General features: G+C 49.9%; 1 protein-coding gene across 3 annotated transcripts; it reads left to right on the top strand.

Annotated features, from left to right (window-relative positions):
- Positions 1–442: 442 nt before the first annotated feature.
- Positions 443–41,575, top strand: SLC39A14 (solute carrier family 39 member 14). Of its 3 annotated transcripts, none has more exons than XM_037028932.1 (9): positions 443–603; positions 27,563–27,840; positions 29,386–29,572; positions 30,304–30,473; positions 34,493–34,615; positions 35,300–35,488; positions 35,577–35,784; positions 36,922–37,106; positions 38,600–41,575. In XM_037028932.1, exons 2-9 carry the CDS (start codon positions 27,577–27,579, stop codon positions 38,744–38,746), a joined length of 1,473 nt encoding a protein of 490 aa, XP_036884827.1. In that variant the 5' UTR covers positions 443–603; positions 27,563–27,576; the 3' UTR covers positions 38,747–41,575. The 3 variants fall into 3 exon arrangements, with proteins under 3 accessions (XP_036884827.1, XP_036884826.1, XP_036884824.1); XM_037028931.1 differs by lacking the exons at positions 443–603; positions 30,304–30,473 and adding exons at positions 16,659–16,746; positions 32,383–32,552; XM_037028929.1 differs by lacking the exon at positions 443–603 and adding an exon at positions 16,659–16,746.
- The last annotated feature ends 10,669 nt before the right edge of the window (positions 41,576–52,244 follow it).

The following is a 52,244-nucleotide window of genomic DNA, read 5'->3' as shown; positions in this document are numbered from 1 at the left end:
CACGCGTGTCAGGTGAGCAGCAGTCTTACTCCTAGTGGGTGAGAGACAGGTTGTGAGGACTTCCCACATAACGGGCGTGGGGGTGGTGGGGAAGTCCTAACGGGAGGTTTCTTTCCCCAGGAAGAAAAAAACGGTGCGGCCTCCGTGAGTGAAGAAGGCAGTTCGCCTCCCACTTAGTTGATGACCCCGATGGAGCTCAGACGGAGTTGGGATTTCGGCGAGCGAGGGTCTCAGCCCAGGGCCTCGAGGCGCGGCAGGGCGCTGCTCGCCCTGACAGGCCCGGCGCAGGCCGGAGCCCGGCCCGCTGCGGGCAGGCGGGTGGCTCCCGCACGTAGCCCTCCCGCGGGCCAGGTCCCCACGTGGCAGGCCCTGGGGAGCGCAGGGTGGGGCGGCAGCCGGCGGGGGCGGGGCGAGGCTGACGCGCAGGGTATATAGCCGGGCATGCGCGGCGTGGCGGGGACGGACGCAGGCCGGGGAGCCAGGGCGAGCAGGCTGCTTGCGCGGACGCCAGGACGGAGCCGTTGTCGTCGCCGCCGCTACAGAGCGCCCCAGCTCCTGGCTAGTGTGTTTGCGCGGGCCCGGTGGCGTCCGCCCCAGCTTCAGGTGAGGAGCGGAGGGCGGGCGGGCCCGGCCGCGCCGAGAGGCAGGGATGCGGCAGCGCGCCTCTGGGCTCGGGTCACCCGGTATGGGTGGGGGTGGGGGCCCGGCCGCAGTCCCCGAAACCTCGGACCAGACCGGGGAGCCGCTCCCGAGGACCGGCACACGGGCCCGGACGCTGCCTGGGGGCGACACCTGGCCGACGTGCCAGGACGAGGTTATAAGAGAGGGAAGGGGAGGTCGCAGCTGCGGTCCAGTGAACTGGAGAGTGCTGGAGGTGGGAGCCAGAGAAGGTCCCAGAACGTGGAAAGCCGCTCTGCAGCCTCGGGGCTCGCCGATTCGAGGACCGAAAAAGTGGGGAGGAGATGGGCAGCTGTTGGGGCGGCTGGGATGGGGCACTCGTGTCCGGACTTTGCCTTCCAGCAGCTGTAGTCCCCACCTCACCCCACCCCACCTCGGCCAGACCACATCCTAATTGAAGAAAAATCACGCAAATCTTCCTGCTGGCCGGTATGGAGATGGAGAACGGCGAAGGAGGGACTAAGCTGCCTCCGACCTAGCTTGCCTCGCGGGCAGGGATTTTTAGCTATTTTTGGTCGGTACCGACCAACTTAGGTGGTCCGTCCGGGTTAGGCTGCCCTCTCTCGGATGGTTATGGCAATAGGGCCAAACAGGCATCCAAGCAGTTCGCCATGTGATCCTGAGGTCCAAGTAAGCCAACAAGATTTCTTCAGCTCTGAATCGTGGCTACAGTTTTGAGGATCTAGTGTCTGCCAGCGCTGGGTGTTCGAGAGAACTGTGCGCATGGTTTGTGAGGGGCATGAGGAGGTGGGGGCAGGGGCAGCTCTGACTAGACTCTTCCCCGGGGAGCCACCCTGGGCCTGGGTTTGCCTTTGGTCACTCCTCGCCAGGAAACCCAGGCTGCTTGCAGAGGCTGCTGGGTGGCAGTGGTGATTGTTCACAGAGGGGACTGGCCTGGCCACACTGTCCCACCTCAGCTCCTCACTCTGTCTACTTTCATGGGAAGGGGTCAGTGCTGAGGTCAGCCTAGATCCCTGATCTCTTATCCATTGATCCTTATCTCTTAAAACAAGGGCCGTAAAAACAGAGAGGAGCTTGGTGAAGCAAGAGAAAGAATGTCTAGAGTCATAACTTGTAGCAGGTAGAATTAAAAACCACATACTCTATTTCCTCTTAGAGACCCAGGTGAGTGTTTCATAAATTGCGTGGAAACCAGGAGATAGACTAGTGCTTCTTCCTGCCATCCACCTGCAGGTTGACTAGAGAGCAACAGACACCGGGTGGCTGGCGCTGTCATTTGGGCAAGAAGAACTTTCATGATTCAGTATGGTCGTTCATCCCTCAGTACATGCCACAGGCCCCAGTCTGTGATTGGTTCTGCACTGGCCGGGGCAGAACGCGGAGAGGGCTTGCGCCCGGCTCCTGCACACCTGTGGTTGGGCAGAGGGGACATCCACATGTGAAGAATGAGGTAGCAGCACAGCAGTAGTCTCAGTGTTGTGTTCAGCTAAATTCGGAGAGCACAGCACTCTGCCAAAGGTGATGGCGGGAGAATGTCGGGCTTTCGAGCCCGGTGAATCTGTGTTCAAATCCTGGCCCCATCACAGTTGGACCTGTTCCCGCTGCCCTGCAGCCTGTTGCGATTGTGCCTGGAGTGGAGTAGTGGTCTCCCCACCCCTTCCTCTTCCGCATCATCCCAGTAACCTCTGCTGGGTGGAGTAGCTGACTTAGGAGTCCCAGAAGGAGACAGAGGGTTGGGTTGTAGGAGTGGGATGCGGGGCGGTCCATCTCCCTGACTAGCTGGGTTGGCCTCTGTTCTGTGGCCTGCCGGGATTGTTCCACAAGTTCACTGGGCAAAGGAAAAAGGTTTTTGTGTCCCCCCCCCCCACCATTAAGTTTGGGGAGCTACTCTCATTTTTTCGGGTAATGGAAACACTTCTCTTTGGGGCTGATAAAAAGGCTGGAAGGACTGACTGTGAGCAAGTGCAATATATATCAGTCACTGGACCGCTTCTGTTTTCACACCCTTCCCTCCTCCGTCTTTCCTTCCTTGCTTCAACCTACTCTATTCCAAGAGGAATCTCAATCCTTATCCAGTGTTTATAGGATCTTGGGAACTAAGTGCTAGTAGTGCTGTGAATATGTCTGGGAATTGGGGCCTTCTCCCCACTCTTCTGGGATAATTCAGCCTGTTTGCTCTTGATGCCTGAATACAGCTATGCTTGGGCATTTTGCAGAACCACAGACTATTGGATGTTGAGCTGGAGGGACTTTGGGAAGCATTTTACAACCATTTACAAGCGTTTGGGAAGAAATGGGATCTGAAGAGTTTAATGGGTATCCTAAGCTACCTTGCTTGCCAGTGGCCAAGAGGCTTGATGGCAAAGACCAAAAAAGGGTCCATTTTGATTCCTAAAAGTGATGATGGAATTGCTGATGATCCTAGTCTTTTCTTTGACCATGTGAAGAGGAAGGAGCCAGTTGTCTCTGTGCTCATTTAAGGTGTGTGTGGGGGGGCGTTGCCTAGTGTGGGCAGAAGCTTCTCTGGGAGAAGTCCTCTACTTCTTCCTCTTTCCAGACTCCCTGGGGACCTGGGAGGGTAGAGAGTGTGGATGAGGAAGGGTCATGCCACAGGACCCCAGCCAGGACTCACTAGATGTCTAGAGAGGACTTCTCTGACCTCGAGACTGGTGGGCTGGCAGAGTGCCGGCAGATAAGGAGTCCAGAGTCTGCTGCCAGCCTGGGGCCTCGTGCTCTCCCAGGAGGTAAGCAGGGCAGCCTCGCCACAAGGTCTCCACGCCCCAGCTGCTTCATGCCCAACCTTACTGTAACGATCAGAGGGGGCCCTTTATTGGGCACCGCTGAGATCCAGAGGCACAGCCCCTTGAGGACTCTTGGGACTCCCATCCAGCTGGGAGGAAGGGCAGCTACAGAGTCAGCCTGAGAGGGAGCTTGGCTGGCATGACCAGCCATGGGAAACCAATTCCCTGCCTTGGAAACTGGAGACCTGACTGCGTTCCCAGGCCTCCTGCCTTTCTCCGTCACCAGGCCCAGGCGAGGCGGGGGTTTGGTGACTGTCCTGAATTTATTACTAGGGGGTTCCTAGGGGCTCTTGGTCAGTGTACTTAGTATTAGTAGTTAATAAAAAACATTAGCCAAAGTTGGGGATAAAAAGAAAAATCCGTGTTTTAAATAATTTATTTTACCTTTAAAGCATGTGCATATATTTTTATTTGCCAAAACTTTGATTCAGGGCCAAGGCCTTTTCTTTGGGTCTCCACATCTCCTAATGAGACTTGAAAATTGTATATAAAAATCACACCACGTGTGTCACCTGCAATTTCTCATTTTTTTAAAATTTTTATTATTTTATAGAGAAGGGAGGGAGAAAGAGAGGGAGAAAACATCAATGTGTATTTGCCTCTCATGCATCTCCTACTGGGAGCATGGCCTGCAACCCAGGTATGTGTCCTGACTGGGAATCGAACCTGCGACCCTTTGCTTTGGAGGTCCATGCTCAATCCACTGAGCCACACCAGCCAGGGCTAATTTCTCATTTTTTAATTACATGTTTTTCACTAGGCCACATATTCACATAGCTCAAAGATGAAAAGGCTAACAAACAGTTTAAAAAGTCACATACATGCCTTGGCTGGGTGGCTTATTTGATTGGAGCACCATCCCATACAGCCATAGGTTGCAGGTTCAGTCCCCCTTTGGGGTGCACACAGGAGACAATTGATCAATTTTTCCTTCTCTCTCTCAAATCAGTAAATATATCCTGTGTGAGGATTAAAAAAATGCACACATAGTATTCAGTGAAGCGTCTTAGTAATGCTACAAGTGTGCATTTCCGACACATTGTTTAGCGTATCTTATTTTTACCTACCAATTATATTACATCTTTCCATATTTGTACACAGGGTACTTTTATCATCCTTTCATTATAACTGCATATGATTCCAGAATGTGGAAGTACAGTCAGCTTCTAATCAACTTTGTCGCCTCCTTCTCTCCCTCATCCGGGCTGTTTCCTGGATCTTGTCATTATAGTGCAGTGAAAACTGCACGTATGGTGTTTCTTACATGTGTAAATGTAACTGAAGAAGAAATTGCAGAAGTGGAATTGCTGGGGAAAGGATTTATGTGTCTGTTAATGTTTATTAAATAAATAAAGCGAGAATTCCACAGACAGCTGCAAACCAGCCCACATGCAGAACCCTACTTTTGTAAGACACAAACCTAACTTAGTCCTGTTTTTCCTCTGTGACACGTCCTTCTAGGTGAGCAATTCTTAAGCTTTTTGATCCTAGGATTCCTTAATATTGTCTTTGCTTCTGTGACTATACCTATTGATATTTATCATGTTAAAAATTATTTTAAAATTTTTGAATTGATTTTAGAGAAAGAATAAAAGAGAGAGAAACATCAGTTTGTTGTTCCACTTATTTATGCATTTATTGGATGATTCTTTTATGTGCCCTGACCCAAGATCGAACCTCCAACCTTGGTATATCGAGGACAATGCTCTAACCCACTGAGGTACTCAGCCAGGGCTATCATACTAAAAATTAAAACAAATTTAAAAATAGTTATTAATGCCCTGACCAGTGTGGCTTAATTAGGTGTCATCCCACAAAGCGTAAGGTCTCTAGTTCAAATCTTGGTCAGGGCACGTGCCTGGGCTGTGGGTTTGGTCCCCCGACAAGGCATGTACAGGAGGCAATCACAAATCGATGTTTCTCTCATATCGATGTTTCACTCCCCCTCTCCCTCTCACTTCTCCTCTCTCTAAAAATAATCTTTTAAAATATATATTCATTCATTTAAAATAACAAAAATAAGGTCATTGCATATTAGCATAAAAAAGCGCATTTTTATGAAAAATAACTTCCAAAATAAAGTTTTTACACTCTTGCAGATCTTCAAGATTTTGAAAATAATTATTGGTAGATAATGAAAAGAATTTTAACAGGTATGATGGAAAGTTGATGATAAACACTTAGTTGAAATCCTGAGAACAAAATGAGTTAATCTCTGCACGAAAATATATTTATACCCTAAACTTCTCTCTTAGAAATTTCTAGAAAACTCAAAAGACTATGTGGCACATATTCATCACACTTCTGGTAACTTCTGAAAAGTGAGAATGAGAAAGCTTTTACCACCTTAATATAATAATAGAAACCACTTTTGCCTTGCAGGCCCCTGACCAGGCCTTGGTGACCCAGGTGTCATCATGCGTCTCAGGCCACAGTTTCAGCACTGCAGGCATACGGCACTTCCTTTAATTTTGTGGGAATCAAAACTTCTTTCTCTTTCTGTTACTATTGAACCTACGTGTAATCATAAAACCAGCAGAAGTGGCATCAAAGTCTGGGGAACAGGCACCATGGACCCCCAGTCAGCGAACCCTTAGCTCTCGGCCACAGAGGGGCTGTGCGTGGTGGGGAGGTGCAGGAGGGTTGGGGGCACCGTCCCGTCCTGTGGTGCTCGGCTGAGACGGCTTCTACTCTGCGAAGGCCGCAAAACACTGTCTCTCTTCTGAAGCTGCTTGTAAAACACATGTGGAGGTGAGCTGAGTACACACGGGAAGTTACATGCTATCTAGGGGCATTCGTTCCATTGAGTGAGACAGACAAGACACATTTAAGGAGGTTGGAGCAAGGTAAGGCCATTGGGGACAGGAGTGGTGTGGGAAGGCTTCCTGGAGGTGGAATTAAGCCAAGCTTTGAAAGCTAGGAGGAAAAGAAAGAAGGAAGACAGGAGTCCTGACGAGAGTTATGTGACTAATGAATGACATAAAGATGTATATTCCTGGGACAAGGGGACAAGGGTGGTCTTAATTCCTGGCCAGAGTGGCTGGTAGAGGGACAAGTGATGTGGTTAGAAATTTAGGTTGGGCCCTGGCTGGTGTGGCTCAGTGGGTTAAACACCAGCCTGTGAACCGAAGGTCACGGGTTTGATCCCCAGTCAGAGCACATGCCTGGGTTGTGGGTCGGTGTCTGGTTGGGGTGTGTGAGAGGCAGTTGGTTGATGTTTCTCTCACATGGGGATGTTTCTCTTGCTCTTTTTCTCCCTCCCTTCCTCTCCCTGTAAAGATAAATACAAATTTTAAAAAAATTTAAAGAAGAAATTTAGGTTGGGTCCAGCAACTCTGAAGGGCTCTGAATGTCTGTTTCCATATCAAAGACCTGTTGCTCTAGTTCAGCAGCCCTGTGTCTCGGGGTCCAAACTGTTCCCACCCAGAGCAGCTCCATGGCCCCAGACCAATACCCGTTCACCAGCAGCCCGCCTGTTCCTTCCTCTTGTCTCTGGTAATCCAGTGAATACACACTGACTGTAAAGATGCATATAGAGAAGCATGGGAGAAAAAATCTATGGTCCTTCAACCCTGAAGCAACCTCTTAATTTACTCAACCATTTCCTTTTATTTTAAACTTTTTATTTTGTACTAATTTTAGGCTTAAAGAAACATTATAAAAAATGTAGCAGAGTGCCTTTTTATCCTCACCCATAGGATAGTTACCAAGAACAGGAAATCAGCATGGGCACATTAGCTAAGCCACAGGCCATATTTAAATTTCACCAATATTTTGCCCTGGCTGGGTTGCTCAGTTTGTTGGAGCGTCTTCTCGTACACCAAAAGGTTGCAGGTTCAGTCCCTAGTCAGGGTATCTATGGAAGGCAAATGATCAATGTTTCTGTCTCACATCAATGTTTCTCTCTAAAATCAATAAAAATATCTTCAGGTGAGGATTAAGAAATAAATAAATTTCACCAATATTTGTATGAATATCCTGTTTCTCTTCCAAGATCTGATCCACAGTCCCACATGGCATTCGGTTATTGTTTATCTTTAGTCTCCTCTGACCTGTAACAGTCCCTCTCGCTTTCTTTCGTAGAATGAGGTCATGCATTTTTGGCAAGACTGTCACAAAAACGGTGTTGCATCCTCTTCGGAGCATTGGATTGGGGCATCGCTGACCATCGATTCGTGGATCGCTTGGTCAGATTGGTGTCTGCTGGGCTTTCATACTGGAAAACCTGCTGCTCTCTCCCCAGTTGAATCCTTCTCATGCTTTAGATCCCTTTTGCCAAGAGGAGCCTGTGCCTCTAAGGGTTCACCTGATGAGCCCTTAGAGGGTTCATCCAGGATAATTTCTAGCCCATCCAGGATAATTTCCCTATCTGAAGGTCAGCTAAATTGGTGGGCTTACACTAGCAGAATGCTTTTTTGCTAGATAATGTAACACAGGAGCGTAATGACAGAAGCCATATGTCATACGTACGGGTCCTGCCTACTTCTGAGGGAGAGGTTCACTGGTGGTGATCTTAGGATTCTGCCAACTGTAGCGTGAGATCCAAGGTCTTCATCTTGGCACAAAGTGTTAGTTTCCTAGGGCTGCCTGAAGAAACTGGCACAAACCTGGTGGCTTAAAACAGTAGAAATTTATTCTTTTGTAGTTCTGGAGGACAGAAGTTCGAAATCAAGGTGCCAGCAGGGCCATGCCCCCCGCTTTCCCCCCCGGCAAAAGCTCTAGGGGAGAATCTTCCCTTCTTCCAGCTTCTGGTGGGTGGCTACAGGTGTTCCTTGGCTAGTACCAGCAACACCCCTGCCCCTGCATCTCCACCTTTGTCTTCACAGGGTCTTCTCCTCTGTGTGTCAGTGTCCAAATCTCCTTTCTCATGTGAAGATATCAGTCATTGGTATCATAACTAATTACGTATATCTGTAAAGACCCTGTTTACAAAAATATCACCTTCTGCAGTCTTGGACAGACGTGGATTCAGGGGACGTTATCCAACCCAGCACACTCAGGGTGTTAGGGGGCGGCCTTTGTAAACTCTGGTTCTCGTAGCTGCACTGGAACGGCAGATTACTTTTCACACCTAAGACAGAAAGCAGGCCTGGCTGCTGTTGAGCCCAGGGCCCATCCTCAGGCTGCCTGCTCCCCTCCCATTGAAACAGATCTGAGAAGCAAGTAGGTAAAAATACAAAGCTGGCTTCAGAGGCCCTGCCTTAGGGTCCAGACGCTGCAACAGCAGCAGCTTGCCTCTGCGATGAGTGTCCTTTTCCCTGCAGGCTGGGCCGATTCACCGGAGAGGGGGAGCTGGCTTCAAAGAGTTCAGATAGGTCACAGGATGTTGTAGGTGGCCTGTGTCTAGTCCAGCAGCGCTGAAATGTCAGACCAGTGCCCTGGAGGAGTGTGAGGTTAATCTCAGTACAGATACTGGATCTCACCCAGGAAGGTCTGATTCAAAAGAACCAAGGCGGTGCCCTCTCCCTAGGACAGCCAGGTCAGTGCTGGACTCCACTCCAGATCCAAGTGCAGGTCTTTAAGGGAAGAGCCAGGCCTTCCCTTTTTTCTAACCGGGCTCAAAGATGAACTTTGTTCTGAAAGCATTACGTGCTCATTGTAGAAAATACAGATTAATAAAAAGATAAGGAATCACTAAACTTACTAGTGGGTTTAACAGTGTGTCATACAGTTTTTAGCCTTTTTCTGTAAATGCACACATTTTAGAGAAAGGTGCACTGCTATACAGAGTTTCGTAAGCACTTGTTTTTTCAGTAAACACACGGACGACTTTCCTTGTCATTCTTCCAGATGACTAGCATTTGCTGAGCAATTACTATACATCAGGCACTATTGTTTATACTCAGCATCTCATTTAATTTCCTTAATTGCTGTGAGGGAGAGACTGTTAGTAGCTTTTTTTCTTCTAAAATAGGAACATACATCCTTTTGAGGTTGGGTCTTGACCCAAGCCTTGAAGCTGGTCAGTGCAGATTCAGGATTCACACTGGGGCCTGTCTAACTCAGAGCCTGAACTGCTGTCTCTTCTCAAAGAGGTGTGGCTGGGGGGCCACCTGGCGTTGGTGACCCCTCCCACTGCATGTTCCACTGTGGGGAGCGGAGGGATGGCGCGCTCTGTGGGGTAGGGACTGTTGTCTGTGGTGCTCGTTGCATTTTCCCCTGGCGCACAATAGGTGCTTGTTATTGTGCATTCACGTCCCTACATTTTTAAAGCCAAATTCCCCCATTCAGATAATTTCCACGGGATGAATTCCCAAAGTGAAGTATTGGGACTTAAGGAGATGATTTAAAATTTGAGGTCCCCCCCCGAAAGAATAAATGCACGAGGATAGCCAAAAACAATTTTTAAAAGAGAGTAGTGAAGTTGGGATTTGTTTAAATAACAGAAAAAAAGTAATAAAGAAAAAATAGCCCTGGTTAGTATGGCTTGGTTGGGCGCCATCACACAAACGGAAAGGTCACCAGTTCAGTTCCTGGTCAGGGCACGTGTCCGGGGCCGTGGGTTTGGTCCCTGGGCAGGTGCATGTGGGGGGTGACCCATCAATATTTCTCCCTCGAATCTCTGTTTCTCTCTCCCTCTCTTCCTTCCCCTCTCTAAAATCAAATAAAAATAAAAATTAAAAAAATAAGCGTGATGTTGGCTCTGGGTAGACAAGTGGAACACAGCAGGGACATCCAAAAACAGGTCTCAGTATGTGTAGGGCCACCGACAGTGGTGTTATTTCTTACTAATTGTGGGATTTTGAGCAAATCTACTTAGACTCGGTGTCCTCATCTCTAAACTACTTGCTGAATTTTAAGATGCCTTTTGTTTTAGTGTTTCTGAAACAGGGAGGTGGCTCCTTGATAGACACCGAGGCTTTCCCCACTTGTGAAAGCTGTCGCTGGTGCTTATCGTTAGGGCAGTGTTGTAGAACGTGCCTTACACAGTCGTTGAGAAGCCTAACTGAGATACCGAGGCACACTGCTCAGCACAGGGCCTGGCAGGCAGTAGTAATCCTGGCAGTTCTCGTACATTAAGGACGAAAAGAGAATGGATGAGTTCCAGAGGTGTATGGATGTAAACAAGAGCATCCGGGCGATGCTGGCGGGGAGGCAGCATGCAAAGCATCGTGGGAGGCCTGCGCCCCGTGAGCCTCTAGGATCCGGGTTCTCGCCAGTGGATCTGTCTGCTGTGCCTTCCTTCACACAGTGGACTTTGTTCTCGTGGTTGTTGCTCTGCAGCCTGTACCTCTGAGCAGGAAGGAGGAAGGGACAGAGGTGGCACCTGCAATGTGTACTTATGAGCAATGGCTGGATCAGCTACCTGTGGCCTCTCAGAGCAAAGGACATAGTTGACTTTACCTATCTTTCTTTTTTCCTTTTAAAAATTTTTACATATTGATTTCAAAGAGAGGGAGAGACATCGATTTTGTTGTTCCACTTATTTACGCATTCATTGGTTCACTGGTTGTTTTTCGCCTGTGCGTTGACTCAGGCAATCAAACCCACAACCTTGGTGCATCGGGAGCGACTCTGACCAACTGAGCTCCCCTGCTGGGGTCCTGTACCCCTATTTTTGACCTTGTATAGACTCCACAGTTGAAGTTTACAAGGAAAATTGACATTTCATTAAACAATATTGAGATAATCGGCTGTTTTTGAAAAGTTAGATTCTCTTTCTCGCACTGTGCCAAAATTAAATTCTTAAACATGAATTAGAAGTTTAAATTTTTTCAAGGTAAGAAAATATGTGCGTGTAATTCTGCGATTCAGGGTGGGAAAGGTTTTTCCAGTCATGCTGCTAAAAACAGAAACCTTAAAAGCATAATGTATTTACCTCTTTTTGCTTCAAGATTTTATTTATTTATTCTTAGAAGGAAATGGAGAGAGAAAGAGAGGGAGAGAAACATTGCTATGTGAGAGATACACCAGTTGCCTCTTGCACACCCCCCACTGGGAACCAGCCTGCAACCCAGGCATGTGCCTTGATGGGAATCGACCTGACGACCCTTTGGTCCGTAGGCTGTCACTCAGGCCATGGCCCCACCAGCCAGGGCTGATTTCTTTAAAAACTTTGTCAGTAAAACCAGTCAACAAATTAAAAGGCAAGTGACTAGGAAGATACATGTAATATGTGACAGAAGCTTACTGTTTCGTTAGTCCATGCAGCGAACTCGTACACACTGGTAAGAAAAGTGAATGCATGGTAGCAAAAGATGGGCAAAGGACAGTGGCAGGCAACTTGTGGTAGGGCTGACTGGACATGTCAGCAAACCTGGAGATGTGACAAGTCACGCTGGGGGTCAGCGAAGTGTAGATTAAGGGAATCACGAGTCATGTTTAACCAATGTGGCCAAGTGTGGAACACTTTCAGTACTCGGCGTGGACAAGGAACTTACAGAACGGCCTTCTTATACACAGGTAGTGGGATTATTAAAGTAGTCAGACCTTCAGGGGATAGTTTAGCAAATTGTGTAGTAAGTTCTTTAGAAACATTTGCTGTCCCGGGGGCAGGGACTATTCCCCAGCCATCTTGCTCCCGGATCTCTCTGAGTCTCTTCTGGGAAGATCCCCTTCACCCACTCACCCCTTAGGGCCTTTCCCTGCACCCTGATGACTGGGAGGTGTGGGGGTGGCAGCCAGCTCCCCTGAAGGGCTCCCACTGCCCCCAGGATGGCTGACTGCCCTCCCAGACTACTGTTTCTTCTGTGTCTTTTACTGGAAGCCTGAAAGGTTGGCTTGTGTGAGAGAAACACGGTGGCATGTGTACGTCCTTTTAGTCAGGAGTTCTTTAAATCACACGGAGCAGGCCAAACTGTTGCGCTGTCCTTTCCTGGAAGCCGGAAGCCTCCGGGCCAGCCCCAAGGGACTGTCATTTTCTCCTTTGGGGCAGCTGGCCCTGCTTTTCCTCCCAGGAGGTGAGCCACAGGTGATTGGCCCTGGGCTGCCTTACCGCCTCTGTCCTCCTTTCCCTGGCTCACTGGTGGTGTGTGCTGAGCTCTCCAGCCGGGGCCCCGGTAACACTGATGGGCAGATACGCATGTCTGTGCTGACCGTTTCCCCAGTGTTGGAGATTTTCCATCTGGGAGGCCCTGCAAGGTCTCAGGAGACCAGGTCCCTGGGGCAGCAAGCCCTGGCCGTTCTCATCTGCTTTCCCAGAAAGGTGCAACACGCACAAAGTCACCCATCCCCCAGACGCCGGCCACCAGCCAGAGCGTCCTGTAGAGCAGCCAGACCAGCGGTAGGAACAGGGATTCTGTCCCGGTCCTCACTCCCCCTCATCCCCTGCCCCCGCATGGGCCACCCCGACATCCAGCAGACACAGCAGAGGTACCTCCCACGGCAGAGGCCTTGACCCTGGGTAAACCCTGGTGTGTGCACAATGCTGCCGGCCAGATTGAGCCTGTGACCTTGGCTCTCCTCACACCACTCCCCCTTCTGGGCAGCGGCATGGGAGCCCCGCCCCGCGGCCGCTCAGGATGTGTTGTCATTGGTGAGGGAGGCTGTGAGCAGTTCGACCAGGACTCAGAGTTTCCATGAGCAGCTGAGAAATTCTAGAAACAGCCTGTTCTTTGGGAGTTTCCTTTCCTTTCCTCTCCTGCCCCTGCCACCAGGGAAGAGTTAATGTGTTATTTTCGGCAGGACTGTCAGGGGCTGCCTGTCCCCTGCACTGTGGTTTCAGGGTGAAGGGCAGGGGAGGCCACCTGCCTGGGCCTGCCCCTCTGCCGCCACCTCCCTCCTGGAACCCCTATGCCACCTTTAAGTTTTTTTAAAAAATTTTCTACCTATGTCTTGTACCCCAATTCCAGACCAACTTCTCTGGGGTCATCGATTCTATTGAAGCTTCAGGAGAAGGGGTCCTGCCCCTGAGAGTGCTTGTAGTTCAGCTGGGGGCAGGGGCAAAGCATGGTAATGTTGAAACCGAGGGGTGGGCAGGGAATTAACTGGCTAGCTCAGCAGATTCCCCTCCTCCAGGCCCTGCAGGAGGGGAGGGAGGCCAAATCTCCAGCGCTGTGGAGCTTACAGTCTAGTGGGGGGGACAGATACCAACTATGTCAACAAAAGAAAGATACTATTTTAGAAAGTGCTAATAGGCTAAGAAGAAAATATACCAAGGTGGTTGGGATTCTGAATGACTGGGAATGGGGCTCTTTTTCCTTGTTGTTGTTGTTTTTTGTTGTTGTTTAACCAGGTGGCCATCCACGTGGAGGAGGTGGCATTGGCACTGAGAGACCTTGTATGAGGCCTAGGGGAAGAGCATTGTAGGCAGAGGGAACATCACGCGCAGAGGTCCTGAGGTCAGAACGCCCTTGTGTGGTTAGGGCCAGCAGCTGGCTCTGGGGAGGGGGCGCTCAACTAGAAGGTCAGTGGGGGGTCAGCAAGGACCAGGTGTCACCGTGATTTAGAGGACAGAAACAGGAGTTCAGGTTTTATTCCATTTACACTGGGAAGCCATTGGAGGGTTTAAAGCAAAGAAAGTGCTGTGATCAGATTTGTGCTTTAAAAGGATGACTCTGCCACTGAGGCTCCACTGAAGATTCGGGCACTTCACATATGTATCTGTTACACGTAACAGAGAAGGAGCCCTGACAGTGTTGGGATAGGTGCCCGTGGAAGCTGGAAGGCTGGTTAAGCGATTTTATTTCAACTAGATTTTCAACATGGCCTCTATCCTCAGGCCCCATGTGGTCTGTCGGCTGTGTGGAGCGGGCTCTCATCCTCAGGGCATGCAGACTGTCGCTCCTCCCAGATCTTCACGGAGAGGACCTGAGGAATGAGTTGCGCCCAGTGTCAGCGTCGCCGTAGGCGGCTCACTTTGTTGTATGTGATTCCGACGTCAGGACGGGTTCGCTTATTCACCCGCTGTCCTGCCAATGGGCTCTCGGGTTGCCTGAAAGGCTTTTGTCTTGGGGAAGGTGCTGCCATAAGAAGTCGTATGTGCATCTCTAGTTCTCTGTCTATTTGGGGAGAAAGTCACCCCCACCAGAGCATTCTGAGTTGCAGGTGAGAATCAGAAACCCTTTCCAGGTAGTACTCGATTGCCCCTGGGGATCAGTGTTAACCAGGGAGGCAAACCCTTAAGTCCGGGGAGAATGTTGATCCGGTTTTAATAGGCAGCAGTTCGTAGGAGACAGGGGAGTGGCAGGGCAGTGGAAATGCGGCACCAGTTGTGTTGTTAGTGGAGTTGCTGCTTCTGCACCGCTGTGCCCATAGCCCTGACCGGGTGTTTTGGGCTGAGGAAGGGCAGCTCTGCCCATGTGGGTCTTTTTCTGGCCCTGCTCCATGTCCAAGTGTGACAGGAGCCAGAGACCTAGATGCCTTTGCTCTGGGATCCACCTGTGAACACTCTCGACAGCCTCTCTCCAGAGCTGTAGCCGTGGCCGTGCCGTGGCAGAAATGGGAGGGCCAGCAGGGCACGGGTTCAGGTCCTTGTGCTCACCCTGCACCTTGGACAGGAGGAGCTTTCGGAAGGCACCGTGGCCCCAAATACTGCACCGGCAGTGAGGTCTGTCCCAGCCGTTCTGCAGCCTCTAGAGGAAGTGTAGTGTATCTGTTCTACATGCGTTTATATTTACAGATTCATGTGGCAAGTACTTATTTAGACCTTACCAGCCTCCTAGGCTTGTTACGAAACAACCAAGAAAGTCAGCTGGAAATGTTGGGACTGTCGCTCTAACACAGTCCACCCTTGAGACAGAGGGGTAGGATTCAGAGGAGGGCGGGACGCCAGCCGGGGAGGGAGGGTTTGGGGTAAGTCAGAGGTGGTACTTCTTCCTGCAGGTCATCCTTTTTAATTTTTGAACATCCAGGCCCTTCACATGTGTGGGGAGGGTGCCTGGAACACACGCAGAAATGCCCAGCTTTCTGACAGATGCTTCTAACAGACGTTAATCAATCGGACAGACGTTAATCCTGGGGGTGGGGGTGGAGACAGGAAGGGCAGGAGTGGGGCATTGTGGATTCGGCCCAGGGTCCAGGGCAGGGGAGTGCCAGCAGGTCAGAGGGGAGGGTGGCAGGAGCCTAGCTGAGGGCCGCTTGACCACCAGGTGGAAGAGCTGGTCTTCACTGTTGGGGGGAGGAGTGATGCATTTCTTTGGAGTGTTTCTGAGGCCCATGGCACCGAGGGCTGCGGGTGTGTGTGTCAGCGGGAAAGTGATTCCATTGGGCAGCATGGGGCGGAACAGAGTGGGGTAGCACTGGGTGTGAATGGCACCGGGCAGTGGCTGTGGTGGTTTTCCCGGAATCGCAGGGGGAGGGGTGCTGTGGTCGCTTAGGGAGGCCCACAGTGAGGGCAGGGTGGTCCCTGCCAGGGATCTCGGGCCAGAGATTGAGCCATTTGGGAAGTCCGAACAGGGGCAGGGAAGTGGAGGAGTTATGATTCAGGCATGCAGTTACTTAGTGCGCTTTCCTGCCCTCTCTCTCACTCCAGTTTGGAAATCTGATGTTTTTCTCTCTTTTTCCCAGTAACCTTTATGGGAATTGGGCCCATTTATTGCTCTGCTGGTAAATATTTATGGTCACTGAGAAATTGAAAGTGCAGCCGGTTCCTTTCTCTTGATGGCCACATGCAGGCGCCCCCCTCCGCCCTCCCCCCCCCCGCCCCCCGCTGCTGTCTTTGGTGAAGAAATCCGGAGCTCTTCTGAAAGCACTAGGTCTTCCCAGAGAGCGGTGGTCCTCAGGCTTCCGTGGGGACCATGGTCACCCGGAGCACTTCCTGAAACCCAGATGGCTGCCACCCCCACGTTTCTGATGCAGCTGGTTTGGGTGAGAGTGAGAATTTGCTCTTCCAAGGTCCAGGTGGCGGCATGCCACCGGTCCAGGGAGCTCACTTCGAGAACCACTTTCCTGGAGAAAGTACAGCTGCAGAGACAGGTGTGGTCAGAGTCTTTGAGGAGTGAGGGCTTGAGCTGGCTTAGGGATTGGAAAGCTACGGGGGAGGTAGTGGTGCAGAAGGGCTCTGAGGCAGGGCAGCGGGTACGGGGGTGACCATGGGTAGGCTGGCCATGGGGCAGGTGGGGGCTTTGCTGCAGGTCCAGCTGTGAGGCTGCCCTGGGGCCTGGCTTCTGGTAGAGAGCGAGGTTCACTGCTGCCGGGGAGCCGCGCGTGCCTCTGCCTGCTGGTGCTCATGTCTCATCACGTCCACTGCCCAGGTGGGGCCTCCCAGAGGGAGCCTGGGCTCAGGGATTCTTCTACCTGTTTTGGGAAGAAGGGAGCACAGAGAGACTTCTTGTGAGAAGCCCTTGTTGGCAGATGCCCCCAGAGTGTTGCTGCCAAGGCGTTGGAGTTGGCATTTATAAATGGCCCTCCTGCTACAGAAAGAGAGGTGTGCAGACTTGTCTTAGCCTGAGTTAGGAAATGGTAGGGGTGGACTGGTTCTCTCAAACTCACTCTGATGCTTTGCGTCTTGAGGACAGTGGTGGGGCTTGTTTCTCTCCTTGCAGCCACTGAAGAGGAACCTATTCAGTTCTGTCATGGAACATTCAGCGCCCAGGCAGGGGCGGGGCGGGGCAGGGCAGGGCAGGGCAGGGCAGGCGTCCCAGGCTGGGCTGAAGCTGGGAGGAAGAAGCCTTGCTCTTCAGACAGTGCTGGGTGCTGTATTCCCCACCTGGACACCGCAGAGCTTCCTGGGTGGTCCCGGCCTATGCTTTTGCCCACCTTGAGTCTGTTCTCCACGCTGCAGCCACATGGTTACTCTATCTCTACTGAAAGTGATCCCCACTGCCCTCCAGATGAAGTCCAGCCACCTGACCGTGGCCTGCAGACCATCCCTGCCCTGGTGCCTGCCACGTCCTCTCGTGTCTGCCTGGCGGTACGGACTCTGAAGTTGTCAGATGCGTGTGTTCACTGAGTCTTTCGAAACATAGCCGCCTCTTCCCGTGCCATCCACTCCCTTCACCTGGCTCACCTTTACTGCCCTTCAGGTGTCTGCTGAGATGTGTCTTTTGGGAGGAAAGAACCTAGTGCCTGACCCCTGGCACAAGGCTTGCCTACCCCACTGTGTTCTCCATAGCTTCCTGTGCTCCCCCTCATCCCGATCGGGGGGTGGGGTGGGCTTGTTCACCAGGCGCCCACGTGCAGGAAGCTGTGCGATTTACTCCTGTTGTCCTGGCATGTGTGTTAACAGTGCCTCCTTTCACTACCAAGTATGCTGCTGTGGGCAATAAATTATAGTGCAGCCAAGTAGACAAGGGGAATCGAAAACTCAACTTCCCAGACATCCTGGTACTAAAGTTCCCAAGGCGGCTTGGATTCTGCCAGTTGGCTGCCCTTAACCCAGTTTGGAGTGGGTGGCCATCCCCTTCCTCCAGATGGGCCCTGGGACACAGCGTTTTGCTGGTGTGGGTCCCAGCAGGGACGGCACGATTCTGGAGCAGGCCACCTCTTTGGGCCTTGGCTTCCTGCTGGTGGCAGGGTCCCGGCTCCTCGGCAGCCTGGCTCTGCGCTGGCACCTGGGGAGTAAGTAGCTCCTGGAAGCTCAGTCTAGAGGTCGTTTCTCCAGCTTTCCTGATGATTCTCAAAGTTGTTCGCTACTCTGCGCAAAGTTCCTTCCTGCTCAGAATGCCTGACTGAGCGCGATCAAAGCGTAACCCTGTCATCCTCGTTCTTGCAAGTCACTTGTTGAGCTGGCGCTGGCCCTGCCTCGAGAGGGCCCCACTCGATTCCCGGTGCAAAACGGGCAGGCAGGGGTGTTTGTTAAAGGAGTGACTCTTGGACTGAGTTTGTAAAAGGCTGGTAGGCGTAGCTTTTAGTTCAGTGAGTGTAAGTCAAATTGGAGGAATGGAGGTTGTTCTGTCTCAAGAAGCAGAGAATGGTAAGGGTCCTGACAGCTGACTTCAGGGTTAACCTTGGTCTGCGGGCCCTGGAGAGTTAGAACGCCTGTGGGAGGGGGTGCTGAGCTCCCTGTTGCTCACACGCCCTGGGAGCCATGCAGACAGACATCAGTTCAAAAACAGGTTAGCCTTCCAACCTTCCTGCAGAAATTCTCTGTTTTCCCCCGCCTTGTGTTGCCGGGAGAGGTGAGGGGAGGACCCTCCCTGCCTTCAAAAAACAAAAACCTGCTGGAGGGGCACCGTGGGAGAGCAGGTAATTAGGAGTCCAGAGTAGTTGGAGAAGAAAGCTCAAAGAGTGGTCTAGGAAGGCTTCCTGGAAGAAAAGGTAATTGAGCTGCACTGAGAATAGGCAGGTGTAGGTGAGGGGGCAGGCTTGAGAACTTGGAGGACTCCGGACAGAAGGAACAGACCCAGTGTATGCACTGTACACTGACCTCTGAGCCCTCTCATTTATCAGAGTCCCCTCGCAGGTTGGACGGAGCATAGTGTAATTGTGCTGGGGACACAGGGCAAGTTAGTGGCCCACCCCACATTCGAACCCAGGGCTGCCCACTTTGCCGTACTGTCTGATGATTTAGCCACTAGACCATACATTTCACCGTTTTTGACCCTGAATAACGTGACAGGGAGTTTTGCTTTCAGCGGGTGATGTAAGTGGTAGATGTGAGTAGTGCCATCATTCCTAATCCACATGTTGGGCCCTGCGGCCAGACACACAGGAGTGGACTTAGAGGGACAGCAGCTCAGAATTTTGCAACTGGGTGTCTGGGAAATGTTGCTGCATAATGACGAGAATAGTGGTGGCGAGGAAGGCCCTGGGTGGGGCAGCCCTGGCTGGCTCCCGCTCCTGCTCCTGGGCTGCCTGACTCAGTCCGTTAGTTTTGGAAGACTTCTTTGCTTTGTCAAGCTCAGGCTCCAGCTGGGACCGTGGAGCTGGGCTGCCACACTGCCGTCTCCCCTGCTGGTCCTCACTTGGGCTCAGCGGGTGGCTAAGTCAGCCGTCCCTGCCGTCTGCACTGGCTGCCCTGGGCTGACCCCGCCTCTGCCCTTCCCAGCCTCCCTGTCACAGCGCTGCTCTGCGCAGTGGGGGGCTCCATAAATATGGTCAGCGAGCAGCAGGCTGCCGGTTCTAATTTCATTCCCTGCTTCTCTGTCACTACCAGTGTTTTCTTTGTGTTTTCTCATCCCATCCCTCCCAGCAATGAGAGGTTTCACGAGGGGAGAGGAAGTGGACTGCTGCCTCTAGGTGCCCCTGGCAGCCCTCCTGTCCTGTCTGCCGAAACCTCCCACTCGGGGCCAAAGCTTGAGGCTGAGGTTCTGGGCGTGGGGGCCGGAGAAGAGAGCACACCCTTTTGGGGCGTGCTGGGGAGCAGTTAGGTGGGAGGCCAGCCGAGGTGGGTGAAGAAAGGGCCCATTGAGTCCTGGGCCACTTGGCTGGGGGCTTTGGAGCTGATACTTGCCCTGTGCTTGGAAGGGGGTCCCAGCCTGGCAGAGAGGAGAGAGGCCTGTGGACCGTGCTCATGAGGTAGGTGGGCAGTGTCGTTGGGTGACCAGCGACATGGCGAATGCACTAATTAGCTGTAGAATACTTGGCAGTTTTTGGCTTTAACTTTATTAATTATTGCCTTTACCGCCTCTAAGTTTTGCCCCATATTTAGAAAATTCTCCCTAATGCCTCGATTATAAAATCAACCATGTTTCCATTTTCAACAGTATGGATTGAGTCTTTGCAATGAAAAATTAGGACATTCCTATTTTCACCTCTTCCGTCTCCTTTTGTCCCGTCTTTTGGTTGTTTTCATTGTTATTGTCCATTTTTATAACATTTATATTCTTCCCTATAACCATAATCCATATATATATATATAGTTTTGTTTTGGGGGGGTTTTGTTTTATATTTTTTTATTTGAAGCAACTTATTGCTTACCATCCGTTGTCTTACCATGGTTTCTGCATTTCTGGGCTCTTTTTTTATATATAAACAATCTCTCTATTAGCTGCATTTCATTTTATGTCATTCTCCTTCCACCAGCCCCCACCCTGGAAGGGGCCTATTCCCTGACCGTCATGCTTGGGAATTTTTGCCTGTTGTCTTTATCGGACATGTAGGGCATGTTAGATGGGCATCTTCTCTGTGGTTCACAGTTCTTTCTCTCAGAATTGTGTGAACATTGTTGCATTTTCTTTTGCTACTGAATGTCCCCATGGGGAAGGTGAGGGCATCCTAAATTTTCTGCCACTCGAAAGAAGTTTTAGTATGTTTAGCAATTTTTGTAATAAAATATTTTGGTGCGAAAAAACAGTCTCCTCTGGATACCTAAAAGAAGTCTCTTAACATTTCAGTAGCTTCACTGAACTCTGTGGAGCATTCGGCCTCACATTTTTGTGGAATATGGCATATTATTTCAGTCTTCAGATTCTGTTCCTTTCCTTTCAGGGAACGCTTGTGTTATTTATCTAGGAAATGCCCTCCACCTCATTCTCAGGGTCTCTGCTTCAGGAACACCAGTGAGCCTCACGTTGGTATCTTTGCCTGGTTGCAGCCACGAGCCCAGTCGTGACGTTACAGCCAACCACCCACTGCAGGTACGACGGTGGTTCCTCCATAAGATTGCAGCGAAGCTGAGCACCTCCGGTCCTCGCGTCCTAACGTCGTAGTGCAGTTGCCTGCAGGGCGGTATTAGGTACAGTAACCTGCGGTGCGGGTTTATAGCCTAGGAGCTGTAGGGGGTAGAATCTTTCACCCACAAATTTGTCAGTGTGGCATAACGATTATTTTAGGCTGGCTAATTTTAAGAAACAGTAGGCACAGGAGAAGCTGTGAGAGCCAAGTAGAAGTTACCCTCTGTGAAAAGACATTTGCATTTGTAAGGGAAGCCTGCCTTGGTGAGTGAGGGTCTCTCCCTCACTGTACAGGGAAGTGGGGGGCGTGAGCTTATCTCTAGCAACTCTTATCAGTGTAGGAGGCGGCGACCTGAATTTGTATAACAGTTTTAACAACCTGACGCTGGTTTACCTACCGCACTTTTCCTGGCAACCTCTCTACCTGTACCTGACTCTCCCTGCTGTTGTCTTCAGTTGAAGGTGGTTATTTAAGGTGGTGCCTTCCTCCATTTTGGGTGAGTTACCCAGTTTTCCTGGGTCTCTCCCGTGTATGCAGCACCTTATGTGTTTTGTTTTTTCTTCTGTCAATCTGTCTTTTATTGCAGGTGTCTCAGCCGGGAGCCCAGAGGGTACAGGGGAAGTGATTTTCCCTCCCTGCAGAGCAGTGGAGTGCACCTCTTGTGGGCGTGTGAGTGCTCGCTGACGTTCGCGCAGTGACGAAACTGCCTGTTGCTAGGTGGTGCGTGGCTGTATTTGCGTTCGTTTGGCCTCAAACCTTTTGTGCCAGTGCTTTTAAGTTACTGACAGTATATTGTCCTGTCGACTATGATTTACTGTTTAGTTCTTCGGTGATTTTGTTTTGTTAGCAAGCCTGCATCTCCCTTTACCTCNGGTGTCTCAGCCGGGAGCCCAGACGGTACAGGGGAAGTGATTTTCCCTCCCTGCAGAGCAGTGGAGTGCACCTCTTGTGGGCGTGTGAGTGCTCACTGACGTTCGCGCAGTGACGAAACTGCCTGTTGCTAGGTGGTGCGTGGCTGTATTTGCGTTCGTTTGGCCTCAAACCTTTTGTGCCAGTGCTTTTAAGTTACTGACAGTATATTGTCCTGTCGACTATGATTTACTGTTTAGTTCTTCGGTGATTTTGTTTTGTTAGCAAGCCTGCATCTCCCTTTACCTCCTTTTGTCTTTGAGCTATTCGGTGGCAGCTGGTGGTCTGATTAAGTTACTCTGCAGTGGGAGCGGTCATTGGGAGTTAGCTGGTGGCCTTCGCACTGCTGACCTGCTGTTTCTTTTCGAGTTCCTGCTAGTGCTATCTGGCTCTGGCTCTGTTACCTCTAAAATAAGACAGTGACTTTCTTTCCGTCACACTGCCAAGGAGGATTGTCCCCACCCCAGCCACAGTAGTGCTGACAGCTGGGTGTTTGTGACCCGTTCTTTGCAGCCCGAATAAACGGTGGTGGTGTGCAGACGGGGTGGGGAGGTTGGGCGGCTTCTGTTCTGGAGTTTGGGTAACAGCCCCCGTGGTATGGCTCAGCCCACTCACTTGTCTGCGTTCCATTTCTGCTGAGGGGGGAGAATGCTCACTGGAAGTGGGCAGTTTCCCCCAACTCAGTATGTGGCCTCCGAGCCCAGCCTTCCCTCAGAGAGAGCCAGCCCGGAGTTCTTTGAATGGCTCTCGCCTGGTGTTTTCCCAGCAGCTTTCCCACTGCTCCTGTGTTGGGGAGGAAAAAGAATCGGCCGTTTGCCACTCTCCAGATTTGGGGGAAGTTAGCGAGAATTCTCCTGGTTCTGTTTTCATCACTGTGGCTGTGTTCAGCCTGGGTCAGGCTGGGAGATGAGCCATTTGGGTGCCTCCCACATTCCTTTCCTTGCCTATGGTTTTGAAGTTACTGTATCGCTGTTTGCCCGTTATCTTGTTGGGCTGCTCTAGGTGGCTTTTTTTTTTTTTTGCTTGCTTGCTTTATACTATTTTTTTTTTGTATTCAAGTGTTAATTATCAGGGGAAGGGAAATTTTGACTCTATTTCAATTCTCCATCTTAATTCAGAAATCTTTATTTTCATAGTGTTTCAACATACTTTATCTTCCCCAATACTTATAAAACTGCAGGTTGCTTTCTTCTTTCCAAATAGGGCAAACAGACCTGGTGAGACCAGTGAGTCGGACTCCTTAGGCCAACTCCATTGTCCTGTTACCGAGGACAGCACAGCCTGTTAGTAGCGCCCACTGCATCAAAGACAAATTCAGGGGGTTGGATTCCTCAGGGCTCCCCCACCCCCCTCCCCGCCCCCTGAGACCTGGCTTTGTCTGTTTTCTGCCAGGTTCGGGGAGTTTTGTGCACCCCTCCTCCGGGAGGCTCAGGAATGTTGCCCCTGGACTCATTCAGAGCCATCTGCCTTCGGGAATGCCCACTGGGGAGACGGTCCTGTTAGGTTGATAATTCCTGGCCTTCTGGTCAGGTGGGGTGGGGGACTGGGGAAAGGCCAGTCTGCCTGAAGCTCTTGGGCTGGGAGCTGCCTGGTAGTTGGGGCATTGATGGGCCCAGCCCTGGAGGATGTGCTGAGGCCACAGATGCTTCAGGGACTCGTGCTGTCTGTCAGAGAGGAATGTAAAAGATTAGACCCTCTTTTTATACCCTTCGGGTGTCAGGCGGGGATGAAGACAGTTGAGGGGAAGAAGGCTCAAGAAGGTTCACTGAGGCCTGTGAGCAGCAGCTGGTGCTCAGCGTCTTCCTGACACTACAGCTCCCCCCCCTCCCCGCCCCCCCACACCTTGTCCATCCCTCCACCCCCTGGGATCATTCTTTGTTGTGGCAATCAGCGTTTTCTCAATTTTAAATAAAGTACATTGTGAAAACCCGGTTCAGACTGCCTTGCATGGATGGCTGCCCTGCTGCCTGAGACCCCAGCCGAGGAGTTCCAGCCTCAGACTGGATTGTGCTCCTACGTGGCCCAGGCTTGGAGGGGGCACGGAGCCAGTGTACCTGGGTGGGGTTTCCAATGCACATGGCTTACCTGCTCCCTGTGGCTTTCCAGTTGGCTTTGGAGACGGCTGAGCCTCAGCCAAGTTTGTCTCTGGAGCATTCGATCTTATCTTCCACGTGCTGTTCCTGGGCACAGAGGGGTCTCAGTGAGAAGGGTGGGCTGCCTGGTCAGCCGGTGGTCAGGGGCGGCGGCCTAGCAGCTCCCGGGCTCCATAGCTGTCTGTTGTCTGTTCCACTCACATCCGTGTCCAGCCTCTGGACCAAGCATCATGGCATGACACTGTTCTGTCACCCCACAGAGAAGTGACTGTCCCTCTCTGAGAAGGGAAGTGGTCCCAGAAACAGGTGCAGCATGGTCAGTGCAGCAGCCGGGTGTGTCCACAGGACAGAGTGCTGCTTCTAGGATGAGACCCTTCTGGGCCCAGGGAAGGGGTGGCCTTGGCTGCCATGCTGATGGGAGCTCCAGGACTCTGAGGAGACTTCGGAAGTTCTGCAGAGGGTTGGGCTTCCTCACCAGTCTTTCATTTTCCCCTGGGGAGGGCTGAGCCTGGCGCCTGGGAGACAGGACCTTGACACTAAAATAATTTACTTCTTTGAACCAACCCAGGTGGACAGAGGAGTGGAGAGACTCCAGCTTCGCCTTAGTGGGAGCCTGGTCCTCTGAGCCGTCAGTCTTTGTCCCTCCGACTTGCTTTGAGGACCTGTCCCACATGCTCTTCTCGCCGCTCCTGGAAGGTGTCCTTGAGGGCAGTTGACTCAGCTCCTTGGGAGGGCTCGAGTGCCACCCTGCACTTCCATGGCCTTAGTAGAAGGGGCTTCCTCCTGCAGCTGAAGCCACCAGCCGTGAGGACTTGCCCAGCCTCGCCATCAGCTGCACCAGGCTTTCTTCCTCTCTTTGTTCTTTCCTCCAAAGAATCATTTAGGAACTTTTTTTTTTCTAAGAATAACTTCTAGTTAAGGGGGAAAAAATCTGCACTGGAGCAGAAAGCTCCCCTTTTGTGTCTGCCAAACGTCAGGGTCACTTGGATTTGAAGTGTCTTTAACAAGTCCTAGGTGCCTGGACCAGGACTTCTCGCTGCCATGCCCCCCATGATTCTTAGACTCCAGGGGGTGGGGGGTCGGGCCAGCGTGCTGCCCAGGCAGGACGGTCCACTTGCTGCAGGCTCCCTCGCGAGGGCCGACGGGCCTCAGTGTCAGTGAGGAGCAGGTATTTCATAAATGCCAACCTCGGCATGAGTGCCTGTCCAGACCCAGCTAAGTTCATACTTTATGAACTTTAAGTGGTTTTATGTTTGTTTTTCTGATGTTCTGAGGTCACTGCAGATACAGTTGAGAAATACAGCAAAGGTGGAACAGTTGTTGAGTGAGGCTACAGAAGGGTCCCGAGGGGCAGCCAGCCTCGGAAGTGTGCCGGTGGGCCCCTGCACAGGGCCTTGCTGGGGTGGACAGAAGCGGGGATGATCTGCCCAGACGTGTGCAGGGTTTGGTGGCTCTTCTGGGGACTCAGGATGTACATTTTTGTGTCTCCACCCAGTGGGGACAGTGGTTAAGACAGCCCTGGCTTTAATGTCCTTCAGACCTGGGTTTCTGTCATGAAAAATTCTATTTCTGACCTCACTGCTCTGCTCGCTGACTGTGGGCCCTGTTTCCTCACCTCTGAACCCCATCTCCTCATTTAGGAGACATGGATAAGCGTCGTAGCTTCCCCTAAGGGGGTCTCGACCGTCAGCGCCAAGCAGGGTGCGCCTGGTGAGCCTAGCAGCCGCCCCCACCGTCGCGCCGCCTCTCCCCTCTTGAGCCCACCCAGCCCTTCACCCTGACAGTTCAGCTTGGGCCTTGGGCAGATGCGTGTCATCAGGCAGAGAACAGCTTTCTTTGTACAGTGGGATTAGCCATCTTGGACCAAGATCCCGCCTGCCTACCAAAATTTAACTATTGGTTCTTGGTGGAGATTTGAGAGTTGTTAGTCTCCAAGTGACACTTTTACAAAGCATTGTTTTTGCGGACGCCTAATCCATCCATTTGTGTGACTCAGAGCGTATTCCATGAGGAGCCATGTTTCATGTCCCCAGGCCTGTGCATGCCTCATGCCGCCTGGAATGTCCCAGACGTGTCTGTGGTTGGGGACGTGTGTGATGGTGCGCCACAGGCCTGGGGTCAGTGGAGTCAGCCACAGGGTGTCTCTGGTCCATTAGCAGCTCACTGTCTGCGCTGAGCAGGAGTCCAAGTAGAGGAGCTTTGCTCTTTATACGTCTTAAAGTAATAGTCACGTTTTATTGAGTCCTTTCTGTAGTCCAGGCACTCAGTGACTTGTCATGGCTCATGGCATTCAGTCTTTATAATAACCCAGTGAGTGCTACAGACAAGACCCAGGTTTATAGATGAGAAAACTGAGGTGTGGTGAGAAGGAAGCTCAGTCACGTGGCCAAGGGCACACTGGGTAAGCAGCATTGAGGAAATCTGAGCCAGATCTCTCGGACACCAAGGGCCAGCACTGCTCTAGGTGATTCTAGAATGGTGGTGCTGGTTATTACCTGGCCTGAGGTGGGGCCGCTGGTAAGTGGCATAGCCAGGGTGTGAATGAGCCACTCTCCCTGTGGGGTCCCCTGTCCCGAGCCAAGGCCTGGAGGTGGAGCGGCTGCGGCCAGGCTTCGTGCCCGGGAGCCATGGGACGGGCTGCAGGGACTGGGTTCCTGCCTCTGAATTTCACAGGAGTCTTGTTTTCCTCTCCTTCCTGATATTTATTTCATTAATTAAATTATTACTGTATAAATGATGAACAAAGAAAAATCTTCAGCCCTACTATCTTAAAGGGTTTTTTTTCTCATTCTTTCTCAGTTCTTAACTCTTTTAAATAATTGTTCTGCTTCTTAACATTAAGCTCATGAGTCCTTTTTTAGAGTTGCATAGTAATCCCTGAAGTTGATATATTCTAGTTCGCCTGACCGTAACACATCTCTCTGCGTTTTTATTTTTGAATTGCTCCTGTTGGTGTAAATTCTAGAAGTCCAGTTACAGATTCAGAGGATTTAAATACTTTTGTTATAACTTCAAGAGCCAGGTTACTTAGGTAGCCACCAGCCATATGTATTTGGTTGTTCAGCCTCACTAACATTGGGTTTTATGTCTTTCGTGCAAAGTCTGTTTTGCTATTTTAATAAGTCACAGTAGCATCTTCCATCTGTTTCATCTGTATTCTTAACAAACCAAAGATACTAATTTTTTAGATTTTATTTTGGAGAATTTGAAGCATATACAAAAATAGTACAGTGAATTGCCGTCTGCCCTTTGCTCGGTTTCCACAGTGACCAGCTCCTGTCCCTGCGGTCTCCTCATCTGCACTTTGATGCACATAACTCTCCTTTGTTATTTTGAAGCAAATCCCAGATATTATTTAATCCATGATTATTTCAATATCTCTAAAAGATAAGGACTTCCAAAAAAACCTAGCTGCATAGTCTTTTACTTTCTTAAATTTAGTCAAACCTGTCGAATTCGTCCTTTTGCATGCTCTGCTTGCAAAAGAAGGCTTTTTCTGGAAAGCTAGATGGAGGCACTAGAGGGGAGGGGCAAGGAGTCTGCTTTGATCCTGACTGGATTCAGAGTCTGAGCAGAGACACATCCCTTTGGAGCATGGCTGCGGTTCTGGGGTCAGCAGGCAGGCCAGTGGAAGGAGAGGTGGGTTTTTAAGCCCTACCCTTACCTGGGTTTTTGCTCTTACAGGCTTATTTGTCACCATGAAGCTGCTCCACCCAGCCTTCCCTAGCTGCTTCCTGCTGACACTGCTCAGCTTATGGACAGCTACTCCTGAGACTCATGCTGTGTCCACGGGGACGCCGGCCATCAATTCGACCTCATTCCTGCAGGACCTCATGCGTCGCCACGGGGACGGGGACAGCCTCACCCTGCAGCAGCTGAAAGCCCTGCTCAACCACTTGGATGTGGGGGTGGGCCGGGACAACGTCACCTGGCCCCCAGAGGGACCAAGGAACCTGTCCACGGTAAGGCTCGCAGCTCTGATCTGCACTCTGCCCTCTCGGTCCACAGTCCGCTGCTCGGGGCAGGGTTGGGGCAGGCAGGCCCTGATGACAGACCAAAGAAGCCAGCTCTTCCCCTGTTGTCGGGTCAGCAAGTCTGAGTCTCCAGCAGCGAGGCCTGCTGTCCTGCGTGGGCATTGTGAAGCTGTTACTGAAGGGCAGCCAAGAAGTGGGGGTCCTCAGTCCTTCAGACTCTCCCCTGCAGCTGGGATCACTGGGATCACCTGGAGCTGCTGGTAAGCTGGAGGTCCCAGGACCGCGAATGCTTCTAGTAGAGTTCGTAGATGACAGAGCCCTTCGTCCCTCTCCCAGGTGAGCCTCCCAGCACCCATAGGTGCAGGTGGGAAATTCTCATTCTCTGGGACAGAACGCTGAGGGTCCCACAGTGAGGTCCTGGAGGGACCAGGACGAAGGCCCAGGGCTTTTGGCTCCTGGTTCTTGTTCTTTCTTCCTTATCATCTTGGCTTATCTGAATCAGAAGATATTTGAGCAGCCAACTCTAAGTCAGCCAGCTGCGACTCTTTATCTCTGCTTCATTTGCTGTGCCGAGTATTGTGAGATATAGAAAAAATTAGTCACACTTACTGTCAAGATGGGAGACTCACTCAACGAGCCAGGAACAAAATTAGCTGACATGAAGTGAAGCGTTAAGTGTCAGTTGGACAGTCATTGTGGGGCTCAGAAACAAGTCCCCGGAGGTTTGTGGGGGAGGTATCCTGGAGCTTCCACCTGAAGGAGAGTGGAGCTGGGAGAGATCAGGGGCCCGTGCGGCCTGGGTGCAGAGCCACAGGGGTGTGGGGCGTGTCTGCGTGAGTGAGGAGGCTGCCCTAGGGGCTGACGCAGCGCCACAGCAGTGTCGGGGGCAGCAGAACCGAGCTTTGGAGGCTCGGAAGCTCCCTTGTCTGCACAACCCAGGAGGCTGACCGTGGGACAGACCTGCGTAAATCTGAACTCAGATGAAGACTGACATGTATAAAGCATAATTAGAAGGAAAGTGGCCGTGTTTCATAGAACGGTGTGTGAGAGCCACTCCCTGCTGCCTTCCAAGGGGACTGAGGGCTCATGTCCTCTGGCTGGCCCACCTGTGCTCTGTGGAAGCCAGTGCCCAGTAGCTCTGGAGAAGTATCTGGAATCTGTGTTTCAGTATAATAGCTCCCTGGGCAACTGTGATGTGCAGCCAGACTTTCTTTGAAGCCCAATCTTCAGGTGTGCAGTAGCATCATGTTTTCTAGAAGCCACATCCTGCTCGTAATGATTGCAATTCAGTTGCTCTGGGTGGCCATTTACAGATGTTGTGTGTCAGGTATGCATGAACCAGTGGCAGTCTCCAAGATAACATGTTTTTCAAGTTGAAGGACTAGCTTGCTCTTACTGCTGGAGATTTGTCTTACAGAAATTCAGACAATTCTGTCTTCTTTTATTTTCCTCGGAAGGCTGAGTCTGTCACTGCCCAGGGCAAGGTATGGCTTCGGGCTCTCAGAGGCTCTGTGCCCCTTGTCTGTGTTTCAGTGCTTCAGCTCTGGAGCCCTCTTTGCTGCCCACAACCTCAGTGACCAGTCCCGGATCGGGAGGAGTGAATTCCAGGACTTCTGCCCCACCATCCTCCAGCAGCTGGACTCCCGGGCCTGCGCCTCTGAGAATCAGGAGGACGAGGAGGATGAGCAGACGCCAGCAGCGGGGCCGAGCCCGGTGGAAGGTGAGCTCGGGCAGCAGGACCTGGTGTCCGTGCTTGTCTTCACGTGGCCCTTGGCCGATCGATAGTGCTGCTGGCTCAGTGTTTAACTGGTGACCACGTTATCAACACTGGGGGGGACCAGTTAAAGTGGCAGTTCCACCCATGTCTCTGTACCACAAGACTGGTTCAGTGTGTCATCAGATGGGACAGGTTGCTGCTGAATGTTCATTATTGGGCTCTTGGACCAGCCCAACTATCGATTACTTTTCACGGCCACTTTAGTTTTCATGAAGCCCCCAGGCAGCCAGTGCTTTGGTTTTTCAGTTTGCCATTTCAGACCTTACATGGTCTGTCGTCCATCCACTCCGTCCTTCTCCCCCACACCTCCTGGTCCCTCTGTTCCAGGCCAGCAGACACACCCACCGTGGTCCTTTAGCGCACCTGTCCCCTTCGGCCCGAGCCATCCTCCTGCAACGCCGTGGTGCAGCGCAGCTGCCCACGCTGGGCCTCACTGCTTCCTGCTGTCATCCTTTAACCCCTAACCTTTCCTGTTTTCACCTGCCTCCACCTAAAAGGGGAGCTTCTTCCGGACAGCAACTGTGCTGTGTTTTTTTAGGCTTCTCCACAACACCCAGCAAGAGACAGACTCAAGACACATTTACTGAGGGGTTGGTAGACCTCTGTGTGCCCCTGCCACAGGAGCACCCCGCCCTCGGTAATGGGGGCCCTCATCTGTTCTTGTTCCTCCACAGTGTGGGGCTTTGGTTTCCTCAGTGTCTCAGTGATTAACCTGGCCTCTCTCCTGGGAGTCCTCGTCCTGCCGTGCACAGAGAAGGCATTTTTCAGCCGTGTGCTCACGTACTTCATCGCCCTGTCCATCGGAACGCTGCTCTCTAACGCGCTCTTCCAGCTCATCCCAGAGGTGCAGTAGAACCCATGTGCGCGACCTCCTTCCGCAGGGCATCAGCAGAGCCGTCCCTGCCCACGTCCGACCTCCACCCCGTGCTCTAGGGCCTCTGACACCTGCGCCTGACCAACTAACTTCTCCCTCATCTCAGGGCACACCAATGACTTCCGACTCTAGATCTCAAGGGCCTTCGCTCCTTCCTGGGGCACCAGGTTACCTCTGCCTCCTCAGGTGATCTCAGGTGCAAGGCTCTTGACATCTGCCTTCCTGGCGGAGGCTCAGCCTCCCGGCCTCGGCACCTTTCCTAGGCTCAGTTGGCAGGGCTCGAAAGGAAAGCTGCGACAGTGGTCTCTCCACACCCCTGGCACTCGGTGCCCCTCTGAGCTAAGTGGCGGCCCTCTCGGTGCTTGGGTAGCACTGAGAGATGATATATCTGGAATGAGGTGGCGGAAGGAAAAGAGGTTGCGGGCTGATAAGTAGAACTGGCCTAAACGACGAGCGATCTTTCTTTTTTTGAAGCAGGCCGTAATCCATAGCAGAGAGCACCAAACCTAGAAGGCTTTTCCCAAAAACAAACTAAATGAAAAGAACAGGATCAGTGAGAAGGGACACTGCGCCCTTCCTGCCCTGCATCTTGACTTTCTCCTGATGGGACTGATTTCCTGGTGTCCTTCCTTGACTGTTTGGAAATGTGTGTTAATTCTGTTTTTTAATTGTGACCACTGAGGAGCTAAAAAAAGTAAGACCCAAGCTGACGGTCTGCTGCCCTTGTCAGGACAGGCGGGCGGTGATTAGTGGGGGCCTCCTTGGGGGGGTGGCGGGGCCTGCCTCCCCAGTCAGACTCTCCGCCAGCAGAGGCGCCCAGTGCTGTGCCCAGGCCCTGCCTGTTCCCTCCCAGTGGTGGGGGGAGGAATCCGGTTTCAAGTAAACATCTCCACACTGCCTCAGAATTCCCCGTGAACCTAGCAAGCACTCTTTAGGGGAGGCCTCATCTTGGGCTATTTTTTTAGCTCCCAAAGTCAAATTTATTAATTTTTTTATAATTAAGTTAAATGAAATACCTTGTTGCCTGTTGAATGGAAATACAGCAATTGCTCACACTCCAGCCCTGTGGCTCACCGGGAGCGCCGCATCCTGGCTCATTTTGTCCAGGCCGGAGTGTGTGATGCTAGGAGATGGTAGAGGAAACCTTTGCTGTGCAGGGTGATCTTGGAACTCTGTTCTCTGCGCTGGGGTCCTCTCAAAACAAAAGGACACAACCCCCTCCCTAAAAACAAACAAACAAAAACCTCGAAAAGTGAAAAATCTGGATTTCATGGCTCTCAGGTCTGGCTCATAGTCCACCGCCTCACCTGCACTTTGCTGTTTCCTGCACATGCACCAGACCAGTGCAGGTGTCGGCGCAGGTGCCTGCCTGTCCGGCACGGGGTGGGTGCACAAAGCAAACACAGCAGCGCAGTGATCGGTCTCTTTCCAGCTGCTCTTGTTTCCTGTTAAGGAGGGCCCTTGGGTCCACCGTCTGCTGTCTGTGGCAGCTTCCGGATAAGCCTGCGCTCACCTTGGCTGTGTGATGAGGCCGCACCGACCCTGCCGGTCATATCAGCTGGCAGGCGCACCGGCCCAAAGGCAGTGGGGGCAGGAGCCACAGAGTTCCAAGGCCATCTTGACTTCCTCTTCATTTCCTCTGAAATGATTGAAGGAAATTTCACTGGACTTGAATCACTAACAAATTTTCTATTTCTCTCTCCCTCCCTCCTTGTCTCTCTGATTTTTCCCTTTTGTCACCTTTGTTAATATCCACCCCAACCCTCCTCATCATCTCTCCATCCCCTCCACCTCCTTGCCCCTCAATGGCGGGTGTCGTGCCGTGGGGCGCTCGCCCTTCCCCCTGTCGTGGGTGGGGCTGGCTCTCCCCCGTCGGCAGTGTGGGGATATGGTCTCCTCTGCGTGACCGTCATCTCCCTCTGCTCCCTCATGGGGGCCAGCGTGGTGCCCTTCATGAAGAAGACCTTTTACAAGAGGCTGCTGCTCTACTTCATAGCTCTGGCGATTGGCACCCTCTACTCCAACGCCCTCTTCCAGCTCATCCCCGAGGTATGGCAAGCCAGGGTTCCTCGCCCAGGAGCACCTCGTCTCCTGGGGACAGCGGGCGCAGAGGGAGGACCCTCCAGGTCTGCAGAAGGCAGGGAGAAGAGGCCCTTTCCTTTAGGAAAGTGGCGCTAAGACAGGCAGAGCTGGGGAGGCAGCAGAGCGCAGTGTTGAGGGCTGGGTTCAAACACCAGCTCTCCCTGGACAAGACCTATGAGCCGGAGAGTCGCTTCACCTCACTGTCTTCCGCTCGCTCATCATGTTAAATGGGGACCACAGTGGGCCTGACCTCACGAGGGTGCCGTGAGGGTTGTGTGAGTAATATTCGTGAAGTGCCTGGTGCCTGGGAAGTGCTGTTTGGCTGTTGGTGAGAAGGTGTAGTGTAGGAAGATCACTTACGGCCTCTGACTGAGGGCTGTTAGCACACAACAAGCAAACAGACATCTCCACAGATTCCGTAGGCCACAGTATTTCTGAGGCAAAGGCAACCCAAATAGAACCTTCTGGCGTCACGTACATTGAAGGCACGTTTGTCCCTCGGCCCAGGTTAGTGAGGAAATTGTCCACAGAAGAGGAGGAAGTGCAGGCCTTGCGTCAGTCAGGCAGACGGCCCCGGAGAAGTTGCATCTGGTTTGGTGGTGTCTCCGGGAGACCGGCTGGTGCAGCAAGCGGGCGGCCTGCTCTGCAGGTGACCGACAGGCGGGGACAGAGCCGCAGTGGGAGCACACGGGTGGCGCCACAGGCTGCTGCCCATGTTTTGTTTTCCCAGATGTGGGCCTGTGTTTTCATAGTTGGTCCTTAGATAAACTGTGAGATCAGGAGAACAAGTGTGTTTTACGCATTGACCAGATAAAGACCCTGACCTGGCCAAGAGCCCGCAGCCAGGAGGCCAGGCTTACCATTCCTGAAGCCAGCTCTTGTCCCTGCGCCCGCCGTGGCTTTGTGTGGAGCTCCGTGGGCTGCCACATCCCCACATTTCCCTGAGAGGATTTCACTGTCCTGGAGAGCCGGCCTGCGTGTGTTGTTTCCACTCCAGAACTTGCCCTTTGGATCCCTTCAAAAACTAGACTCGTATGTAGAGATTGCACTTTGTACCTTAAAAGCACACAGGAAAAACACTAACCTTTTAGGCAACCCTGAGTTCTTGGCTCTGATGAGAACTTTTCTCTGGGACCTGTTCCTGGGGAGGCTGGCGTACACTCCCTGAAGAGGGGTTTCTCGTCAGAAAGCTGAGCTGCGGGTCGCCGGACCCTTCCCCAGGGCCCCGCCACCAGTCCAGAGCAACCCTGGGAGCAGAGTTCTCCTGATCTCCACTCCAGCCCGCTCCGCAGTGGGTTCTGTCCACCCCTCCCTCATAATGAGTAGGGTTTCCAGAAGGAACCCAGGACAAACCCCACACGGACATGTGCAGCAGGAACACTGTCTGCTTTCTTGGCCTTGTGGTCACTGGGAGGTCTGCGGTCAGGAAGATGCCGCAATTCTCGGTATTTAACTGGGGAATGGAGTTCCCGTTTTAGAAAGTGTAATTACACCGCCTCCCTTCGTGTTTACAGGCAGATCGTTCAGGGATAGGAGAGAGCAGTGCAAATGGGCACAAGTGCCTTCTCTGTAAGTTTGGAGTTTGCCAGCAGTGTCCAGCAAATGGAGAACAGAGAGCCCTCACAAAAAGCAGAAAGCCATCTCCAGCTTTTCCTCCTGACAGTACAGTTCTGAAGATGATCTGTCTTTTGCATCAGAAACTAAGCGAGAGGGAACCTAGTAGGCCTGGTGATGGGACATTCGGGAACCATCGGGAGGTAGCATTCTCGGGCAAGGAGACGGGAGACGGCAGCTACCCCCGTGCCCACGTGCCCTTTCCCACAGCCACAGAAGTGGCTGAGAGACGAGAGGGGACCCGTGGAGGTGGTTTATTTTCTTAAACTCATTTTGTTTTCCTGGGTCCACAGGCGTTTGGTTTCAACCCTCTGGAGGATTATTACGTCCCCAAGTCTGCAATGGTGTTTGGGGGTTTCTATCTTTTCTTTTTCACAGAGAAGATCTTGAAGATGCTCCTTAAGCATAAAGATGAGGTGAGGCCCAGTTGTTGTTAAAGGAGATGCTTCTGGGGAAGGTGTCTGTCTCCAAAATGCCTGTGTGTTGTGGTGGGCTCGGGGCGGGGGTGCTAAAGCCAGATTTTGTGAGTTGACACCCCATTTCACCCCATGAGGGTAAGAGAGGGGGCAAGGGCAGCCCAGAAACCGGACCTGGCCTGTGTCCCTTCTACCAGGCAGTAGCATATCCCTTCTGTTTTATTCCTTAACATACTTTCCTAATCATAAATGATTTCCTTAACATACTTTCATACCTAAGGAGGGGTATGGACATGTACTGTGTATGAATTATGGCAACAGAGAAATAAGGCCAGTTATTATAGGATAAATCCAGGAAGATGCCTTTCGTGTGTGCTATGCAGTCATTCCCAGAATAGTCGCTGAATTGAATAAAATGAGCCGTTGCAAAGGAGGAGCTGTAAATATTTTGAGCAGTGCCGCCTCTCTGGGATGAGCAGGGCCCCCGCGGTCACTGCTCTGGTCTCCCTCCTGTGCCAGGCCCTTGTGTTCACCCTGGTTCAGTGCCAACAGTGGTCCCCAGGGTTCTGTGCCTGCCACCCGCTGGCACTATCTGATGCTGGCGTTCGGTGCGCTGGCTCAGCAGATCTCAGGAACCTGCATGGTTTGGGTAAGCGTTGCACTCACTGCTCCTTGTCCCTCCAGCATCATCATGGACATAGTCATTATGCCCCCGAGACACTTCCTTCCAAGAAGGACCAGGAGGAGGGGGTGACGGAGAAGCTGCAGAATGGGGACCTGGACCACATGATTCCTCAGCACTGTGGCAGTGAGCTGGATGGCAAGGCCCCCGTGATGGACGAGAGAGTCATCGTGGGCTCCCTCTCTGTCCAGGTCAGCGGGCCATCTGCCGCTGGGTGGGGACCTTCAGGCAGCAGTGGTCTTGTTGACTCAGGCCTACCTTGAGCTGGCTTCTTTGTAGGACCTGCAGGCCTCCCAAAGTGCCTGCTACTGGCTGAAGGGCGTCCGCTACTCCGATATCGGCACTCTGGCCTGGATGATCACCCTGAGCGACGGCCTCCACAATTTCATCGACGGCCTGGCCATTGGAGCCTCCTTCACCGTGTCCGTTTTCCAAGGCATTAGCACCTCGGTGGCCATTCTCTGTGAGGAGTTCCCACACGAGCTGGGTGAGTGCACGTGCACCCACCCCCGGGCCGCTCGGCTGCCTCGTTATTGGTACCTGCACCCTTCCTGTGGCTGACTCCCCTCCCCTTCGGTGTGCTGGTAATTCAATTATACGTCCTTTACGCAGTGTGAACCCTAACCACTAATTCTTAACAGTTGAATTAATCATGGAAAGTTGGTCATTGAAAACGAAGGAGTGTTTTGCAAGGATGTCTGTTTCCCTGTGGCGCCCTGTGCTGTGGCTCAGTTTCCTCACTTCTCCGTTGGAGGAGATACCAATGCCTGCTGTGTAGGGTTATCATGAAGATGAACAGGGAAAGCGGTGGAAAGGACTCCCTACATGCCATACAGTATTCTTCCAAGTGCCTAGTGCACCTTACTTCTGACATCCGTGACTCTCCCAGAGACTGAGATGTGTGTCAGAAGTCCAATGGGGCCCTGGCTGGCATAGCTCAGTGGATTGAGCGCAGGCCTGCGAACCACACGATCACGGTTCGATTCCCAGTCAGGGCACATGCCTGGGTTGCAGGCCAGTTCCCAGCAGGGGACTCATGAGAGGCAACCACACATTGATACTTCTCTCCTTCCCTTCCCCTCTAAAGATAAATAAATAAAGTCTTAAAAAAAAAAAAAAGAAGAAGTCCGATGGGTGGGAGAAGTCAATGAGCCAGAGGTTGCTGGGTGGGAGGTCCTTCGTTTTATCAGAGGGAGTGTAAAAAGTTTGGACTTTGGAGGCTTGGAGACTCAAGGTCAAGTCCTGGGTTTGCCATTTATTGCTTTGTGATTGTGGGCCAATTACTTAACTTCCCTCAGTCTCAAGTTTGTTTCCTAAAAATACCCTTCATTGTGGTTGTGAGGAAGGAAGCACCTTCTATTTCACTGTCAATCAGATGAGAAACGGGGCTGTGGCTAGTTGGCTGTTACTTTGTATTATCGCCAGCTCCTCGGCTGGATGTACACGGCCAGCTTTGCCAGCAGAGATAAGCCTGCTCCCACACACGGAGAAGGGCACCTCCGTCTGGTCACTGCTGTCTCCTGTCTGGGGCCTCCTGGTTTTCACCCAGACTTTAGCCAGACTTGGAAGCAGTCTGCCCTCATCATGCCTGTCCTCACCCTCCCCTCTGTCCTCCCCGCTCCAGGAGACTTTGTCATCCTGCTCAATGCTGGCATGAGCCTCCAGCAAGCGATGTTCTTCAACTTCCTCTCTGCCTGCTGCTGCTATGTGGGTCTGGCCTTCGGCATCCTGGCTGGCAGCCACTTCTCCGCCAACTGGGTCTTTGCGCTGGCCGGAGGGATGTTCTTGTACATCTCTCTGGCGGACATGGTAAGTCTGCCGTCCACAGTTTATACCACAGGCACGTGACCAAGCTGGACTAGGTCGTTGAAGTCACTGGGTGGGGGACAGCTGAGGAGACGTTAGCTGGGTTTGGATGACAGCTTTGTGGAGGGGTTGCTCGCATACCACACCATTCACCTGTTTAGGGTGTACAATTCCATGCTTTTTAGAAGGACATTAGATTTTAGAGAACGAAAAGCTAATGTTTCTTTTAGCACATATCCTTAAAGAAAACAATTACTAAACTCAAGTCCAGGGTCCTTACTTAAAAATGTAAGTATTACAGGACAGATATTTGAAGGCCAGTGAGCGGCTTTGTCAGTCTGATACGCACATTGTGCCTTGCCCGCTGACGTTTTGGTGTAACCTGTAAGTGGATCTGAGTTTGCTAGTGAATTGCCTCATTTGTCACATCTTTGGTGTAACTAAACTTGTTAGTGGGCATGCCCTTTTCTTTGGCATGTTTGCGTGAATATTTTCTGTAGTCTTTGAAAATAGTGTTTTTGATGAGATGATGAGAGTAGACCACCAAGATCCAGCCTGGATTCTGGGTTCTCTCCTTTCTCATGGGGCACCCTCCCCGGGGCTGCGGCTTTTGCAGCACTTGAGTTGGAAGGTCTCGTTCGAACCTGCCTTGCCAGCCCGCGGCGAGAGGCCCGGAGCCACGGCGCCGCTCTCTGGCCCCTTGCACAGTTTCTCGATTTCCCAAAGAGGGGACTGCAACATTTTGATGGCAGAAAGATCTTTGCAGGTGTTTTAAAGGATCACAATGAAGAGTTTATTTTTATCCAAGCAGTTATTTTTAGCCATATGTAAACACATCCAGGAGTATATGCATGTATAGTGCTTTGTTTTACCTCTGTAACTGTAAAGTGCAGTTGACCCTTGAACAACAGGATTTAAACTGAGTGGGTCCACGTGTACGTGGATTTTTTTTTTTTTTTTCAGTAAAAATCCTGTACTTCTTTCCATCTGTGGTTGGGAACCCAAGGATGTGGAGGGCTGACTGTATGCCTTGTTCTAAGCCGTTCTACACAGGGGACTTGAGCATCCACGGATTTTGGTATCCATGGTGCCGGGGGGCGGTCCTGGAACCAATGCCCCGTGATACTGAGGGACAGCCAAGTTACATGCAGATTTCCAAGTGTATGAGGGCAGTGGCCCTAACCCCCATGTTGTTCAAGGGTCAGCTGTAGTGGTAACCACCTCAGAGAAAGGCTGTTCCAGTCGAGTTCCAGAGACTATTGCTGTGACTTTTCTTCATAAAGACAGATTATATGTGTATATATATAATTTCACCACATTGATATTAAGGATTATAATAGTCACACGTTATATATTGTGTTACTAGCGCAGTATAAATGTGAATGGAGTAAATATGAGAACAGGTGTCAGATATCACACCTACGTGGCACTGAGTCCTCCTGGGCTCACAGGTTAATAAAGGAGCTACAGCGTTCTTGTTCTCTCTCCTTCCCCAGTTCCCTGAGATGAATGAAGTCAGCCAGGAGGACGAATGGAAGGGTAGCATGTTGGTCCCCTTTGTCATCCAGAACCTGGGCCTCTTGACTGGCTTCACCATCATGCTGCTTCTCACCATGTATTCAGGACAGATCCAGATCGGGTAGGGCCCTGCAGGAATCCAAGGAGGTGGACGTCGGCCCTTGGCTGTCTGACCCCTGGCCCTCGGACTCAGCGTCCCCAGAGTGCCTTGGGAGAGGCAGTTCTGTTAAAAACTGTGGCATGGACTGGATTCCTGCATTTCGACGTCAGCTGTTTTTTAAATGCTCTGTCCTAGTAACAAGCTGCTCTGGTCACAGCTTCCAGGTCGTACCTCGCTCCCTTTCCTCTTCCTCCTTCTCAGAGCGACTCTGGGACTTGAATGCAGCTTAGAAGATAAACCTAATTTTTTTCTCTGGTTACCCTGGCCCCTTTCTCTTCAAACCATTGCTGGGAGATTTTGGGTCTTTTGCCCTACAATGCAAAAATATAGGCAGCAGCCATAACCTGGTTAGAAATAGCAGAGACAAATCTATAGTTTGGGGCCAGTGAATCTAACTGTGTGTCCTGGACCTCAAGATGACCCATTTTAAAATGGATCGTCTTCACCTATTCTTTTACAGAAAAGGTACAGGAGACAGGAGTTCCTCCCATTTGTTCAGCCTGTTCAGTTGCCTGTTCTCTCAAGGAGAGCTGAAAGTTTGAGCAGACAGAGGGTGGGAGGGGGTGGGTTGTCCCGAGTGAGAGGGGAAGTGAGGCCCGTGTGTGCCGCCATCCTGATGGTCACCCATGCCCACTGGGATGCTGATGTCAGTTTTATGGCTGCACCTGGTGTTTCCTGGCCGTCCAGGAGGGCTGGTGTGTCAGTTCAGTGGCCTGGATGCCCGCCCCATGCCATTTCTCTCAGAACAACACTAACAAGAGTGGACGGCAGAGAGGGTTTCTCTGTTTCCCTCCTCCCCTTCCCCACTCCCTCCTTCTGAGACTTCTTGGCTGCCTCCCTAGAAGCACATTCTGAGCACATGCACGATACTGGTGTGAGAGGGGACACCGCACACACTTACCTCCCTGGCCACCGTGTCTGCCGCAAAGTGGCAGGTGGACTTGCGGAACTGGAGTGCAACTTGTGGTCTTTGACAGTGGTGCCAGGAAAGGAATCGGTGCAGACACCATTTAGGATTTGCTAACTGCATGAAGAAAAGTACAAATAATAGGACTCTGAGGTGTAAGGTCCAGAAGTCTGGTTGGGCTCTGCAGATGTGTGCAGAACAGGGGCGTACTGATGACGCTGCGGGTGGGTTTTCGGCAGTACGAACTAGGTTACCCTCCCTCCCTCACCCCGGACGAGAAGGGGCGGCTCCTGTATTGAATATTAATTGCCTACTCTCCTCAGAAGGCGGGTGGATAGACTTGTCTGTGAGACTGTAGGCCAGCCTCAGGTGCCGAGGAGCCCTCCCCTCGGAACTTGGGCTTCAGGGGGAGCTAATCTCCAGGTTCACTAGGTGAATTGATTTATTACTATCATATTGATAATGTGAGATTCTTTAGCCACTTTGGGGAGCCTGTCTCTCCAGAAGCCTTTCTTTGTGGTGCCCACAGCCGCGGACCGCGCTGTGTGCGTGACTGACGAGTGCTGGTTCTTCGCCAACACCTGTGAGCCTTTCCCTCCTGTTCCCAGAGACACTTCCCACTGCTCAGTAATTCAAAGCAGCCTCAGTTTTGTTTTTTCTCTTGGAAAACATCCCTCAAAACAGGAATATTCTTGAAAAGAACCGGAGCAGGAAAACTGCTGGTAATGCTTTGTAAGTTTTTCTCCTTCTCGGGCCTGTTGACTTGGGTAGATTTCAGAACAGGCTGGAGCAGGAAAACCATTCTCAAGATTCTGGATTCAATACCTGGACTGTCTCCTGATAGGATTATGGTCCGGTTTTACCAAAGAACCACCCCCTTGAATGTTGGAATCTAATTTTGTATCATATTATCATTGTTATTGTTACTGATTCTGTGTCTTTTCTGTTTTATTTCCCTCAAATTGCTTTCAGGAGCTAGCAGAAAATAACACTCAATCTTTAGGGCTTCAGAAGATTTTGCTTCCCTTAATTCACACTGATGTATTAAATTTATAATTTTAGCATTCCCTATAGATCATTCCTTACAAATACAATTACTCTTGGAGTAAAGTACTAAGTTAGGGTTAGTTGGTTTCTAGTTTTAGATGAACTCAAAAATATAATCTTTAGCAAAGTGAAAGGACGATATGAAACAGTAGGATGCTGTCCCTGTGCGTGCACGTCTGCAGGAAGAGCCTTCCTTCCATAGCCGGCTGCCTCCGAGGGAGGCTCTCTGGCACCTGGCCTTAGCAGAGGCCAGTCCGGGTTGGGGCCGAGGAGGCGGGGAAACAGTTCATGCGGCTGGTTGTATGTGGCCATTGGCAGCCGAGTTGCCTCATGAGTTGAAAATGTGGCAATTTCTTTGGGACTTTGAAGTGTTGAATTTGCTGGTTTAAAAGCATCCACACGTTTTAGAAGTCTGAGGGGTAGAGTGTTTTGAGGACTTTTGCATCTTCAACCCTTCTGTCTCCAGATGGACCAGCTCCTGTTAACAATTGCTAGGAGAGCCTGTGGCCCTCGAAGGGGCCCCGGGCCGGGATCTGGGTTCTGCTGCAGCTCGTGATGCCGCCCTGCCATGAGGTTGTTTTCCGTGTCTGCTCCCAAAGGCCTTCTGCGTCTCGTGCCACCTTGGGGCTCCTTCATTGGTCCTTCCTCCAGGGTTTGAAAAAAGAAGGCTTCTGTGCTCGGGTGTCCTAAGGCCTGTTCTTAGCAAGTTCTCTTCCAAAGAGATGGTAGGATGCAGGAAATATGCTTAAAAACGAAAAGTCTGATTTTTTTTTTTGCAGGAAAGGTTAGGTTTTTATTCATATTTCCTTTTCAGTTCTGCAGTTCCATCACAGTATTTTTTAAAATAACTCAGGAGTTAGGAGGATAAACTACAAAATAAAATAACTTAAGTTATATGAATTTTAAATGTTTTATTTGTAAGATTCTATAAATAAAGCTATATTCTGTAACTATTGAATCTTAAGTGTGGTCTTTTGTAATGATGTGGGTGCAGTGAAGCCTGTTAAACACAAGGTGGCAGTGGTGTCTCACTGCCTTAGAAGCTTTGTTTTGCTTGTACGACTTATATTTGGAGAGATTTTAGGAAGAACCTTAAATATCATAACACTCACTTTGAATGATTATCTTTACAAGGCCTGTGGTTTCACTAACTGTGGTGTTTTCCTAAGAAGAGCTTTCCATCGCACTTCCCCCTTGTTGCAAATCCAAGATAAAAACTTGAGCAGTACACTCGGTTCTTGCGATCCACCTCTCCTGTATGTCTTACAGGCGAAAGCCCTGTCGTAAGACTTTAAATTCTAATTTCTCTTTAGTCATTGGACCAGGAATTTGCCTGGCACTAAAAAATAAGCAGTAAGACAAAAGAATTAATGCAGTCTTACTACCACATAGATTAGAGGTTCCCCAATGCCTGTTGCTCGTTCCTCCCCTGAGTAACGGGTTGAGTAGCTCTTAGAGGTCTTTTTAGATTGCATTAACTAGCTACTCGAGTGGACTACCGCCTGCTGTTCGAAATGTTGTTCACTCCGTCCTTTGGTGCCTCGCTGCCCACACCTGTTACTGGAACCGAGTTGTGATTGCTGTTGCCTTCCCACACTGAATTCCTCCCGGCAGCAGAAGCTGCAGCTGGTTTCCTGCTGTGATTTTAGCACCTGCCACCTGGGAAGAATGAAGGCAAAGACCGAACCCAGTGCCTGTGAGTCTGCATTTGTGAACATGCTCCTGGTCCACTGCAGCAGTTCCTGTTGTGTTCTGTCCTTGGTGTTGGTTTTGCTTATGTCCTGTTACCTGGTCGTTCTTTATTTAGAAACAGAACTTGGAGAGAGGCAACTGTGGCCCGTATAGAACAGAGCTCAGGGAAGTAAACAGGTCATTAAGGGAATTAAAACTTTGATCTCAGCGTGTCGTTGTAATACTCTTAACCAGCTAAGCCATTTAGGACATTTTTAGTGCAAGGGGAATGACCCTTGACTGTTGCTTCTGCTCACCCTTCTGAACTGTGCAGTGATGCTGAGATCTGATTTGTACAAACCCCACTTCAGGAAATAATAAATACACCAAATGTGGTCAAGGGCTTTTGAGTTCTGGGAAAACAACATGCTTGTCTATGTTAAAGATTTTTGTACTTTCAATGATCTGGTATGATATACCCAGACTTCTGAAGAAGGATAGGTTTGAATCCCAGGAGAAGTAACTCCCTTTCATCCTTCTAGAATAAAATGAATTATATTCGATTTCAAGTACCACAAATTGGTGGTTGGAAAAGATCCATGGATCCTTATCAGACTTTAGCTAAATAAGCTGAGAGCTGCCAGCCAAAATCCACGTTTCCTTCCAATGTCACAACCCCTTCTTGCCAGATGTCTATTCCGGGTTTATGTTGAAGGGAGTTGACGGGCACTTCCTGTATAACAGCAACCTTTGACCCTGGCCGTGGGTGGGAGTCCGAGGCCGTAGCATCAATCATAGTTAAGGAATAACCCAAAGTGTCCTCGCTCTGGCAATCATAAGCCAAGAAGTGGTTCTTCCACCAGGCTCTGGGTTCCGCCTCCCACCCCCATCCATGGTTTGCTTATAGATCTTTGGAACATGAAGGTTGCCTAAGAATAAACTTGGGCAATAATTCACAGTTTTTTGCTAAAATAAATACACATGTAATAGAAAGCCATCAGGAAATTCCTAGTGGAGGCCCCCACAAATCTTTTGATGAAGTAATTCTAAATGTAAACGCGTTCTTAAACTATGTAACATTCTGCATTCGGTACTTTTGTTTCTGGGAGAACACATTTATCTATAAACATGGCAGGTGGAGTATTAATGATCTCTCTCAGTGTATATGGGGTGGTAGGGAGACAACCAGAGGGGCCTCTGCCCTGGAGTAAGAGGCTGCTCTGGCTCCGGGCTGGGGTATGGGGAGCAGACTGAGGAGACAGGAGATGTGTAGTGGGGTAGCTCTACTGCACACGCCCTTGGAACCACAGTCCAGGCTCCCCCACCGACCGAAGCAAGAATCAAAGAAGGTACAACCCTGGGGTTGGGAGAGGCAGAAAAGGAAGGCACCTGGTGCACCAACGTTCACAGCCCACATTTAGTGAGGCCAGGTCTGGCCCACCTGCCCAGGCCCTCCTGTCCAATCACCCCTGTGTCCATCCCCGTAGCACAGCATTGGCCACCATCACACGGCCATCCGAGGTCAGTTCCAGTCCCTATGGGCCCTACACTGCTCCACAGTTGTGTCGATGTAGGACAGGAAGGAACCAGAGCTGTTGGGTACCTGGATGCAGCTGTTGCCCAGGTAAGCCACAGGATGTTCCCATTGGAGGCCACGACTACACCCCAGGGGAGGTGAACTGCCCATTGTCCTCGCCATGGAAGCCAAACGTGAAGGGAACTCTGCTGGCACTGTATACCTTCAATGAGAGGGTATGGAAATCTGTCACTACTGTCTCATTCTTGTTCACAACAACAGAATGGGGTCCGGCCATCCCTGGCCCCACATCCCCCAATGTGGCCAACCAGCTTGTCATTGGCTGGAAGGTGCATATTGCCTTGTCAACCACAATAATATGTCCATTTAGGCTGAGGGCCACTCCCTTAGGGCCCATGAGGCCACCTGCCATAATCTTGGTCTTAAACTTGTCCTCTGGGAAAAGGATGCTGACCAGAAGTTTGACATTGTCTGCCACAACAGTGCCTCCATTGGTGTCCATTGCCACACCTGTGGAGTGCTGTACCTGCCCAAGTGAGTGCCCTTGGGTCCCAAAGCAGGACATGAACTGGCCCTCATTGGAGAAAACCTGGATGCATTGGTTGTGGCTGTCTACTACAGCAATGAGGCTGCCACCAGCCGCAGACGCACCTGTGAACTGGTGGATTCACCCCTCTTCCTCCCACAACTGCCAGCGTCTTCTCTAGGGTTGTCCTCCCATTTGCCCCCCCCCCCCCCTTGCTATGCTTAAAGCTGGGGCTCCACACTGCCACCTGGTGCACGTGGCACCTACGCGACAGAGAGTGGACTCCATGTGCTGGAAGCTGAGTGCAGGCCAGCATGCTGCTCAGCTACTTTTAAATGCATCAGAATTTAAGAATGACATCTGAGTCAGATCATTTTTTCCCCACAAAACGTGATGTTAACTTTGTGGGGTGTAAAGGAAGAAAAACAACTAATTTGATAAAGAAGACATTTCCTCTGTAAGATAAAGGATCAGGTCCTTAGTTATAGATGCTGGTAAGGAAGGGAAAGAGTCTCTTTGATCTCCTGTACTCTCCCTGAATGGGAGAGCCTTTCAAGGGGCATATTGCCTATAATTCTGGGGGTTAATACAAAGCTCATTGGAAGCCACATCTAGTCGTATCCAATAGTCAAGGCTTTTGACAGTAAGCATGCTGCCAAATTCATACACTTTAGACATTTTGCAGTAACTCTCCAAGTAATGCAGTTCTCCCTGCCCCCTTCTTTTGAAAATTGTATGAGCAGGAGAGAGAGACATTCAGATTTTTCTGTTCTAGAAGAACTGATTTTTTAAAGAATTACATTGCTTTTTCAGTATAGATGGTTCAATTATGTATCCTAACTAAAAGCATAGATAAAATCTAAACATTAGAACTCTCAACACTGTTTTCATTTGGTTGTAGGGTGTGTTATATTTATTTGTGCAAATGTATTTTTCTAGTTATGCTCTACTTAGGCTTTTAGAAAACTATTTTGCACTCCTTGGCACATACATTAAAATTTTGCTTGAAAGTTGCCTTCATCTAGCTAATAGCAATATTGTTTTCCATTGGAAATGTTAAGGCAGCCTTATAAACAAGTTTAAATAAGAAAATGCTTAGAGGCCCTGCTCAAGTGGCGCAGCTGATCAGAGCATCGTCTTGATGCACCAGGTTGAGGGTTCAATCCCCAGTCGGGGCCCATACAAGAATCAACAGATGATTGCAGAAATAAGTGGAGCAACAGATCAATGTTTCTTTGCCACCCCCTTCTCAAATCAATTTTTAAAAAATGAAAGTTCTTAGAAAAATGTTTAAGTTAGATGCCTTTGCAAGCAAAGTTAAACAAGGATAAATGCAAACTTACTAGCCCAGGGTTCTGAGTGAAAGACGTCAGGGTCTTGAGTCCAAAGGAATGGATTTGTGTCCATCCCACCACCGACCGGCCATGTGAAGTCGGATAACAGGTTTCACGTCTTTGTGCCTCAGTGACTTTATCGGAGGTAGAAATGACCACTCCCACACCACCCGTCTCCACAGGCGTACTAGGAACCCCCTGTGTGAGCAGGTGCTTTATAAATGAAAACTCTGTACCAGTGATAATGAACATTTTGTTGTTTGGAGTCCATTCCTTTGAGAATCTGGAAAATACATGCTTTCCCATGCATTTTTAACCCCTCCCCCAGAAAGCACATATAAATAAATATCCTCAAACCCTTCATTTCATTTACAGCTGGGAGCAGGGTAGGGGGAAATGATCTGAAACCCTTGCAGCTCGGGGTAAGAACCTCTGCTCCAGGCAAGAGTCAGATGATATTCGTTGATTGAACAAATGACTGAGTTCCAGTCTCGAGACCAGCACAGCATGACAGTGGCAGTGCTAAGAATGAGGCAGACAAAGGGCTCCCTTTAAGGCGCTGAGGGCAGACACAAAGCAACGAGTGCTATAGAGGGGGTAGCTCAGGCCAGTGAGGTAGAGAGCGGTGGGGTGTGACTTGTCCAACCGTGCAGCCTCTGCCAAGGTCAGGCAAGGCCTCTCTCAGGAGAAGCTGAGGCAGCTTTGGGAGGATCTAGGAGAATAATAGGCCCCAAGCAAATGGGACAGCAAATGCACAAAGATGAGCTTGCTCTGTTTGAGGCCAGTTTGTATAAATTATAACATTCATGGTATAAACAAGGCCGCTACATCTGAACTGTACCGGGCATCAGGGAGGAGGTTTGAGCTGAGTTCCAAGTAGACAGGAGTCGGCCCACTTTCAAAAAAGGAGAAGACATTTTAGGGTTTTCAGCTAAAGAATGACAAATCAGATTTACGTTTGAAGTTTAGAAAGAGCTGTTGTATGGAAAGTGGCCTGTAGGGGGCGCAAGTTGACAGGATAAATGATGTGAGGAAAGGCGCCTCCTCCGGTACATTTTTGGTCCAAATAACTTGATGAGTTCTAGTGCCCTTTACCTGTAGCATCATACCTGTGGAATGCTGGAGCCTAGGTATGAGCAAGGTATTACATTTTATTCTCCTAGACTGTGCTGCATTATGTAACCAGTAATGACTACCAACCACTTTCTCCTGCTTTGTAATGATGCAAACGAAAGCAATCATGGGGGTGGGGTGGCAGCTTTGGGGCTCCCCAGTCTTTGTCACAGTTCTTGTCGTAGTGGGTTGTAGTGGTAAGGCCAAGGAGGGGACAGCACACTGTTAAGAGGTTTACACACGACTCCCCAAGTGGCCTGAATATCAACCTATAATATATATTTATCAGTCAGCAGCTCTTCATGAGTGTTTCTTCCTTACAAGTGTCTAAGTAGGTTATTAATGTGATAGCAGGCTCTCATTGGTAGAATAGTGCTTTGGGCCATGTTTTTCCAATTAGAACAAATACATATTTCAAAATCCAGATTTGCTCATTATTTTAGACCCTAAGACTGTGGCAGTACAGTGAGGTTCCCAGATCCTAAAAATTGGGGCTGCATGCTTCATACTGCCATCCAAACACCCTTAAACAGCATATTTCTCTTGGCCCCTCACCCCTACCCTTCACCCTCCAGCTGCCCTATGCACCGTAACCTTCCAGTTCAACATAGCCGCCACTGGAACAGTCAACTGAGGTGGTGTGAGTCAGGTGAGGCCCTTCCATTGACACCTTTGTCTTCTTATGGAAAGAATGGGGTTGATGTGGCTACAACCATCTCCTCCCTCTCCCTTCTTTCCATTAAAGTCTCTTACTTTGAGAAGGGAAAAAGATACTGTGTGTGTGTGTTGGCTGGGGTGTGGGGTCCATGCCAAGTAATTTATAAACATTAAAGGCACTTAACAGGGAAAGATGAGTAAAATATAGTAAATGATGTCCATATAATATATATTACTAATAAAAACAATTTTACATAGTGAAACAATTTTACATATGAAACAATTTTTCATATACAATTAGAGATTAGGTACTATAAATACCTTATGTTCTGTGTGGCTATTTTAAAAATGCTCATTTTACTCTAGTTTAGAAAATATTATAAAGTTTACTTGTCTGCTGTATTTGACACAGAAGTTCAGTATTTAATGGCTTCATCGAATAGAAACTGAAGCCTAGTAGAAACTAGGATTCCCTGTGCTTTTATTAAATTAAAAGCATTCATAATTATCTCAGAAGAGCTGGTCATTAATTAAGTTTTCTGAAGTGCTTAGGGAGTTTCACAAGGAAATATACCAAGTCTCCCAAGTTAGATGGAAAACCTAGATTGGAGAAATTAGTAGAAATGCCAGTTAAACGCGAATCTAGGTAATTTCAAATATTTAGTCAATTCTGACAACTGCAGAAAGTAAGAGAAAGAGAATTGGATTCGCCAATTAGATGACAATGTGACCGTCCCTGGCCGGGTGGTGGCGAGTGGCACAGCTGAGTGAGGCAGCTGAACCCCCCAGTTGTTGCTGGACACTACTAATAAGGCGACTAAAAACCCCCACTACCAATAAAGTGGAGTCCTATTCATCAAAAAATTGTTTGGGTAAGGAGCTTAGTTAGAGTTTTCTTCTTTTCATATGTTTACTGAGTAGCTCTAGGTGTTTCAGTGTGAGCAGATAACTCAGTCAGAAGGTCTCCAGAACGGGTGTTTGTCACTTCAGGAAACAGGCCTGGACAACAGACCTTTAAAAAAGGCTTTCCTTATCTGTACCTAGTTATAAAGTAATGCTTTCTCATCATAAAAAATTGTAAAATATAGAAAATTATCCTTTGTCTGTTTTTATAAGTCACTCTTAAACACACCACCGAGAGACGGCGACTGTGGACATTTTCTTCTCCTCGGGGCGCGCTGGGCGAGGGTGGGGCCCACCACGGTTTCAGCTCGTCACCGTGCCTCCCGCCCAGCACAGTGCCTGGCGCCATCGGCACCCGGTTACTCTTCACTGAGTGAGTGAACATACTCGTATTCCCTACTAGTCTTTTAATGCGTATGTTTGCTTGTTTGCTAACAAAATGGGCTCCCTACTGTACACAATTGTGTTCTAGCTTTTTCACTTTTTTATTACCCCCTGAGGCTTTTCTCATATCAAATATTCTGATCTAACACATGGTGATTTTCCATAGGGTATATGTTCCTTCCAATATCATACTTTATTTAATCATTTTCCTATGCAAGTGAAATCATACACTCTTGCACAACACAGGTTTGAACTGCACAGGTCTACTCATAAACAGATTTGTTTTTCAAGAATAGTCTAAATGTATTTTCTCTTATGATTTTCTTTTTTTCTTATGATTTTAATAACATTTCTTTAGCTTACATTAGAGTAGGAATACAATCTATATATAATACATAAAACATACAAAAATATGTGTTAATCGGCTGTTGATGTGGTCAGTAAGCCTTCTAGTCAACAAAGTAGTTAAGTTTGGGGAGCTAAAAGTTATACAAGAATTTTCACCTGCACGAAGTCAGTGCCTTTTTCTCTGCGTTGTTCAGTGGTCAGCTGTAGTAATGTACTATTTTGTGCCTTGTGTTTTTGTCCACCATGATGTTTTGAGAGTCATCCATATTGTTGCACGTATCAGTAGTTATTTCTCTTTTATTAGCTGAGCAGTATTCCATTATTTGGATAATTATTGTTGTTGAGTAAAGTACCTAAGAGTAGAATTACCTGGTCATATATTTAACTTTATAAGAAACTTCCAGCCCTAGCCAGGTGGCGCAGTTGGTTAGAACGGCATCCCGATGCACCAAGGTTTGCAGGTTTGATCTGCAGTCACAGCACATGCAAGAAGCAACCAATGCATGCATAAATAAGTGGAGCAATAAATTGATGTTTCTCTCTCTTTCTCCTCCTCCTCTCTCTAAAATCAATAAATTAAAAAAAAACCTTTCAAACATTTTTCCAAAGTAGGTATAGCATTTCACTCATAAGCCACACAAGAGAGTTCCAGTTGCTTCCATCCTGGCCAACGTGTGGTACTGAGTCTTCAGTTTTAGCTATTCCACTAGGCTTGTGCAGTGGTAACTCACTATGGTTTCTTCTGCATTTTTCTGATGACTAGTGATGTTGGGAATCTTTTCCTCAGAGATATATCTTTTTTGATTGATACTGCCAAATCAGTTTCCAGAAAAGTTAGCTAATTTATAATTCTACCAACAGTGTTTTTTAAAGATTTTATTCATCTATCTTTAGAGGGGAAGGGAAGGAGAGAGGGAGAGAAATATCAATGTCTGGTTGCCTCTCGTGTGTCCCCTGCTGGGAACTGGCCTGCAACCCAGGCATGTGCCCTGGCTGGGAATAGAACCGTGATACTCTGGTTCGCAGGCCCATGCTCAATCCACTGAGCTACACCAGCCAAGGCCAACAGTGTTACTTCTAAAAATGTTTTCCAATCTGCTAGGTGAAAAATAGCACCTTTTTAAAATTTACATTTTGGATTACCTATGAAGCTGAAAATCTTAAAATGTTTAGTGTCTTATTTTTATTCTTTTATGAATTTTTTGTTCATGGCCTTGTCCATACTTATATTTCAGACACTTCCATTGAATAGTGAAGGTCTTTACCCTAATACATGAAATGCAAATATTTTCCCAGTTTTGTGACTTTTAATTGTGCTTATCTTTTCCAAGTAGTTAAACATAACATTCTTTCGTAATTTCTTTCATTACTTTGAGCTTAGAAAGTCCTTACCGCAGTTGATTGGGTTGGTTCTGACTTGATAAATGTGCACATGGCGGGCGGGGGTGTCAGTGTCTATTGTCGTCTATTAGCTATTCATTTATTTCCTGTACCTTGCAAACCAGGTTCCTTTATTTTGATGTTATGCAGTGGCTCCAACTTGAAATACGGTTGGTTGATTTTTCCATCACTGTTATTGAATCCATCTTCTCACATGGGTGTGCAATGTTTTTAAACACTTTGTTTTTAGCTAGCCTATTTATGTTCTTTCAGATGAATTTTAGCATCTATGCTGCAGGAGACAACTTATTTTGATCCGTAGAGATCTGCTGTTTGATAGAGGTGTGGAGCTCTGATTACTTCTTAAATGAAGAACTTCCTCAGGATATCTAAACAATTCTCTTGTGGAAAACTGAAGTCAAGACCCAATATAGCAGAACCAAATTCTATTCAGCTCCTAACGTGGCCCTGCCTTGCTAGAGTTACTATGAAGGGCCTGGGTTGAAACTCCGAGGCAGAATTCTGATTCCAGTATAATGGCCCCAGTACATAAATCTACATCAATGCAGATTCCGGCTTAACTCCCATAATCTTTTAACTAGGAGCTGTCTAAAAAAATTCTCTGCTATGACAGAAACGTCCTATTTTACCTTGGCACTGGCCACACGTAATTCTGGAGCATGTGAAATGTGACTACTGCACTTAAGGTACTGAAGACTTATATTTACATTTTTATTTGATCTAATAGTCCATACCCACATATTACTTCTTATTGGCCACCACAGGAACTGTTAAGTCTGCTTTGCCTATAATTTGCATACACTTCCCTGGATCTTTGTTTCGGTATTTCATTATTAATGCTAAAATCAAAACACATTCGACTTTGTCAGGCACTACAGTCGGTGAGGGAGGCCAGTAGCAGTAAAGACAGTTTCTGTTCTAGGCTTACAATTTAAGGAAAGAAAAGGTCAGTCTTGAACTTCAAGATAAACCCGATTAAGACTTTCAGGAGGGACTTTCCCCTCGGGTTCCACAGTCAACTCAAGAGCGGGGGACTCGGACACTGCACCAGTGCGAACGAACAAGGGGAAGAGCGAGTTGCTTGTAGCCGAGGTGACACCCAGGACTTGAGAGGGGTCCGTCCTTTACCGAAGGAGACACTGGCCATGGGCTCCCCTAGAGACCACAGGGCCACAGTGAGGATCTTACGCAGCCCACGGGGAAACTGAGCCTCCACCCACCCGCTATTGCCCCGGGACCAGGATGAACGCAGCGGTCCTTCCTACCAGACTGATTGCTCTCGGCAGGTTACATTACAGGCTTAAATGGGTTGTTGGAGGGGGCAGGATGAACTGTGGGAAGGAGCGGGGTGGCGTCCATAATGACTTCTCCAGGCTGCGGGCAGAAGACCCAGAGGAGAGGGCGGAGGCCTGCAGTGGGGACGGAGTGGGAGAACAGGGGCTCTGGGCAAGGCGACTCCAGGGTGACAGGAGGCTCGTGGCCCGGTTCACCCCAGCCAGGACACAAGATGGCCGCTGCTCGGCTGGGACTTGCGGTGCAGGACCTAGGGGCTGGGGTTAGGTGCCACAGGCCGGGGCAGCCGCCCGCAGCCAAAGACTCGGCCGCAGGGAGTGCAGGCAGAGGGGAGAGAAAACG

This window comes from Sturnira hondurensis, unplaced genomic scaffold (genome assembly GCF_014824575.4).
Source record: "Sturnira hondurensis isolate 20B ecotype Veracruz unplaced genomic scaffold, ASM1482457v3 Scaffold0020119, whole genome shotgun sequence".
Taxonomy (NCBI): Eukaryota; Metazoa; Chordata; class Mammalia; order Chiroptera; family Phyllostomidae; genus Sturnira; species Sturnira hondurensis.
This window is presented reverse-complemented; position numbering and strand designations above follow the sequence as displayed.

Excerpts from the sequence above, each read along its gene's own strand:
- SLC39A14 (XM_037028931.1), top strand. The coding sequence starts at position 16,674 with ATGCCCCCAGAGTGTTGCTGCCAAGGCGTTGGAGTTGGCATTTATAAA. Across the intron at positions 16,747-27,562 it reads CTCCTGCTACAGAAAGAGAG|GCTTATTTGTCACCATGAAG; the intron begins GTGTGCAGACTT and ends TTGCTCTTACAG. Across the intron at positions 29,573-32,382 it reads GGGGCCGAGCCCGGTGGAAG|TGTGGGGATATGGTCTCCTC; the intron begins GTGAGCTCGGGC and ends CCCCGTCGGCAG.